Raw genomic sequence first — 72,089 nt, forward strand, 5'->3', positions numbered from 1 at the left:
TGGATATAACCTTTGTACCCATGAAATATACAAATCTAAAGTACACATTGTTGCATTTTGACAAATGTAGTTCACAGGGCCATCAAGTCATAGAATATTACTATCACCCCAGAAGAGGCCCTCAGTCTCTATCTATAACCACTTCCCCCTTTATTCTGATGTCTCTCTACCATAGATTAGTCGAAACCATACTGTTGAGAATTTTATCTTGTCTGTTGTAACTGAAAATGAACAAAATACAAACTTTTGCAGGGAAGATGTGTTTTCTCCCCCATCCCCCAGTGTCCTAGGTTTTTAAGGAGTGCTTCCCAGGTTTGGTTAGGGGGCTTCATATCTCTCTGTGGTCTGTGTAAGGTTTTGTTTGAGTAGAAGGATCTGTTGCTAAAGGAAGGGTGGGAGCCAATACTCCCGTCATTTCAGCTCTAAGTGTACGTATATTTGCAAACATTTTGGCCACAAGGTTCCATGGGCAGCTGTTACTTCGTGGTGCCCAGAATTAACCTGGTCATGAGAGTCATCTGCCTGATCTTTCCCTTGCGAAGAAATCTGAGGGCTTTGAAGGTTCTTTGGAAGTGTAGCCAGGAGGGATTCTGGTTAAATTATTTTATTCCCATCTCTAGCCAATAGAACTCCAAACTGAAAACTTCTCCCAAGTAACAATCAAAAAGGTGCTTTAGACTCTATCTTTCTTCAAAGTACCAAATTACTTTGTTATTCTGCTGTCGCTAGACTTGGCTTGTCCCCTGAAATTCAAGTGACATTGGGTTGAGGGCCACCCCAAGTGCAGGTGTACCCCGTGCAGGCTGACAACCTCTCTGGGCATCCCAGTGTGTGGTTCCCTTTCCTTGACTCCTCTGTCCTGAGCTAAACACTTGAGTGTCTGGTCACCTCCTCACTCCCCCGCACATGCATTCTTTTGGGTCCTTATCAACCCTGAAGTCATGTTTCAGCCTCTCTACTTAGATTTCTACTAACCCCTCCTCCACACACATGATATTTGGGTATATAGCAGATATTTCTAAAGTTTTAGGAATCTGGAGGAGGTTTACATCAAAGAAATGTAAAGATCTTAAAAACTTTTTTTCCAGAAATTTCTATTTCTAAAGAAATTTCTGCTTTTGTCTACTTGCCCATGTTGCTCAGCCACACGCTCTTGTTCTCGTCTCTTCATGATAGTCCTATTTGTTTTTCATGAGGACAATTTTATTTTCTCTTTTTCCTTGTCTTCTTCCAAGCTGCCCTCACCCAGCAGGCTTCTCAGGATTGCTCCTGGTTACTGCTAGAGGAGAGAGCGTAGTGCCAGCACTGAGATGTTATATGTACATAATCTTGGCTTTAGCTTTAGACAGGCAAGACATGTAACCTTTCCGACTGCGTATTCTCGTTTGTAAAATGGAAATGGAGATGATGCCAGACTTTCTGAGGATCAAATGTGTTGCTATACGTGGAAACATTTTGTAAACTAAAAAGTGGTTGTGCAAACAACCTAAATGCCCACCAAGAGATGAATGGGAAAAGAAAATGTGGCATAAACACACAGTGGAGTATTACTCAGCCATAAAAAAGAAAAGGGTTTTACTAATATCTTAAAATATACCTGGTAGATGACAGATGTTTGGTAGTTGGTTGTCAAATCTGAATTATTTTCCTTGTTTGCTAGATTGATTGAAAAATACTATTATAGGGCTATTGACTTACTAATCCACCTGTTGGATTTCCTGTTCAAGTTTAATTGATAGTCTCTCTGCAACTGAAGCAGATTAATTTAGGAAGGGGTAAGAAGTACCCTTGTTCTTAGGATTAAATCTAACAGCAATCTTAAATTAAGATTACATTTAATACCAAGTTAAATTTGTTAAGCAAACATTTGTGATGATGATAGTAGTAATTACCACTTTTTGAAGGTTCCTTAACCCAGTACTACGTAAATATTTTATACATATCACCTCATTTAATCCTCACCATAATTTTGCCAAGTAGGTGTAATTATGGTTATTTTCTAAATAAAGACATTGAAGTTCAAAGAGGTTAAAATTTTTGCCCAATGCTGTACAGTTGGCGGCAGAGCTGGACTTTGAACTAAGCCTTAGGTCCGAACCCCCATGCCAACCATTGAGGGTGACACCGACTAATCCATGGTCAAGTGTTTATGGCTCCTCTCCCTCTCAGGCTCTCTGTGCAGATACTACTGATTTGGGGGACCCTGCTCTGACTCATATTCTAACCTCCTTGCTGCCCTTGCCCTTCATACCTTGTAGGTGGCTGTTTCCCGAACCCATGCTTAACTATCAATCTGCTTATCCTATTGAACAGGGTAGACGATATTTCCTGAAAAGCAGGGTCCCGCCTGACCTGTGGTGCAGCACAGCGTGTGGGAGCCTTCTCTGTCTTATGCGAGGCTCACCTAGTGACTGGACATTGGCTCCCATCAGGCCCTTCTCTGAAGGTGGCGGCGGAGGAGACCTGGGTGGTGAGACAGGAAGGCCTCGCTGAGGTTAGTTGGCAGCAGACACCACTGGAAAACAAGGTTGCGGGAGGGCCTTGGTGGAGGGAAGGCAAGAGTGGACGTTGACGTTCCGTGGCGCTGAGGAAGGCAGTCCCCACCCTCCAGGGGCCGTCAGAAGAGCGGCAGCATTGGACGTGAGGGCTGGGTGTGCCTTACCTGTCCCTGGCTCTCCTGGCCCTGATTCAGAGAACAGGAGAACGAGAGTGATGAGCAGAAACCTTGTGAGTGCTCCAATGTGCTCACTGCTAGGGGCTGGACTGGGTCCCACAAAAAGTTGTATGTTGAAACCGTAAACCCCAGAACCTAGAATGTGATCTTATTTGGAGATAGGGGCTTCACAAGGCTAAAACTGAGGTTTTTAGGGTGGGCCCTAATTCAGCATGACAGGGATTCATATAAAAAGGGGAAATTTGGATACAGGCACTACAGGGAGAGCATCACATGGACATGAAGATGGCCAACCACAAGCCAAGGAGAGAACCATGGAACAGGTCTTTCCCTCGGTCCTCAGAAGGAGCACCCCTGCCAATGCCTTGATTGCAGACTTCCAGCTTCTAGAACCACAAGACAATAAATTCCCATTGTTAAGCCACCAGTCGCTAGTATTCAGAAAGGGAGGTCCTACAAATGGGTGTACTCACTGAGAGGTCAGCTTTTTGGGATTTGTGTATGAAGGAGATGTTCTTTTTTTTTTTTAATTATTAAAATTTTTTTTAAAGATTTTATTTATTTATTTGACAGAGAGAGAGATCACAAGTAGGCAGAGAGGCAGGCAGAGAGAGAGGGGGAAGCAGGCTCCCCGCCGAGCAGAGAGCCCGATGTGGGGCTCGATCCCAGAACCCCGAGATCATGACCTGAGCTGAAGGCAGAGGCTTAACCCACTGAGCCACCCAGGGGCCCCTTAATTATTAAAATTTAAAAAAAATTTTAAATTCAATTAATGAACATATAATATATTAGCTCTTTCAGGGGTACAGGTCTGTGATTCATCAGTGCTCATTACAACACACACCCTTCCCAATGTCCATCACCCAGTTATCCCACACCCCTTCCCCCCCCCCCCCCAGCAACCCTTAGCAACCCTTTGTTTCCTATGATTAAGAGTCTCTTACTGAAGGAGCAGTTCTGAATTAAACAGTGGGTACCACCCATTCTGGGCCACCCTCTGCTTTGTTCCTCTCTGTTCAGAGGCAGCTTCCTGCAGGAGCTTCGAAGGCTCATCTACACCTGCCTTCTGACCATGATGCTTAGCGTCTGTGGGAACTTGAGCAAAGTGCTTTTAACATCTCTGGTCTTCAAGCTCCGTACCTACAGAGTAGGGGTAATAATGGGGGTAATAATGCCTACCTCAGCGGGGCTATTGCAAGGACTGAGTGCTGGAAAATGAGAATGGCAAGTTTCTTGACACCCCTATACTCCTTTAATGGGAGTTACTCTGCTCGCACGCCCTGGACAGCTAAGGTATAGCACACGTGATGGGATCCCACCCCTGCACTGTGATCCCACTCACTGGGGCCAAAGTGATGTCTGATTCAAGGGCAGACCATCCATAGGTCTGCCATCTCCTGTGCCCCTCAGGCATCTCTTGTGGGAGTTTGGACCCGTTGGAATACTGGGATGAGTGGCTAGAGGTGTGTTTTTCAGCGAAAAGTCATGACGTAGAGTCACAGCCCAAGAAAGCATGTGAAGGCTGGGGTTTTGAGGAGAAAGCAATTCTGGGTGATCTGAGAGCCTGGGGTTGAAGAGAGCAAAGCTTCAGCCAAAGCAGAAGAGCTGGGAGAGAGAAGGAAATGAAGAGAGACAGAGAGAAGAGAGTGAGCACGGAAGAGACACTCCTGCTCCAGGTGCCGGCCCTGTCCAGCCCGGGTTCTGTGGCCCACGCATTGTGTCTGCTTCTCTCAGCCAGAAGATTCTAGCCAAAACAAAGGCGATTCTATGTCTTAAAGGACCGGCACTGATGTGGATCTTGTGGCAAGTGCTCAGGAATGTTCGTTAGATTCTGTTATCTCCTTCCAGGTTTTTCTTGGATTCCTCCCTGTCAGGATAGATCTGGGGTCCCAAGAAGTACAAGGGGAAATAAAGTAACTAAAAATAGATGAGTGGCTGTTGGAGGGCTGGGGATGAACTATAATCTCTCCCTCCCTCCCGCCCTCCCCTCCCTTTCTTTCTTTCTCCCTCCTTCCCACCTTCCCCTCCCCTTCTTTCCTTCTCCCTCCCGCCTGCTCTCCCTTCTCTCCATCCCCTTCTTCCCGCAAACCGAATGCTGACTATGGTGCCTAGCAAGGATGCTGGAGATGCAATGTTGGGTAAGACAGACAAGATCTATGATCCTTACATTCCAATGGGGAAGATGGATGGTAAACAAGTAAGCAAAGAAATACATATGAGGAAATAAAAGATGGTGAGGCAAGGGTGGATTGAAATGGGCTTGCCACCTCTCTCATGCTCTTCCCTGCCGTCCGTCACATGGGGCACCGCTCTTGGTTTAATGCTCTGTTGTCACCGTCTTGAAATTCTTAATAATGTTTTTAATAAGTGGCCTTGCATTTATTTATTTATTTATTTATTTATTTATTTATAGATTTCATTTATTTGATACACAGAGAGCACAAGCAGGTAGAGCTGCAGGCAGAGGGAGACACAGGCTCCCCACTGAGCGAAGAGCCCCATTCGGGGCTCGAGCCTGTGACCCTGGGGTCATGATCTGAGCCAAAGGCAGCTGCCCAACCAACTGAGTCACCAGACGCCCCTGCCGGCCTTGCATTTTCATTTTGTACCACCTGGTCCTGCCTGACAGGGTGGGGATAAGGGGGCAGAGCAGCCCGGCCCACGAATCATCCAGGACACAGAATCGTTTTCTAATGCAGCTGGTGGATAAACCAGGAGTTGGAGGAGGTGGTAGAATTCCCTTTTCTTTGAAGTGTCTTAAAAATGGCAGAAAGCCTCGCTCTTCCGCAAGATATAAACATGTGCTTCTGCCTAAGGGTGGGGACGTGGGTGTTATTCTTGAGGGACCCGCCTGCCTGTCTACAAATCCTTTGTGAGTACAGAGAATTTAAGGAGGGTCAGGGAATTCATGTGGCCTCAGACTTTGTCGTTCCTAGTCATCACAGAAAAGTTTTGTAAGAAACCATTTCCCCCCTTTTAAAGCATGCATTTGTATCACAAAAACTTGTCAATGAGAGAGTACAACAATCCCAAGGGTTGCGAGGGAGTGTCGCCACCCCAGGACACCTCGCCTGTCCATTCAGGACACGCTGGCCAGGCTACTGTAAACCGTTGTCCGGGAAAGGCCGAGTGCATTTCCGAAGTCAGGCCCATATCCCCTGCATGAAAAGGAATTCACAGTGTGGTGGATTCTGCGCTTCATGAAGTGTCTGGGTAAAAGAAAACCATCTGGTTTTCTAAAACTATTTGAGGTGGTTTTTTGTTTGCTATAATGAGGGAGATATAATATATTCCTTCCAGAAACAGAGTCCTAGTTGCCTCTGCAGTTGCATTTCAAGAGGACCAATTCCAGAAGTGATGCACGTGGGTTATATGACGCTCACTTTAACCCCGAGGCGAGCTGGATGGGTGTTTTGGTATATTGTCATTGTTACTATTTTAGAAGCTGTCCTCTCCATAAGGACAGGGGGACACAGAGGAGTGAAGAGGCTTTTGTAAGCATGTGCTTATACCAGGCCGAGGTGTTGGTGGCCAATGAAAGACGTGCTTACTGACTTTCTTACCTTCGGTGATATTTTCTTACACATTTCCATTGTTTTGTCGTGCATTATATGTTCAGACACTTCCTATTTTTCTGTTAGTTTTTTTTTTGGGTGTGCGTGTGCATGTTTTGGTGGGGGTGGGGTTGAGGTTTTTACTTCCCCTCATCTAGGTAGATTTGAAGTACACACCACAGAGGAAGAAACATTATTAGACAGAGCTTTAAGGGAAGTAACTACAGACAATTCTAGAAATCATGTTAGGGGAAAAAATGACGTCTTCAAGAAACCCCACCTCTTATCTGGGTGGGGAAACAATTAGAGAACAATACGAGACAGTATGTAATCAAGGGCTAAATTGTGTGGTAGAAATAATGAGCGCTATAGGGCGGCCGAGAAAGGGAGAGCAAAACCATGAACAATTCACCGCGTCTTGTGCCAGCAATCCCAATTCCAGGGAGAGACGTCGGCATTTTCTTTGAGAGCTGATTGTGAGGCTCAATCGCCCACTTTGCGAATCTATTATTAATGGGCAAGATCAGGTCTTTTGTATGTTCGATTGCATATTGGTTATGATGGCGCCTGGATAAATGGGATGTGGAAACCAGTAACTTAGAGCCGGTCCTCTGGTCCGGGTGAGCCAGCCGACAAGATGGTCTCTGCATGACAAGCACCCGCTTCAGTCTCCCTGACAACAATTTCTGCAGAGTTGAAAGCCATTAAGGGGTGGATCTCTACAGTGATAGCCTACATTTTCCAAGGGATAAATCTTTTCTGCTACAGAGGTTGGCGGCTGAATTTCGGTTCCTCTTGCCCACCGCCCCCCCGCCCTTCCCACTTTTCACAGAGCAGCTCAAAGGCTAGCGGCAGCTGATGGGGATGGTAAATATTTCTCGTCCAGGGTGAGACGGTGAGTGGAAGCCTCTCCCAATTTATAATGAGACATCACCTTCTCAGTGTGAAGGGTTAAAATCAGTTGGGCTGTGAATGTTTGCAGCTTTTAGCGGTTCTCTAGGAAGCACAATTCCTAGAGATTTTGAAAGATCCTGACACCCTCTAAGTTTTGACATGCTTACCTCCCGAAAGAGAATTTCTCCATCGGGTAAACATGGACCATTTTCTCTGACAGATGTAGGTGTGCAGAAAAAGCTTCGGCAGAGCTGAACCAGCCTGAGTGATCAGGTTGAATCTGTATTCAATTCAAGCTCCGACCAAAGAATGTTGATGAATTAAGACCCGGGTAGCCAGTCTGTCAGCAGAATTGTTCGGGGCCTGCCGAAGACACCGGTTTGGTTGAAGGTGTTTGTCAGCTGTGGTTTGTAGTGGACATGACCTCGAGAGACACTCCCTTTTATGTTTTTGTTTTTGTTTTGTTCTTTTCCCTACTAAGTGTTGGAACAGGAACAGGCACGTGGATGCCCAACAGGGCAAATTTTATTTATTTATTAAAAAGATTTTATTTATTTATTTGACACAGAGAGAGAGATCACAAGTAGGCAGAGAGGCAGGCAGAGACAGAGGGGGAAGCAGGCTCCCCGCCGAGCAGAGAGCCCGACTTGGGGCTCTATACCAGGACCCTGAGACCATGACCTGACCCGAAGGCAGTGGCTTCATCCACTGAGCCACATAGGCACCCCATGGGCAGATTTTAATAAAAAAAAAAAAAATTTACAGAAGCTCTTTTGTAAAGAATTATGTTCTACCTCAAGGGGTTAAAAAAAAAAGTGATCGAAGAAAAAATAATTTCATGTTTACCGTCCACAAATCCAGTTCTGCTTTTATAGCAGGGCCTGAATTTAATCACTGAGTGGAATTAGACAGGAGAAAGGGCATCTTGAAATCGGGCCCTCCCTGCCCCACCCCTTCCGGTAGCCGAAGGGAAGAACATCCACTGGCAACTAAAATCATAATGAGAGCTAATATTTCTTGGCACAATATGCAGATACTACAGTTTCTCATTTTTCTCCCAATGCGATGCCCCTCATTTTACAGATGCTGAAGCCAGACATAAAAGGTAGTAGCTTGCCCCAAGTTATAGTAGCTAGAGAGTAGCAGAGCTGGGCTCCATCCCAGGCAAATTAAAGCCAAACCCATTCCCTTGACCATCATGCTACTCTGCACAATGTTGTCTGGCGTGGCAGGTTTCGATACGCTATGGAAGAATGTCTTGTAATCCTGAACACAGCTGAGTAGATGGACGACCAGGCTAGAAATCCAAGGGCAATGGGGACCTGCTTTGGTGAGAGCGATGTTGAGGGAGCAAAAGTCCTTGAGATGGATGTGTTAGATGGTCTGCTTGCTTTGAGAGAGAAGGATGCATGGTCTGAGTTCTCCCATCCCTCAAGAATATGAGTAGCTTAGAGCTGGTTCAGGTGACAGTGCCTTGAAGTTTTGCCCTTATTATAAAGACAGAACTTGGGTTAAGGAACCTCTCTACTAGCAAGAAAAGATAAAGATGGAGATTTTCCCAAAGGAGTTGGTTACATATAGGTGGAGGCTGGATAATTACTTCTAATCACTTGTTCAGGGCCAGTGAAGTCACTTGTTTGATCCCGTTCATATAGTCAAAGAAGGTCAATCACAGTTCAGTCAGTCGGCCCACCACATGCTTGGACAATACCACCATTATGGTCAAAGTCTGATTTGACCAGCTATCACCTGACTTGCTAAATTTGCCTTGGTCCTTCCAACAGATGCCCATAATACCTCATCTTCCCTGTAAACATATGCAGCAACTTTCTGGCTTTTCATACTCACTAAGCAAAAACCATTAAGTATTGATTTTCCTTCAGTGAGTGTAGCATAGAATTTTCCCTTAAGGAGTCAAGTGAAAACGGTAGAAGGCTTATTCAATATATCATATTTCTGGAAAAGTTACTAGTGATTTTTATTAGATACACAGGTTGAATTCCTTTAAGCCCATTTTTATTCTTCGTACAGAATTGGATCTGTTTAGTGTTTACTTTCACAGCCTTTAAAGGATTTGCATGGCCTGGCAGAAGTGGATGTGAGACTCATTTCCGAAGAAATTTAATGCTAGTGAGGTCTAGCTGCACCCTAGAAAGATTTCTGGTCTAGGCAGTCTTGGAATAGCTGAAATGAAAAACTAGCTAAAAAGGAAGCCAAAGCTCCTTTACAAATGAAGTGGCCAATTAGTTGGGGTGAAAAGGAAAAGTCTTTCTAAGTGCTTATTTCACTAACTTATCATTTTCAAGTCATTATCAGGACAAGCAGAACTTACTCCAGTCTGATTTTGATGAATGGGAGTTGTCACTGCAATTACTTGGTTTTATGTGGCTTGTCCGGGATGCTTGAGGGCTCCTATCAGATCAGTTAGAACTAGCATCTGATGCAAAACGTCAAGACCAACTGTATAACCATCTCTTTATTTGGGGCCCCACTTGTTCTGAATGACAATGAGATGACTTTCCCAACTTGTTGGGACCATGCCGTCAATAAAAATGCCACTTAGCAGGAAAGAAGCGTCTCATCAAGATTCCAGTGTTGCCTCATTTGTAAAGGGAGTTGCTTGCTAAACATTTTAGAAAAGATACCTGTCAGGTACTGCTTTTCTTGACAGCTCTCCCCGGGGCATTTTCCGGCAACTGCCTTTTACCTCCTTCATCCAAGGCTTGCCAAGGAAGCTTGTAGTTAGGCAATAACTCTTTCTTGTCTGGCTTTGTCTTCTTGTCTCTATGACTGGAGGGAGGGATCAGCTTGAATCTCAGAGAAATTCCCAGTTAATTCCCCAAGGCATTCACCCAATTCAAACTATTGGTGAAGTGTAGGAAATGGTGGCAAATGGTTAACTCTCACCCGGTCATGTTTTGGAATAAACTCCACTCGTATTTGCCTCCGGTAGAACCCGATTCTGTGCCTCCAACGATGTGGATTCATTTTTTAATCCATTTCAGGGTCTAGAACTGAACCAAATCTGTGAACCATTCAATAAACATTTATTGGATACTAATCAAGGAAGGGTAAGGTACTGTGGAAGATTAAAGATGGCTGCAAGTACTTTCACACACCTTCACTGAGGAGCGGGATCTTGGCCCCTCCCCTGGAATCTGGGTGGGCTTTGGGACTGCTTTGACCAGTAGACTATGACAGAGTGTTGTTGGGCCAGTTTCAGGACCCAGGTCTCAAGAAAGTGGCAACTTTCTCTTCCCATCTCTTGGAGCACTCTCTGGGAGCCCTGAGTTGCCATCTAGTAAGTCCTGTGGCTCTCACACTGCTATTCTGGAGAGATCATAGGTAGGCACTCTGGTCCACGTTCCCAGGTTAGCCCAGGTTCCAGACATGGGAGTGAAGTTGTCCATAACTCTCCAGAAAATATCGACCTCAAGCGAGCCTGGCCCTGGCCCATTTCTTTCTTTTCTTTTCTTTTCTTTCTTTCTTTTTTTTAAGATTTTATTTATTTATTTGACAGAGATCATAAGTTGGCAGAGAGGCAGCCAGAGAGAGAGGGGGAGGCAGGCTCCCTGCAGAGCAGAGAGCCCAATGCAGGGCTCCATCCCAGGACCCCGAGATCATGACCTGAGCCGAAGACAGAGGTTTAACCCACTGAGCCACCCAGGTGCCCCCGGCCCATTTCTAATCCACAAAATCATGAGTTATCAGGATTGCTGTTTTAAGGCACCCAACAACCCCAAATTAGGATAAGTTCTGCTCCCAACTCTAATGCTCCTTCAAAAAATTGTGGTGGCAAATGAGTTAATGTGAATAAAGAACTTACCACAGTGGCTGACATGGAGTAAACACCCAGCAAGAGGTGGTTTTTGTGGGGCGCCTGGGTGGCTCAGTAGGTTAAGTGTCAGGCACTTGATTTTAGCTGAGGTCATGATCCCAGGGTTGTGGGATTGAGTCCCGTGTAGGGCTCCGTGCTTTGTGGGGAGTTTGTTTGGGATTCTCTCTCTCCCTTTCCCTCTGCCTCCCACCCCCTGCAACTGTCTCTCTAAAATAATAAATGAATGAATCTTTAAAAATAAATAAGGTAGCTTTTGTTAGTATTACTGTTACAATACCTTAATTCTCCTTCTTGTTACTGGCTTTTGCCCCTTGGTTTTCCATGTTCCATATCACTCCTGAAATCCCTTTCCAAAGCAGAGTTGCATATTAATATAGCAGATAATACTAGTAGTCCTGCCAGTAACAAATCCTAATTTCTTCCTCAGTAACAGAACTTTTTTTTTTTTTTTAAGATTTTATTTGTTTATTTGACAGACAGAGATCACAAGTAGGCAGAGAGGCAGGCAGAGAGAGAGAGAGAGAGGGAAGCAGGCTCCCTGCTGAGCAGAAAGCCCGATGTGGGACTCGATCCCAGGATCCTGGGATCATGACCTGAGCCAAAGGCAGAGGCTTAACCCACTGAGCCACCCAGGCGCCCCAGTAACAGAACTTTTGAATATTACTTGGATGTACAGAGGCACAGACTAAAGACTTCATTTCCCAGCCTCCCATGTGATGGGGTGGGGCCGCACAACTAAATTTTGACCAAAGATAAGTAAGCGGAATTGGCTGTGAGTCTTTCAGGAAGTGTCCATCAAGGAGAGCCATGTTCTCTCCTTCGCGTTACTTGGAGTATGTACGTATGTTGCCTAGAGCCCATCTGCCATCTTAGACAAGGCTAGCAAGGCTCACATCCTTAGGGCGGTAGGCAGTAAAGCTAGAAGGAGTGTGGGATCCTGACTCATCTGTGAAACTGCCTTAGCAGCTTCTCATCTCTGGATTTTTACAGGAGAGAAAAAAAAAAACAACTTAGGGAATTAAGCTCCTCTGTGTGTGTGTGTGTGTGTGTGTGTGTGTGTAATGTAGTTTCTACCTGATCTAACTAGAACACCTACGACATAATAGATGAAGACTACGATGATGAATAAAATTAGGCTCCTACTATGCTGGAGTTCGGTCTTCATGGAAAGAAGTGAATGAATGAGTCATAAAAGGCTATTGAGTAGATAGAGCAAATATTATTTCACATTTTCTGTGTACCAGGGGCACCGCTTCATTCATCATTTCACCTTGTCTTCACAATGGTCCCATAAAATAGAGGTTGTTAAATCCATTTTAGAGAAGAGGAAGAAGACTCAGAGAGTCTGGGCTGTTTGCTTAAGGTCATGTTAGTAAGAGGTGAACCCTTCTTCTGGCCCCAGTCCGTCACTATCTATACCACATCCCATGGCAAAGGGAGAGTGTTATTGAGGTTCAGTCGCTGAGGTGACGTTTACACTGGAGTTTGAAATATTAGTCAATATTTGAAAGATACAGATGGGGAAGGGAATTCTAGAAGGAAATGACAGGATAAGGAGAGTGGTACAGCACAGTCATGGCATGTTGGGAACACGGCAAATCCTAGAGTGGCAGCTGGAAAGCTGGGTGGGGTGTGATAATGGAGGGCTGTGAACTTGGACTTTCTCAGCTTTTTTAGCTTCTTGCATTCTTTTGTCTGCTTTTCCTTCTGTAAGCCTTATTTTTCTCCTTTATAAAATGAAGGTTGTAGGATCTCCTTGTATCATTTGGGATAGTTACTGCTAGATGCTATAAGAAATACTCCCCAAATTCTGATTGCTTAACACAATAGAGATTTATTTCCTGCTCTTGCAAAGCCTAAAGTCATTGTCAGGGGGAAGCATGTGTGTGTGTGAGCACGCACACGTGTATGTTTGGTGAGGAGAGGAAATCTAGTATAAGCAGTGACTCAGGTTTTCTTAAGTACATTTCATTTGTGATGTTGCAATATCCCAAGGCCTCCTTTGAGTTTTCTGGGGATTCTTTGCAATGCACTGGCTGATAAGTGAGGAGAACATGTGGAGGATTACATGGTATGTGATGCACAGGCCTATCTTCTGTCTACATGTCATTGACCAGACTGAGCAACATGGTTCTAACACAGCCGTGAGGAAAAAAAGGGATTAGGAGCCTCTAGGGAGTCTCAATCACACTATCTTCATGAAGGTGAGGTAAGAGTTTAATGAAATAACACATATGAAAGTACTCTGCAAGACTCCTTCTATTCAGGTTTCTTTCCTTCATGTTCACATGTCCAAATACTACCCATTTTTTAAAAAAATTTTTTCCCAAATCCTACCCATTTTTAAAGTGTCACCTTCTCCATGAAGTCATCTTGAATTCTGTCCTCTTTCACTCTTCTTGCATCTTACTAGTTGAAGGTTATATATAAATCTTCTAACATTTCACTACATTATCTAAACCTTTCTAATTTGCTTTATACATCTTTTTTCTCTAAAGAGTGGTACAGTGTCTTACATATATAGAGTGAAAGTTTTGATAAGTGATTGATATATTGGAATAAAAACAGCAATAAAGGGGCGCCTGGGTGGCTCAGTCACTAAGCGTCTGCCTTTGGCTCAGGCCATGATCCCAGGGTCCTGGGATCGAGTCCCGCATCGGGCTCCCTGCTCAGTGGGAAGCCTGCTTCTCCCTCTCCCATTCCCCCTGTTTGTGTTCCTTCTCTCACTGTGTCTCTCACAAATAAAATCTTTAAAAAAGAAAACAGCAATGAAAAGAGTCAATCTCTAGGGTGTACCTGGCATATTTCTCCCAAACATACTTGAGTCTGTCCTCAGTTTTTTCTCTCAACTTTCTTTGTGAGGATGACGTAATATTGAATCAAGCATGAAATGGAAGGCAGACCTTACAGACCGACCATAAACAATGTTTGGATTAATATGTCTTTAACCAAGAGAGTAAGTAGGGACTATAAGGCAAAGACACCCAATGTCACACTGGACAATCACCTCTTATTTGGTTTCATCTTCTTCAAAATATCAGTCTCCTGGTTGCCTGAGGGCTGGGGAGGAAGGTCTGGGTTGCTTATAATAAGGACATCTTAGGGAGCTTTGGAAATAGTGGCGGCTAGCGTTTCCTTGCCTACCTTGAGCCCCTGTGGTGGTGAGGAGATGATGCTGTCAGAGGTAAGTCTTTCCTTTTCTATCTACCATTCTATTGGTGTCTAATTCTAATGGTTTATGAATGTTTGTGGTGAAAAAACTCACCTCCCACTTATACAGAGACTTAATTGCATATTTTTCTGATCTTATGAAATCCAAAATAGGTTCTGGTTTACCCATATTACTCTATTTCCTTGTGAAAGAAACATTAAGTGTGTAATTTTTCCCTTTCCGAAAGAATTCCCTACTTTATCAAGTGATTTGCAACATATTCCCTTAAATAACAAGATTCTCTATTGTATTTAAAGTGAGGTTCTCTTTACAAAAATGTATTTAATGTATGGCATTTTGAGAACTCTCGTGTAATAGAAACTCTTACACTTACTTGATGGGGTACTGGTTGGGCTTTGGAAGGTAGAAAATCTAGCTTCTGGTCCACCTCCAATTTGGAATTGGGTTTAAATGAAATCATTAGCCTCACACTTATTTTTTTCAATTTATTTTCCCATTAGAAAAGAACATGGTCCAGGTGGATGTGCTGGAGGAAATGTACCAGGAAATCTTGAGCTGGGTGCCATTAGTCACTATTAATGCTGACAAGAATCAAAGCTACTTGAAGAAATACCGCTACTTACAGATGGGCGATAAAACTGATTTCGTGAAGCAGTTTCTTCTCCATGGGCAATTTCTGGCTGCTGGAGAACTAGAACTTCATGCAGACTAGGAGTATCAGAGCTCTACACTGTAGTTAACACACTTTAAAGAACAGGTATTGACTTTTAACTGAGTCTAGCATCATTCTTTTCAATTCCAAAGACAACTGTTAAACCATTAAACATTTTGAGATATGTTCAACATTTGAGACATTTGAGATACATCTCTCTTGCATCTGAGAAAACTTTAAAAATCAGAGGATTTAGGGGCCAACTTCCAGTGGATATTAAATCTTTAAGAAAAACCATGATGGATGTTATTTTAAAAATGGGGTTTGGTGTTTAAAAAGCGTTTCCTTTACCATGTAACCGGCAGGTAGAGTAATTTGAATCTGGTTGATTGTGAAAGGAAATTAAAATAACACAAATCATTTGATGAAACCATCCTCATAGAATTCTAATTTAACTCAAATAATAAGTATTTTAATGGTTCTCCTGTGTGCTTATTTTTAGTCGCGTATTTTGTAAGTTACAAGAGAGTTGCTTTCATGCATGTGAAATGCAATTCTCTTCTTATAAAAACTTGACACAATGCTTATCCATTTGATTTGATTGCAAATGCGTGTTCATTAATATAATTGAAACATGTAGCTTCCCCCAAGTTTTCACAGGCTCATCCCTAATTAACTGCTGGCATTTTCTCACATTACATGTTAGTATAACAGAGTTAGGCCAATTTATTCAGGAAGTAGGAAAAAGTTGTGCAGAGGACAGGAAAGGAAAGGAAGGTTCAGCCCATTTAGTGCTCACTGGGGGGCTATGCAGTCCTGGCAATTTCTACCATTTTAACTGCCAAATTAAAGCTTCCAGAAGAGATTAATATGGACTCAAGAAAGAGAGGTTACCTCCAGGAGATAATAAATATCGCTCTTCACCAACTGGGCTCCAAACTACAAATCAAAGAAGATGCTTGGTCTCCTAAGTATGTTCTGTGTATTTGCAGACTACTTTTAAAGCTTAGTAGTAGTGATTTAGTAGAAAGATCTATAAACTTGGAAGGAGAAAACAGAAGTTCTAATTCTTACTTGGCCACTTTTGAGCACTGTGATCTTACATAAATCTCAGTTAATCTGAGCGTATTTCCTCAAAGGACTTTTGCAGGGGTTTTAGTGTAATAATCATGCAATCAAACTGACTATGCTTGTTGAAATACATGGCTGGGGGAGGCACATCAAAGATAGGAAATAAAATGCATAAAGGAGGGGGTCAATAAAAAAGACAAAGGATATTTAAAATCAAAATAACTTTTTGTATCAAATAAAGAGCTTCAGATCTTATTTTTTGTTCTTTACATATTAATATACAAATATCTAACTGAAAAGATTTAAAGAGCCCCTGCTCATTTTTCTCTTGCATATTCTGTCCCTTTTCCCATATACTAGAACTGGATTGGTTATATTGACAAAAGCAATGAGATAAATTGGTAGCAATCAGGGACAGTTTCATTTTAAAAACCCCACTTTTAAATTTAATGACATTAAGTGAAAGGAATTTGGTTGACAAGTTCAGTAGGTACCCATTTCTGACAATAGCCATATTCCTTTTTATCTTGCATCTGTTCCAATACATGCCTGCATTCTTTTGGAAGCAGCCAAGTTAAACAAGTAATAACACCAAAGATCTCTCAGTTCTCATCTATAGAGAAAGAAAAATCGATCAGTGTTGCTGTGTAAACAGACACAGTGGAGCGAGAGGTTGTGGGCATTCTTGGGTCAAGGTGGAAACCGCACCACGTGTCAGGACTGGGCCCATTCAAGGAGACCCGTCAGTTTGGCAGACACAGTTGACTGTGAAAACTAGATTCTCTTGACCACGTCCTTCTGTATATCTCAAGTTGTTGAAAATCTATATTGGAATCCGTAGATGGCTTTGGAGTAACTGTGTTCCTTGAGGAGGGATTGCCACTACTTCCGAAGGCCTGGGCGATAAGTCAGGTGGTTTTACCCCTACCCTGGAGAGCTTCACAACACAGATGACTTTTCCACACAAGTAAGTTGTGGATAATAAAAGATGGGCTGAATTCAGCCAAGTAATCTGTTTTGAGTCTACACAATACTAAATCACCTGTTTGTTTCATACTTTACCTGTTTTGGTATCCTGCAGACATGGTATAAATTAGGTAATCTCTCTCTCTCTCTTTCTTTATATATATCTATATATACATATACACACACACACACACACACACACACACACATATATATACATGTATATCTATATATGAAGCAAAGGATTCTCTCCTTATGCTTAAGATAAATTATAATACATAATTTTAAAAATGTGTTTGGGATTTGCTTCTGAACGGTGGCATAGAACATTTGAAGAGGGTTTGAGACTGAGATGAAGGCTTGCTAAGAGTTGTAGGAAGGAACTGTGGTATTTATCCAAGTATCTTCTAAAAGAATTCTGATGTAAAAGATAAATAAAATAATTCTAAATGTAATTAAAATTAATTAATTAAATATAATTAGTAAATATTCATAATCAACAGTAAACATTCATTTCACATTGTTGGCCCTTCTACTACAACATTTTTCTCACTTCGTTTGTCTCAAATAATTATTCCATATATATTACATTGAATTAAATGTTTATCCTGAAGAAAAATATCCAGAGGAAGGTAAAGGTTAACAGTTGACAAAGAATGATGAGCCAAGTTGCCAGAATATCATAGATTATTCAGAAATTCGGACTCAGTTCTTCACTCTGAAAATTGTTTGGAGGAGCTGCATTTTTTTCCTTCTGCTTTTCATTTTATTTGCTAAATGTGTTTGCCTCAGATTCACAGAAGCAGAAGCCATAGAATTACAGAACCCTGGAGTTAGTAGTTCTCAACTGTTCACATGAGATGAGGAATATGAGTAGTTTGGGTCACGAAAAAAATGGAACTGTAATGAAGCCTTAGGGAGGGGATGAAAGGAGAAGATGAGAACCATGGGCCTTTGGGTATCAGGAATTTTAACAAAGCTGGTATGGAACCCTGAGGGAAGCATGGAAAAGAAAGGGATTAAAAAGTCTAGTATAAAAAATGAAAAGTAAGACTGCCCATTCAAGAAGAAGCTGTGTTGATTGTTTCAAGGAATTCCAACTTGGAAACTGGAATGGGAGAGGACATTGCTAGAACGACATGGAAGATAAATGGAGTGCAGTTATCTTCGGCTGCAGATGTCAATCTTCCTACAGAGTTCCCCTGCCTCCTGTGGGTGTGGGGGAGTAAGGGATGTGTGGGGCTCCCCTTGGTTCTAGGTGGGACTCTGTATTCAAATGGGAGCTGCAGCTGAGTCAGTTTGGAGGTAACTGGAACATCTATGCCTCAGCCTAATTGTATTAATCAGGATTCTTCAGAGGAACAGAACCAGCAGGATAAAAATACACACACACACACACACACACACACACACACACACACGCACGCACATATTGGCTCACATGATCATGGCGGTCAACAAGTTCCATGATCTGATGTCTGTAAGCTGGAGAACCAGGAAGGCTACCAGTGTGAGTACGGGAGTCTGAAGACCTGAGAACCAGGAGCTCCATGTCTGAAGGCAAACATGGATGCCTCAACTCAAGGCAGGTGAGAATACTCATTCTTCCTCTGCCCATTTGTTTGATTTGGGCCCTCAACTATTGAATGATGCCTGTCCACACTGGTGACGGTGAATTTTCTTTACTCAGTTCAAGTGAGTAATTCAAAGTATTCAAAAGACAATCTACTCTGGAAATATCCTTATAGACGCATCCAGGAAAAATGTTTCACCAGCTATCTGGACATCCCTCAGCCCAATCAAGTTGACACATAAAATTAACCATCATACCAGTGAAGACCTGGAAGTTGGGGGAAATAATGTAAAATTCTTTGAAAGCTAAGAGACCAGGTGGATGTAAGAAGAGGTAAGAAGTCTCCCTCAGGAGGAAGTGTTTTTGAGTCCTTTGGTCCTATGTTGGGAGGGCAAAGGACAGATCCGGAATGAGAAGAAATAATTCTTTCATAAAACCCTGACACCCTTGAATTCCAACCATTTGCTTTTAAAGCGTTAGACATCAAAAGCCCTGTTTTGAGAGCATAGATGTTGGAATTGGAAAGATCTGGTGTTAGGAAACTTGGTTAATTCTAACCTTCAGTAAGTTTCCATCTCTGTGTTGTGGTTCCCGCCTTGGAAAGTGGGAGCACTGATCGCATTGCAGGGTTATTGAGTGGCTTAAAAGAGAAAATGCATGCAAGCACATAGTTGGTGCTTAATTGTAGCTATTAGTGAAATAGTAACAGCTTCATTCTTGCTCTAGCATGATTCTGCTAACCACTTGTGAATGGGCTCATCAATTTGGGTATTGGTTTCCTCATCAGGAAAGAGGACCAGGTTGATCTACTCTAGACTTTTGAGTGGGGTGTCTCAAACTTGCAGGTGCAGAGAAATCAACTGGGGATCTTGTTTAAAGGCAGATCCTGATTCAGTAGATCTGCAGTGGGTAAGGTCAGAGAGTCTACATATCCAAAGAGCTACCAAGTGCTGCTGATATGCTGCTGGTCCTGGGCTTCATGGACCTTGCTTTTCCCAACCAGGGTCATCATTTGTGATCTTGAACCTGCTATGAGTCTGTAAAAAAAAACAAACTGAAGTTGGACCCCCAAGGCTCTGAGAAACTGAGATGTATTTTTCAGTGAATGGAGAGCAAGGCAGAGAGAAGGTGAGGGTGTCTAGGAGGTGGGGGATTAGGCCCAGGGAGACCAGAGTAAGTGACTGCTTCCTATCAGAAGGGAAGGTAGTAGGTATGGAGTTGGGGGTAGAACAGAACCAAAGAAGGTTATGCCAGGCAAATTGCCTCTAATTTCCTATTGTGTTTGGTCCTAATTGGAACTCAGCAGAACAATACGAGCCTCATATGCTTTAATACTTTTCAAGGGGAGCCACTATAACTCTTTACCATTCCTGAATTTAATCCACTACAGGTTCCTATACTTAATGAAATTATAACAATTCAACAAACGATGTAATTGCCCTAAATACTGCTTTTAATATAATTATGTGTAACTCACTGGAACGTGCTATTGCATTCTATAATATAATTATGACATATAGTGTTATCATAAAATTCCTTATCAAATGCACAGAAGTATTGCAGTCTACATGCTACTCGGATGTCGGCGTTATCATCTGACAATGTCTGGACTTTAAAAAATAATAACAAACATATTTTTCAGACAGCTAGGCATAATGAGTGATATCGAAGTGAGAGAGAGGAATCAAGATCTTGTTTCTAAAAGTGAGGCCTGTGGATCGTCGGCACCAGAATCCCCTGGGCAATAGTTAAAATGCAGATTTCCGGCCTCCTTATGGACCTTACATATCAGAGGTAATGGGTCAGGAAGTGTGGACTTTAAGTAGGGATCTCTGGGACATTCTTATATACACTAAAGTTTGAGACTTCCCGAACTGGATTTTCCCCCTCTCCAGACATTATCTGGAACCTAGGCCAGGACAAGTCTGGTGGAAAGAGGGAACCCCTGTGATTTCTGTGCCCAGTGGTCTACCAGATGCCTGCATTTGTACACCCCTTGGGGCTTCTCACTCAGGATGTTCCATACCTCATACCTGTCCCCACTGCATCCCTCCCTCACTCAGGTTATGGCAACTCATCCAGATGCCCAGGTGAGAGAACTGGAGGTCAATCTGATTCCTCATTCTAATCTTTCCATCAGTTACTGAATATGGTCAATTTCACCTCCAAAGTCATTCTCAGAAAATGTCTCGTCCCTACCTATTTCTCTCTTTTACTCTCTTAGATAATCTACTCCCTTAGATAATGACTCCCTTTAATCTAAGTCTACTCCCTTAGTTAATGACTTTCATCATCTAAACATTCTTTTGACAAATATGTATCACTAATCACCTACTGTGTTGGTAGAAGGTGATAAATTCTCAGGAGGAAAGAAGCAAGGGAGAGGAAGCAAGCTAGTCTCAGGGGATTGGGGTAGAGGAGTGACCTGGTTGCCAGGTTCTAAAAGGATCCCTCTGGTGGCTGTATTGAAGGGAGGCGGAAGAAGGGAGAATGGTTAGAATTGTATTTCGAGATGAAACTGGTTTCTAGCAGAGTGGTAACGGTGGAAATGGTGGGAAGTCACTGGGTGCCAGCTGTAACCTGAGACAGAACCAACAAGAGAGCAAGAGAGCACTTGCTGATGGGGAGGACGTGGGCTATGAGAGAGAGCGAGCAGTTGAGGAGTGACGAGAAGGGTCATCGCCACCCATTCACCATGGGGGGCAGGGTTTGGGTGGTGGTTTTGTGGTGGGAACGAGGGGCCAGGAGATGAGGAGCCTAGTGGGTCCTAGTTTTGGACCTAGTGGGTCAATTATCTCTCACTGGGCCCCCAGTGGCCTCTTACTTCATTCCAGTGCCTTTAGCCTCATCCTTCTTGGGCTTGCCAGAGTGTTCTATTTAAAAAAAAAAAAAAAAAGTTTCTACTCCCTTGCATAGAATCCTTCAGGGGCTCTCTGTTATGTACAGGTTAAAGTTTAATGCTATGGGATATACGGGCCTGTCTCTTCCCTACCTCTTGAATTCTTTAGTTCTACCACGCCCTATGTTACTGATGGTGCTAGTAATACCCAAGTATGGCAATATCACTCCTCTCTGCCTTCACATCTTCTGCTTAGAATGTTCTTCCCCTGTCTATTCCTTGAGAGCAAGCCTAGTGTCTTATTCCCTATTTTATACTCAGCAACTAGGACAGTGAACTCAACCAAAATTCTGACTAGAGCTTTCTGGGGGAAGATAATCATAATTACCTCCATTTTACAGATGAAGAAACAGGTTTAGAAAAGTGAAGTAACTTGAACTGAATCTAAATCGATTATCCCAAGGGCACAAAAGTTGAACACATATCTTTAATAGCCCAAAGTATTTTTGCTACACAATGCAAAACTACCTCCATTTTTGCCTAGAGTCAGATCTGCCAAGCTCCCCTTCTTCCAGGAGCCAAGCCAGCTACCATTTAACTGCCACATCTACACCTATAAATCTCTCCAACCGGAAGTCTTTCCCTGAGGAATTCTTCTTCGTTACTAGGCAAATTCTGGCATGGCCATTCACCGCTACCCTCCCAACCTCCAGCTAAATGATGAAGCAAAGAAGTCCACAAAACAATAACATGCACATACACACACACAGGTCATGTGAGTGTATGCACACAACTTTCTTTCCTATACAAAAACCCTGGACTTAGTCATTTTTTTCAAAGTCATCTGGGAAACCACCCTTTTCTACAATTAAAAAAATGCAGTGAGAAAACATTATAGAAAATTTGGAAAATAAGAGAAAAGTATCACCTACTCTATGAACATAAAAACAGTTTTGCATATTTCTTTCCATCTTTGCTCAAATTATATTTATTTTTATGAGGTTAGATTATATTGTGTGAAAATCAAACTTTAAAAAAATTTAACGTGGTGGTGGGAACATTTTCTGTGTCTAGGTGGCCTTTGTATTTATCCTTTTATCCCTTATCCCTCTAAATCCCTGCATTATATCCCAACACAGGGATGTGTGAAAATTTAGCCATTGCATTAGATTGTTGAGAATTCTTCACTATTAGCATCAGTATTAGGTATACTTTCTGATGTCTGTTGTTTTTTATTATTTCTCCTTTTGGACGATTTCCTTAGGACAAGCTCCCAGAACTAAGATGGACACTTCGTAATGATTACGTGGCTATAGAGGACAGGCTGGACCCCCATGGGACCACTTCATATCTAGAGAACTGCTTCCCGGGGGGCCTTGCAAGAGAACAAGAGAAATCCTGAGGCTTTCCAACAATGACTTCTAGTCTCGGGAAGCTACATTGGTGGAGGAACTTCTCTCCCACAATTGATGTTTCTTCTCTCCCTAAACCAGAAGGCTCCTGGAGACTTCCAGGAGTTTATCTTGGTCATTGGCCAATGACCAGGTACCACCGGTGAATGGCTGGCTCCACTAAAAATTGGTGGGTAATAAATTCTTGCTCCAGAATGGCAGCAACACTGAAATTTGTGACTTTTCTCTCTCTTCTTCTAGCAGATAGCACAATTAGAAAAAGCAGTAGGCAGACGTACAATCACAACAGCTAATGTGAATCGAGTGCCTGTTCTATGATCTCATCTTCATGGAAACCCTGTGATTACCATGAGTCCCATTTTATGGATGAGGAACTTGAGTCCTGGAGATGTGAAATGTCTTACCCAGGGGCACTCACAGCTAGGAAGCAGCAGAGCCAGGAATCTAGGACTCTAGCCGAGACAAAGATCAAAGAAGGGAAAATCACTGTACCGTAGTATTAATAGGGCTATTGACATTACTTTATCTGGAACATTAAGATTTTTACCAAACAATTCCTAAATAACATTTAATTAGAGGCTAGTTATAAAATGTGGTTTCCCCAAGTAATACCCAAGGTAGGGGTTTCCCTTCCATCACCAAGTCTGAGACAGAGTCGAATCTAGAATATTCGCGGGCAGGAATCTGTTGTTTTTCTCCGGGTTAGCTTCTGAGAGATTTGCAGACCTCTAAGAGAGGACAGCCAGAGACCTTTCAAAATATGGTTGCTTCCTTGTCAATTCCATCCTTCACGTAGCTCAGTTCTTCCTGGGACAAGTCGGGTTTACCACGGAAATGTCTTCTTCTAAAATGCCATTTCAAGACAGATACTTTTGTTCCCTTATTTAAGAAAGCATTGTCAACAAACTGCTTGTATTTATTCTACTTGTCCAAATAAAAGCCAAATAAGGCTCCTAAATTGATTTCCTGGCAATTTGTCTTTCTGAAGCAGAGAGTAAAAGCTTATGGATACAGTCTTCTTGGTTAAAAACAGAGGACCATGAGAAAATTTTGGGGGAGGGGGAGATGATGGACATATTTGTTATCTCGACTGTGGTGATGGTGTCATAGGTATATATGGAAATTAAAATCTATTAAGTTGTACCTTTCAAAGGGGTGTACTATATAGTACGTCAATTATACCTCACTAGAGCTGTAGAACCAAGAAACAGAAAATTGAATCGAGCTACATGACTATCAGATTTGTTAAATAGCTTGACTATTTCTCCCCCTGAATTATGTAAGTCTCATCCGAAAGGGGCCCAAAGGTAGATCTGTCCGAAAACCATAACTTGCCTTAAATGAACCTTGTGATTATCCAGGGGTGAATATGCTAGAACTTGAGAAGCATACAAGGGTTTGTTAAAACCGAGAAAACATAAAGGTAGCTGGAGAGACTTGTGCTTCTAGATTTGAGGCCTGATTTCAAGCAAACTCTGTGTGTCTGGCTGCTGTTGCTCACACCTGACCTTGCATCCGCTGTGTAAAGTCAGAAGCAAGGGCAGGTGCTTTAAAATCAGTCACAGACTCGCTGAGTTAAGGAAAAGAGACGGATATCAGAAGGTGGTCTCTTTTATGCCCCTGTCTTTGGGAAGATACTTATCTCGTGGGGCTTAACATTATGTTTTTATTTCCATTCGCAAACCTAAATATTATACTTAGCTCTTCTATACTGGTGAAATGTATCAGTACAAAAAAGATCCTTGGTGAATCTGCCTTCTTCTGTGGAAAGCAGGATCTGTGAGAGGACAGTGTTCTGTGACCCACAGACATCCCTGTTTCTGAGTGGCTACATTCAAGGCAAGAATGCTTTATTTCCAGGGATTAGAAGTGCCAACAAAAATGTAAGTCATAAACTTTTTTTTAGTCATAAACTTTCTAATACATGTACTAGGCTATTATTAATTCTTTATCTTGATAGAACTATCTTCTATTCCTTTGGTCCTTTGGGAGATCTATCTGAATTTGGAGAAAGGTTTTATGTTTTTATTTTTTATTTGTATTTATTTATTTTTATTTAAATTCAATTTAATCCACATATACTCTATTATTAGCTTCAGAGGTAATTTAGTGATTCGTCAGTTGCATATAACCCCCAGTGCAGGAGAAAGGTTTCAAAGGGGCGTATTTCTTGCGTGTCTTTTGTAGGTGATCTCCTGATTTTCATAAGACCCCATGGGAATAATCAGAACCCAATCTAGATGTCTGTTGCTTAAGCATTTTGAGAAACTGAAATGGCCTATCCTTTTTATACCCAGATTATTACAACACGAGGTCCCGTTGGCCGAAGGAAGGGACCTCAATTATCTCCTCAGGTATTACCATGAAATAAGCCCAGGAATCTGGGCTCCTGATAACCAGGTCCCAGTGTCCCTGAGAACAAGTCCCTCTAGTGTTTCTTTTCTTTTCTTTTTTTTTTTGTGCTTTTTTTTTTTAAGGTTTTATTTATTTATTTGACAGACAGAGATCACAAGTAGGCAGAGAGAGGGGGAAGCAGGCTCCCCGCTTGAGCAGAGAGCCCAATGCGTGAGGCTCGATCCCAGGACCCTGGGATCATGACCTGAGCCGAAGGCAGAGGGTTAATCCACTGAGCCACCCAGGCGCCCCCCTCTAGTGTTTCTTTCTACTCAGCCTTCTAATCTGGATGCCACCCTCTGCCCACACTCCTGATGGCTCTCTCTCTGCCCACACTCCTGATCCAGCCACTTTCATGGGCGCGCCTGCCTTTCTCCAGCTTACCTCCAGCCCGTGCCTACTCCAGCCTTGGGGCAGGCCCGCTGCCCTCCTTACTTCTCTGAGTAACTCTGGCCAGGCTTGTGTAGACAACACAGAGTGGTTTACAACTGCTGTCAGAAGGGGTCCCTCAAAGCCCACAGGCCAAAATCTTCCTTTTTAATTCCCACAGGCTTCCCAGTGGTGAGGGCAGCGCAAGCCTCAGCACTGGGCATTCTAGGCCTTGAGAGCTAGAGTCCAGTCGACTCCGGGGTTCACAGAGAGCCTGTCCCGCCCTCCTCCGGTCCTCACCCACTCATTCCCAGCTCCTGGGTGACTGACAGTGGGGGATCCATTTCCTTCACAGGGAGTCTCCCAAGGCCCAGATGCGACTGCAGGGTACATTTCCCCGAGGCTCACCTGCTGGGCTGTGGGGAACGCCACAGGGGGCACACCTTCCATCCAGTCCAGGAGGGGCTGGGACCAAGGCCATCACCCAGGGTCCTCTTTGTGTCCCCAGAAAAGGGGTTCTGACCTGCAAATCCCTGAGAGTTCAACTTCCGGTCTCGACTCCTCAGGAGAAAATGCTTGGACACAAAGCCACAAATGTCTACCAGGCTCCCAGGTGGTCTCCATCTGCATCTGAGGGGATGAGCCTCCTGAGACTCCACAGAGGATAGTGTTGCTGAGAAGCCCAATTGACATGTAGAAGAAGGACATTCAGACTCTCAGCCTGAAACTTGGGTGCCGGGGTCACTTCTCCAGCTCAGGGTCTTCCAGAGAACAACGGGGATGCTCTCACATGGTATTTGCATGACTAAAGAAACTCATTAAAATGGTCTCAACCCACTAAGTAGAGGGCCTTCCTTAACAACAAATTCCATTTTCTTCTCTCGAATGCAAACACTACTAGCTACCCACAAAATAGCAAGTCACTACTTTAAAAGAAATGAAGGCACCCAGCCGCACTCAGATTATAGCCACCAGGTGAGTGACTGATTCATTCTCACATTATCAGGGTGGCTCTGCCTCCATTAAAACCTTGGAAGGTGTGTCCTAGTCAGAAGTGACTGCTCGCTGTCCTCAGCCTGAGTCTCTGTCACCTACCCTCTGGTAGAGTGGCTTCAGAATTTGAAATGATTTTTTTCTGTTCGATATGTTTAAGAAGAGGACATATGAGACACAAAAGACAATATAAAAATGTTAAGAAAAATCCATCCTTATGGAAATAAAGTGTATTTTCGTCAACAGGAGTTGGTTCGGAAAGCAGGTGAGCTAGCCAGCAATTTCAAATTGTTCCATTTGCCTGGGAGTGCAGTTCTGAAGGGCAGGGGAAATATTAAGTGAAGAGTGCTCAGGTCAATGCAATCAGCAGAGCTAAGAAAACGTGATGGGATGGCTTGTGAGGTGGAAACTTTTGCTTGCATGGATGCGTGATTGCATGCAACAAATTTGTTCTTCTACAGAGCTAAGGACCAAATTTGGCAAGAGCATTATTATTAATATTATTTTCTATGCTGAAGAATAGACTCACAGAGACATCAAAGGGATATGTTGTCAGGGAGAACAAAGGATATTTTGGTTCCTCCAGGAGAAGAAATCTGTGTCATCAGCATTCCGGAGAAAGGAAATGGTTGGAATCAGTGGCGTGGTAAAGAGAAGTCACTGGAATAGACAAGTGAGAGATCCTTGAAGAATAAGAATTTGCCATGGATGCTTGTCTCCCAGCATTTACCACCGTTGGGCAGACTTCTACCAGGGCTGTATACAGGATAGGCTAAAAAAATTTTTTTTTCAGACAAGAATTTCATCAAGAATCTTATGGATTTACCAGGGCGGGAAGAAGGTGCCTACTTTTCAAACTCACAGCATCATACAAAGTGCCTCTCCCCGGTTCCACTGGTCTGGCAAACTCTCAGAAAAGAAGGAGCTGTGGTAGAAATTTTATATCTGAGCTTGTTTTTGCATTTGAAAGATACGTTTGTAAAATCATTTGTGTTAGATAAATGTTTGTTTACTGTAAAATGCGTGCGTTTTATTTTTCGTTCATTATCACTGTTATGTTTTTATTATTCAAAGTGCATTTGAGGAACACAACCCCAGTTTTTCACATTGTGTGTGCAGGACACACGGTTTTAGGTTCTAGAGTTTGCACCCTATGAAGCTTCCTAACAGATGTGACCTCATTTTAAACCTCATGGCAGTCCTGGAGGGAGGCATTTTCCCCATGTGAGGAGGAGGAAACTGGGTCCAGTAATTGGACTATGGTCAGTCACTGAGCATTAGTATTTAAATGCAGACCTGTCTGACTCCCAAAACTGTGTCCTTTCTTAATCTAGAAGGCTGCCTTCTAGGGATTATGTAGCTAGAAGTTACTTTCTGACTCTCCTGATCTCTCTCTCACATACACACACACACACACACACACACACACGTACGTGCTTGCACACACACATGCGCTGGCACGCAAGTACACATACCTACTTCCTGTACATAGACAGTCTTAACCCGAATGTCTTCAAGACTCTCCCTCCATGGTCCCATTTAAATTACTTGGAAATCACAGAGCACTTCAGGTTTTTTCAATTAAAAAATGCTTCCAGCGAGTGAGGTAACACGGAAGACAAAAGAACGTGCTTTAGGGAAAGAGCTGAGGGAAACATTAAAGTACAGATAGGAGGTGGCAAAATCAAAGCCAGATAGTCCTAAATTAATCATTTAATTCTACCATGGCTTATCAAATACCTACTGTGTCTCAGATCTGATGCGTGTCTCAACGCAGATTTCCAAAAGCCCCTACCTCCTCCTTAAAACTTGGCAGAACGAAAATAAATAAGATGGAGGAGAGAGAAAGAGAGAATGGGAATATTTCTAGTTGCTTATAAAAATTATTGCTTTCCTGCAGTGGAAACTTCTGAATTAAGCTGTAAGTTCAAGATTTGGCTTAACCAAAAGGGTTCTGAGATTTTTATTTTTCCAAAATAATTCAATATCCTCTCCTCCCCCTTCCTCTATCCTTACTTTTGTCTTTAGAAAACTTGAGATTTGATGCCTTATGAGACTATTTATGTCTTCCATTGGACATGAGTAAAGACATATTTAACGAGAAGTAACCTAGACAGGCTTGTGCTCTGTTACTCACTTTGTAATGGAATTATTCTGGTCCACGTTCGATTTGTGTTGCAAAGTCTGATTTTGTTTGTTAAAACAAACAAACCCCCTCAAATACTGCACCCTATTTATTTAACTTTCAGTCATTAAATTTGGTAAATTTGCTTTGCATAATGAGTTTAGCTCCATTACTAATGGGAGAGGTGGAAGGGTTCTGGCAAAGCCGAGATGTGTGTCCGTGCATGCGTGTGCGTGCGTGCATGCGCAAGTGAGTGGGTGTGTACGTGAATGTACCAGTGACCTGCGGATGTTTAATTAAAGATGGAGGCGGGGCTTGGCAGGCAGCCCTATTGGTAAACAGTGCCAGTTTGCAGCCTGCTCAGGAATTACCTGGGAAGTGGAAAGACCTGAAAAGGTTGTGCGGGGTGCAGCCCCTTGGCTGTCCAATGAAGTGTCTGTTATCAGAAGGAAATGTGTACTTTTTGAGGTGAGATCAGTTCTGTGCTCTGAACCGAATGATTTTTCGTTTTTTGTTCTGATAACAAGCTGGTGGTAAGCTTCACTGAACTGAGAAATTGTAAACTCTTAGAAAAGGCTGTCTAAAGATAACAATTCAATGTTTCTCGGTAATGTATTCTGGATGAATCTGATAATTTAAAGCCCACTTCACCAAAGTGGGAGTGGTGCTTGCGTCCTCTTTATCTTCAATTATGTCTAATCTGTTTCTAATTCAAACACTGTGCTGCTGTTGTCAGATCAAATATAGATTTTAAATGTTTTATGCTTCTCCGGTGGGAAGGTTTAAAATGTATGCAGGCTGTCTGTCAGGACTGTGCCAGCTGAATCTAATAAAGTTTTAGATAAATTTAAAGGAAATAAAAGAGTACTTAAAAATGAAATGATTCATGGTTCATGAGATGGAACATGTTTAATGAATGGCAGTTGGGAAGAAGTTATGGTAAGAGTCTCCATGGATCACCTCCTTCACCTCTACGGAGCTCTCCTTGAATAAATACATTGTGTCTTTCAGCTTAGGAGGCTGGAGTTCAGAAACCAATTTAAAAATCAAGTCATCTTTGGGTCTGAGGCAAACGGGGCCTCATAAGCATAAGGGCACGGGGGCTATAGTCCGTGGTTTTTCATTCCACGTGATGACACTCCATCACCGCAAGCAGATTGGAAAACATAGTTGCAGTTTTTGATCACCGAGTAGGATGCGGTTGTTACTGTTATTAGAATTCTTTCCCAGGTGGTTTATGGAGATGTGCTCCAGGGATCTGAGTGAAACGGAATATCAAAGCGGAGCCCTGTTCCATTGTGATATTGACCATCGTTAGACCTGGGACCCCAGGGGCTGGTGATGGGGTTATAGCTGGAGTTTCCCTGCGGAAACTTCGGAGATCTCGTCTTGAATTTATTAATCTAGGGAAAGCAGGGAAGAAACGTTTTATTAGAGCTCAAACCATGTTTCTTGCAAAACTGCTGTTTCATAGTCAACGAAGATTTATTTAACTGGGGCTGAAAAGTGAAGGTCCTGGAGCAATTTGTCACCACAGAGGTGTCCCTTGGGCGTGCCTCTAATCCCTTTTGGACTGACAACGGGTGTGTCTTTGCGGCGTGGGATGTCTCCTGGTTCAGTTTTGACAGCGTTGTTCCAGAGTATCCTTTAAATGTTCATTACAGTTTGTGCAAAGGAAATTTGTTTCAAAGGAAAGGGCTTTGAAGTTTTAATGCTGGAATCCTTCTAGGTCCCATCTGCCCTCTCCCTCAAGTCTGTTTTGAAAGCAACCATATTTTTGTCTAGAATGGTGAGCCTCCGCTGATTCCCAGGAAGGAAAAAAAAATCAATTTACTGATCTCTTAACTCACTTTGGCTTCACCAACTTACAAAACCGACATTAAAAAATCTAAGAAAAAGGCCTTTCCTTCACCGATGACCCCCACTGCATCTTTCTTTTCTTTGAAGTCTCAAGGTCACATTTCTATAAACAAGCAATATTTTTTTTTCTCACTCCAACTCTGCAGGGGTGCAAGAAAAACCTCTCCGTTTATTTGTAGTGGCATTCCCTTTTGGTTTCCTTCTGACTGGTTTGCGTTTTCTGTGCATCTCAAGATGCGTAAGACCGTGCTGTGAGGAAACAAGTCCATGTTCTGAAAGGATCTGTTGGATTTTCCCAGTGGGGATCGGTTATGCTTTTGTAACTGAACTTAGCACTGACATTCCAAATAGAAAGAAAAAGAGAGGACCAGGCCTGCCCGAGGGCATAGCACCCACATGCACATGTAGGGGGCTCCCCCCAGGGCTTCGGAATACCTGGGCCGGGTATTAGAAGGAGAGATGCCGTCTGCGGTCCCAGATGGGAGCTCAGGCGTACACTTTCTCTGTAACTCACCTCTGAACTCTTTGCTCAGTGTTGACTCAGTGCTGTTTCTGTCTATGCAATGAACCAGAAAGTGACTTAGGCTTATTTCCCCATGGGTCCACCTAACTGGCCCATCTAACTGACTCCAGGTGGTCTGCCTAGTCTCAATTTCCATTCTTGGTGAGTACTCTGTGCATTTCCATAGCAAATGGAAGTCCCTCTCCATATAGTCTTGATTTAAAAAAAAGAGCACAGATGAAAATATTCTGAAAATATTCTGAAGTTACAATTTTTAGAAGCTTTCTTTTAAAACCGAACCACTGTATAACTGTAAGAATGTAAGAGAAAGGGGTAACACAGTGTTGTTTTATTGTCTTTCAATTTTCTGTAAGTTTCTTATGGGACAAGGAGAAAGAGAGAGAAAGAAAAAGAGAAGGATATGCCCCGGGGTTTAGAGTCCATTGAGAACCCACTCCTGTTACACTCTTTGTCCCCAGAAGGAGAAGGGAGTGAGGAAACAAGTATAAGAATGTCATGGAAATCAAGGGCAAGAGGAGTGAGCTATGTGTAGAAAACATTGCCCAGATGTCAGGAAATGTCACACGAGCATCTGTAGTCAAAGGGATGTGTTCAAAGGATTGTCAGCCTTCTGACATTAATTGATGCCCCCAAGCACAACAATGAGGAAATATACATTACAGTGAGGGTGTTTTTTTGACGAAGTACATTATGCACTGATAAGCCATTTACACTTTCCCCCAGACAAGAGTTAATTTGAGGATGTAGCAGGGCTGCTTTAAAATGTAATGAAATGACACTCAACAGCGGAAACACAGCGGTTTCACTGAGAAAAGGCAAGATGGGAGCAAAAGGCTAAATTGGCCAGAAGACTGAGAGTAGGAGAGAGAAAGAGAATTAGCAGCCTGGGTAGAGGAATTAATTGTTCCAGTTTTTCCTCCACGAAGCTTAGTGGAAGAAATGCTTGCGTGCGTGCGCGCGCACACCCATGTGCACACACACACACACACACATAAATATGCAGACACATACATAGACACACACAAACACACATGCGTTGCAAAAGGATTATGAGATATATTATTTGCACAAAGATGCAGAAAATAATTTTTCAGAATATTGAGAAGATCCCAGACTACAAGATGACACCCCTGTTCTTTGGTGTTGCTAAAAAGATACTTCAGAATGTCAGTGTAGAAGCAGCAGAGGGAAGAGCGTGAGTCTTGGTTGTTACACCAGAGGCTGTTTGAGCACCTCATGACGCACTAGAGGGTTCACTCGAAGAAGACATTTTAATGATTCCACTTCAGTTTCTTGTGTGGTGGTCCCTCAAGTGTCGTCTCCAGGGCGGCCTTTCTCGGACTCTGCTTCCAAGGAAAGAATTTGGCCAGTCCGTGGGTAAGACAAGCATGGTAGGAAGCTAGCATGAAGTCGGAGGCTGCGATTGACACGAAGGTTGTGATGTCATTCTTCTCTTTAATGAATTCCTAACCAAGGATGAATTACAAACGGATGCACAGGGAACAGTACAGATCTGTGAGACAAGTGACTGTTCTACTCTGAGACGGGAATGAGTGCCTTCCTTGAAAATGTCAAGGTCCCATTTGAGATCAGTGGGCCAGCAGTGCTGCCTGACAGGGTGTCTGTGAGCCAGGACCACGACTTGTGTGGGGCCCTGTTTCTCTCTGACCCTCTACCCATTCTGGGGGGCTGCCCTGAGGAACCCCAGACCTTGTGCCTGTGGGTCCTGCGGCACCGTCCTGGTTCCGGAAGGGTGCTCTGGCAAGCAGGTTGCTCCCCCCTGGTTAAGTCAGTATTTCTTTCACTGGATCATGTGACAAGGGGCTGCCAGATAGCGCTGAGAGCTGATGGGGGTGACTCTCACTCATACTAAGCAAGGATGAATTTTGGGCTGTGGATTGCTGGTCATCCACTGCTGACCATCTGGTCTTGAGTGGTGTGTGTTGGCTTCAACCATGGTGCTCCCTCTGGCTTTGGTGCTTGAAGGGAGCAGTGGAGGTGGTAGGCATCCTTTACCCCACGGGACCCCCACTGCTGGCTCTCTGTGGCCACCCCATGCTCTCCACAGGCTCTGTGCCACCTATCAGGCAGTCCTCACGGTGACTGGGTTTATTTCCAAGGGTTTTTGAGACTATTGCTCCCTAATACCAGTGGGACCCTCCGATGGATGTTGTCTCTTGCCTTGGATGGATACGGCAATGCCATGTTCTCCCTGGTCTAGCTTGAGCCACGCTGGCTGGGGGACAGACATGGCTGAACAAATGGTCAGCTCTTCATACCCCATGCACACACCCCTTACTCACTCTTCTTGCTGTTAGCCCTGTGTTGAAAGTAGAAATTCTGTCAACATTGAAAGAGATTACCTTTTAGGAATGCAGTCATTTGGCCTAAAGAGTTCAAGATGAACGATGTCATGTTCTACCTCTATGCTATAAAATTCCAGGTAGTAAATAGAATACAACCAGAAAATGAATGATCATTCTCATTTCCTGAATAATCTGTATGAGACTTGTATTTATGGTCAGCATCAATGAAGCACAGTAAGCAACCTTGGAGGCAGTCATTGGAAATCTGTGTTCATGGGCTCTGTGGTTGGTGATGCAATGTCCTAAGTGATGCGGGAACTACAGTTAAATAAATGGTATTCGGACACTCCGAACCATAGCCAGTTCCGAGGAGCCATGAACTGTGAATAATGACACTATTGCTACCTTTCTTAATGCATGGGATATACAAAATTATCTAGGAATGGCGCAGTTGACAAGAAAAAGCATGAAAAGATAGTCCTTGGATCTGAACAGGAAGAGATGGTAACTGCACACCATGGTGAACCTTCCCATGCCCTGATTAGATAGTAACAAATATATAAACAACTCTTCTCTATCATTCTAAATCTTCATTGATAACTCACTTTGCTTCCTATGCGCCCATGAATTTTATAATACATCTTAAAAAGATTATTTATTTATTTATTTGAGAGAGTGAGACAGAGAAGGAGCAGGGGGAGTGGCAGGCTCCCCCCCTGAGCAAAGAGTCTATTGGGTCGGGGGCTCCGGGAATGCAGGAGGAACAATAGAAATGACGGCTGGGCCGCCATCTTCAAGCCCACCCCACCCCACCCCGCTTCCTTAACCCTTGACTCTCCCGCCAAAAGGATGTATGCCCAGGTCACATCTCCACAGGTAACCCGATACCTATGCAGGAAACAGGAGCATCAGTGCCCCCCCCCCCCCGCCCCATACCCTCCGATCACCAAATACTTTACCATGTATGGATGTGAGCCCATGCTCTGCCTTGGTCCCATAAAGACCCCGCTGACTCCCTCCCAGTGTGACTTCCTCGACTCCCCTCTCCGGAGTTGTGGAACCTCGCCGAGAGTGCCGACCTCCTCCTGGCGCGACTTTCCTCCCTTCTCCTGAGCCCCGAAACTTCGCCGGAGATGCCTTTAATAAATCTTGCCTTGTGCCTACCTCGCCTGGTGTTGAGTTTACCTCGCCTGTAAAACTTTACAGAGTCCAGTGTGGGGCTTGATCCCAGGACCCGAGCCAAAGGCAGATGCTTAACTGACTGAGCCACCCAGTGCCCCTATGATACATTTTAAAATCAAAATGCAAAAAATAGTTGCTTGGATCCTCAAATATCCCAGAGGTGGCCCTGGGGGTGGGGGTCTAATTAAATGCAGAACTAGTGTTCTGTTTATTGTGGATTTATCAAGCATTTACTTTATGACACATTTTTTTATTCTTAATTATGAAATGTTGAAAGCCCAGAAAATATACAAAATAAAATAACAGCCATAAATCCACCACCCTAACATTTTGCTAATATTTGCTTCACATTTCTTTTTTGATAAGTAAAACTTGATGGATACAGTGAAAACGTGCACCCACTCCATTTTCCCCTTTCCCTTTCACAGGAGCTCCTGTTCTGATACTGGGGGGTAGTTTGAGAATTGATCCCAGGATCAACAGCAGCTGTAGGAAGTAAGGAAAGTGATACCAGGAAGGAAAGGAAGTCAGTGGAGGGTGTGACCATGAGTGGGTTATTCCTGTGGGCAGCTGGGGCAGTCCCAAAAGGGACTTTAGGGGATGGTGTAGACAAGGCTCAGAGCTGCTCCACTGAGAGCTGAGGAGATTAGAATATTTACCTGCCAGCCTTCTTGTGTTTTATTGTAAAGTTCCTGGCACTCAAGCCTGCCCTGAGGCCTGACCTCAGGGTGGATGGGGCTGACCATTCGTCCATCCTTTAGGCGGGTTTTGACTACAAGAAGGTGCTGGAAATTTCAGAAAAGGGAGCGCAGAGGGAGTAGGAGCGAGAACCCAACAGCACCCACTATAGCCAGCATTATTACCCTACGTGGTGTACTTTCCACATTTGTATGTATCAAAAAATACTATATCGTCCTGTGGGGTTTTAAATTTTAATGAATGGCATCATATTGAACACATTCTTAGGCAAATTGCTTTGTTTTTAAACTCAAAATTATATACTTGAGATTTATCCATGTTGAAATATGTAGATGGAAATAATTTATTTTAGCAGCTCTATTGTGTTCAAGTATTTGCATAAACCAGTTTATTTATCCATTTCCCCATCAATTGTTTCCATTTTTTTTTTTTTTTCTGTTCCTATGACAATGCAATGTCCGAGGCATCTTCCTCTCAGTGTGAGCCCATATTTCTCTGAGATTCCTGAGAAGAACTGCTGGTCATAGGGTAATTCTATCTTCAGTTTTACTGAATGTTCCAAATTGTTCCTAAAATATTAGTGCCAATTTATGCTTTCAAAAGCAACATAGAAAAAATTTCTTTGTCTTCTCACATCAGTGCTGAGATTTATTAATTTTTGTTAGTATTATGGACTAAGTGGAATTTTTTTATTATTGTGTTTAAATTTGCACATTCCTTATTTTAGGTGACATTGAGCATATTTTCTTGTTTATTGGGCATTTGGATATTCTCTTTCGTGGATTTCTTATTCATCTCCTGTGACTTTATTTTTTATTGTGTTGTTTTAATTTTTCTTAGCAATTTGTAGAAGTTCTAAACATCTCCTGGGCATTAATACTTTGTCAGTTACAGATGGGAAACAAACATCTTTTTCTATCTATCCTGTGGCTTATCTTTTCACATTGTTTATGGTTTTTTCTTATCATAAAAATTTTAATTAATGTAGTTAGATCTGACAGTACCTTCCTTTATGGGTTGTACTTTGGCTTTATATTTACGAAATCTTTCCATATTGTGTAGTCATAAATGTAACCTATGTTCGTATCTAAAGGCATTAGTTTCGTTTTCCTATGGTTCTTCAGTAATTCATCCCTTTCTCTTTGACTTGTATAGCCTCTTTGGACCTATACCAAGTTCTATTTTTGTATTTGGGTCTGTTTTTAGACTTCTTTTCTGTTCATTTGTCTTGTACTGACTTAAATATTACAGTTTCATCATAATCTTTCCTAAAGGATGAATCCACCTTTAGATTTAAGTTTTTCTTGGCTGTTCTTTGGTCTTTACATTCTCCTTGAGTTTCAAGATCACATCAAGTATTTCACATCACTTATGTGAAATACTCCTTTAGAATTTTGAATAGAAGAATAGTACATTGAATTTATGAAATAATTTGGGGAGAATCATCATCATTATGTGTTGTCTTCTGTTTTGTGAACTGGATATGTGTCCTACAGTTTTTCTTTATGTCCTTTATTGAAGTTTTATAATTATTCTTTGTATATTCTTCATTAGATTTATTCCTAGATATCATGACTGCTTTGTTGCTATTGTGATATCTCTTCTAAAAATTACTTTGATTGTTGGTGATGTAGAGGAATGGTATTTGTACAGGTGGCTGTGTGTGTGTTAAATTAATAATTCAAATTACGTAGTTGTTCTAGGTCTATTCATGTTTTTCTTTCTTTTTGGTCCATTTCATATGTTATATTCTTTTCTGAGAAATTATTTAGTTTTCTAATTTTTCAGTGTTATTGGTTTAAATTTCTCATTTTCAAACCACTGTATACAGATGTACTTTTTGAACATTCCTAATATCTGCCTATTCTTACTATTTTTATTTGTGTCAGGACTCTTTCTTTGTGCATCTAACAAGAAATTTTAGGGTACCTGGCTGGCTCAGTGGGTAGAGCATGAATCTTGATCTAGGGGTCATGAATTCAAGCCCCATATTGGATGTAGAGCTTATTTAAAAAAAAAAAAAAAGGCTAGGCAACCATGTAAAATAAAGCTGGATATCTTTATATTAAAAATCAGAAATTTGTATATTATTGGTCTTTTGAATGATCCAGCTTTTGATTTCTTTGCTACTTGTTTTATATTTCATTTTTACTTTCATGTTTATTATTTTCTTCTAGTTTCTCTGAGTTGAGGCTTTTGTTTTGTTTTATTTCATTTTTTTCCCTTAACTCATTGATTTGGATTCTAAGCTTACTTGAATCTTTCTTCTTTTCTGATGTATTCTTTTAATACTATATATTTTTCTCCAAATGTTGTTTTAACATTATACCATAAATTTTGGTATGTGGTACTTTTATTATCTTAGTTTTCGTTTCCATTATGATATCATCTTTGACCCATGAATTATTTAAAAGAAATTTGTAAGTCTAGATATTTATTTTTAACTTACAGCACTATAGTCAGAATATACTGTCAGTAAAATAGAGGTTCTTAGATGATAGAATACATATTCTTAGATTTGTGGCTTAGTATATGGGAAAACTTAGAAAAATGATCTATGTTTGCTTGAAAAGAGTAAGCAGCATTCACACCTTCCCTGTCTTTACTATTTTTAAATCGATTTGGTTTATCAATTACCGAGGAAAATATACCAACAGCTCCTACTGTGATTGTGGATTTGTTAATCTCTTCTCGTAATTTGGTCACATCTTGTTTTATATATAAGAGAAGTTGTATTATTATATATGTAATATATATTATTACGTAAGGGAGGTTATATTATTATAAAGTTGCTATCTATTTTTATTTTTATATTTACTGCTACTTATGGCAACTGACATTTAAAAATTTATAGTAATGACATAAAGTTTCCTTACAGAATAAATTTGATTTAGCCAAATAGGAGACGATTCAAAGACCTGTCTTGAGTATATAATGGTGCAGGTAGTAAATCGCTATGGAAGACAGTCATGCCGGGGGTAGAACGATGGCTCAGGAGTATACCAACCAGTGTCCCCTTCCACCCCACCCAGTGACCCAACAACAATTCTAGAATCACAGTTTCCAGCCCACACCCCTCTCAGGCTTCAGTTCCACATATCCAGTTCTCTCTTGTCACTTCCTCCTGGATGTCCCGCAAGCCCCTCACACTCAGAAACACAGAAACTGAAACACGGAACTGAATCTCTTCCATCCTTGTCTCCCTCCCGCCCCTGAAACACTCACTGTTTCCTCTGGATTCTTCATCTCAGGGCAAGATACCTCTGTCTTCCCAGTCAGTGAAGCTGGAAATTTCAGACCCCTCCAGCTGCATACCAAAACTGAGAACCGGTTGCATGTATGCTGCCTCCTTGATATTTCTTCTAGCTATCCCCTCTGCAGCCTCCTTGCTGCTGTCATGACTGGGGCCGTGCCATCCCTTTCCTGCACCCTCATGCCCTCCCTTGCTCTCCCAGTCTCTAGACCGGTGCCCTCAAATCTGTTCTCCGCCCTACTACGACGTTAATTGTTCTACATGGAACTTACATTTTTGTCTCCCCCTCGCATTACACTCTAGAGTGGCTCCCTATCATTTGTGGGATAAAGTTGAATCTTTGCATGATACACTACATGGCGCCCACCTGCATTTCTCCCCAGCTCTGCCCTGCTCTGTGTCGTAGCCACAGGAATAACTAGCTGTTCCCAAATGACAGCAAGCTGCTCTATGTTTCTGTGAGATTTCTCAAGCTGTGCCCTCTCTCATGAATCCATTTGCTTTCCTTTGTCTACCAAGCAGACACTGAAAGATTCAGCCCAATTAACACCTCCTCCAGGATGCCCTCTCGGTGACTCCCATCCATTCAATGGACCATTCTTCTCTTAGGTACCTCCCATCCCCACCTGGACTCCTCAGCTAGACTGTAAGCTCTTTGAGAGCGGGGACAGTTTCCAAATCATCTCTACCTTGTTTGTTGAATGAAGGAAACAATGAGGACTTACTGTGAGGAAACATCTAGCTTCAGCACCAGTGGTTATTGGGAGTCTCAAGAACGGTCCTTGACCTCTTTGCAAAGTAAGTGAAGCGTCCCCAGAATTTCAGAAGCAGCACAGCAGGAGAGGAGCCGAGTGTCGGCTCTTCTCTGGTGATAGGACCTGTGGGCCTGCAAGGCATACATGCTGAAGAAAAAAAAACATCAAAGGAAAGCTTAGTTAAATCATCCCCTGTAGAAACGTGTAGGACTTCCAGGTTGTTTCGAAAGATGGTTCACCTTGTTCAAAATCAACTTAGTAGCCCTTAAAATAGTTTTATCATCATTTTGACTAACAAGCTAAGTCCTGAGAAAGGAAAAAGACTCATAAATGCTTCCTGAAATAAAAAGTATTTGCTTATGATACTAGCCTAGTTCTCAGCAATGCTTTTAACATCAAAGGAACGTTGTCGAAGCATTTTCTCATATTTACTTCCTCCTCCTTTTCTTCCTAATGTCCCTACCTCTCTCTCCGTAGATTTAGTTCCAACTGATTTAATAAAAGAGCAGCACTTGGAAGAAGCATTCAGAGGTATGGTCAGAGTGAGAATGTAATCACTTCAGATGGGGCCAAGAAAGGCAAACAGAAAAATCTTGAAAGCTATTATTTTTTTTTCTCCTTTATTAGTTTTAATCCGGTTCTAGATTGGAATATAAAGTATGCCTCAAGTAATTAGAGGGCAGCCTTTCCCAAGTTATACCTCATTGAGCAGCACTTCATGAGTTGTTAAATAGCCGGTGAAGAAAGTTTGGAAAGGGGCTCCTTTCAAAGTACATAAAGGCTCTGAGAAGTCCTGCAGTAAAAACTGGTTTAACTGTGTTTAACCCAGCCTTTCCCAACATTTACTTGATTATAAAATCCTTTTGTATGGAGCACCTATTAACATGCAGCAGAGACACATCATTTGGATTAAAATAGGATAAAAATAGTCTGATTCGAGGGCAGATGTTTCACTTAGTAAAGATTATTCTGAAGTAGTAGAGAGTTAATGAACATCTTAAGCAACCTGAAAAGCAGTGTCAGAAGATTTTTAAAATGCTGTCAAGAACTCATAAAATATACATTATATTGTGTAACAATATTGTAAAATGCTGTATGATACATTAAAATCATCAGATTATACCCTATTACCCTACAATCTTCTAATCACATATTTATACACTTTACATTATATCTGCAAAATGACTCCTGTTATAAATATTATGTGTGAATTATAGAAGTATGCTATAACCCTAACTCTAAAGGATTCCATGAAATAAGGAAGTAACAGCTTCCGATAATGAGAGTAGCAGGGCAAAAGAATGGTTAAAAATTATAGCATCGGAGAATTCTGGAACTGAAAGGAACCTCAGGATCACTTTAGTCCAATCCCCTCATTTCAGATAAAAGGAAACTGACAATCATTTATGAGGTCCCCAAGTAAAAGAACAGGTGGCAAGAGTGTTGAAATGTTGGGGAACATCTGGGATAGCATTTTCCTTTATGTAAGAGGTAGTCAGAAAGGGTCAAGTGCCCTAGGAAGATGAGGTCAGAATTTTGTGAGAAAGAAGTCTGAATACGAGATGATTGACATCCTTACCTATGTCAGTGAGAAGTGTGAGCAATTGTACAAGCAAGGGAAATGATAAGCATGAGACAGTCACCTAATGAGACCAAGGGATTGGGAAGGGGAGGGTACTGTAGCCAAGAAGCTTCAAGACAGTGACGTAGACTTAACTGATGGCTCACGATAACTACTTACCTAAAGTAAGTAGTCCCCTATCTCCTCTGAAAACAGCCCTGCTCATCTAGAACCCTGCTTGGATCCAATTCAGCCACAGTAATGCTCTGCAGAGTATATGAGTCTCCGCGCTGAAGATGATTGAATCAGAAGCGGACAATGGCCCAACTTCAACCTCCTCTCCTCTTTGGGAAATTCCTAAGCTGCGGTTGTGTCTAGAACCGCAATCCCTTGCCAGCTGTCTTCTTCCTCTTCCGCTCAAGAGGAAGCTGCATTTTTCCAGGTTAAGTGGAGGATATGTTCTCAAGGGAAATGCTTTGCTGTCAGCCCACAGGGTCAGGCTTCTGACAGATTATGTGGCCGATTTGTCACTCACTGCCAAGATCTTAAAAGTCTCTATCGCAGGGTATGCTTTGCACATCTGTTGTATTATAAGCACAGTGTTAGCTCTCTCTGAAGCTGTCAAGATAGGAGGATGTTGCTATGTTCTCTGAAACAGCCCCTCTGGGTGATTTTTAAATGGCAGAGTGTTGGGATTCTGAAATGAGGTGAGATCCCAGAAGAACTAACAAAAAGAATGAATGAATAAGTCTGTCCTCCAACATTAGCTGAGTGCTCAGTGTGCCCAGCATTCTAGCAATCATAGTTCATGTCTATTATATCATAAATATTATGTACAAGTCCCTTTAAAATTGTTTTAACATCTTAAACTAGTAATGGAAAGTAAATTGGTAAAAATGGTGGTATGTTTCTGATGAGACTTCTAGGCATGTTTGTAAAATGAGTTCATGTGCCTGAAGGAATAAATATTTGAAGTATAAACAATAAAGCCTTGATACATTTCTTTACTGATACTTACAACTCGGGGCGGGGGATCACACAGGGTTAAGGTCAAAGGAAGTGTGGAGGACCATGAGATGTACCCAGGGATCCTCTTTCAATGACTGTTACCCGCCCTGCTGGGAGTGCTGTTGGCAGATAACCTTCCCTATCAGCCCCCTGGGGTTGCCTCGCTGAAGGCACGCCCCTTCCCAGGGCAGCCCGTGTCCGGTGGCTAGTTGAGACAGGAGTATAAGGGTTATCTTGCACCAGCAGCAGGAGAACTCTCAACTCTCAGGGTCTGGAGGGCAGGGAGAGCTGAGGACCACGCCCAAGATGTAAGCATCAGAGAAACTGAGCTCTGAAGATGAACTTTCCTGACCAAGGCAGGACTGGTGTATTAAGGTCAGGGCCCTGGTTGGGAAAGAATGAAACCCTATCTAGCAGGATGAGGACATCTAGGTTGATGGCCTCCAAGAGCTCAAGGTTTGTGGATGCGATTATTGCAGTTGGAGTCAAGTGGGTGAGCCAAGGGATCCTGACGTGCAGAGAAGGACGGGACGGCTCGTAGAATGTGATGGATGTGTTCGGCACACAGGTGGTCCACTGGGGTGGCTCTTGGTAGCATTTTCCAGTTTTGATGGTGAAGGGGCAAGTGTGACAACTCAGCCTGTTGGGGTGAGGGTCCTGGTCACATTACCAAGAGAGCCTCTGAGATCTGGGTGAAGTTGAGTGGACTCCAAAAAAGATGGGAAAAGAGAGCGAAGATGAGTATCAGTGGTGGCCCTGAGACTAGCTACGGCCATGTGGGCTATGGTTTCCTGCAGGAAGCCCACCGGAACCACAGGGGAGTTTCTTGAAGAACACATATGAAGCTGCGAATCCTGGCAGTAGAAGGGTTGGCTGAGATAGACCACGAGATGTTCTGTGCAGCTCTCTTGGCAGGGAGAGACCTGCAGGGTGGGCAGACAGCCTCCAGATGTCAGACTCGCAAGGGCTGCCTGGGCTAGGGAGAGCTACCTCATGCAAAGTTAAGTCTTTCTTGGCGTTGCCTATACCCAGTGACCAATTAGTGAAGGAATAGAGATTGCCTGATTGCCTGGCCATATCAGGACAACATGTAGGAGCCCTGCTAGTCCCCGCTGAGGTTCTCTTTGGGCCTGCATGGCAGCTCATCTTCCCCCTCTGCCCATTCCTGCTTCCTTACCCTCCATATTACAGATGGGCCAAGGCCACTCTTAGTACCTACCATACACACTGCATTCAGTCTTAGAACCTGCTTCCCAGAGACCCCGCATGCAACAGAGAGGTTTTATTTGATTGCTTATTTTGGTTATTACAGCTCAGATTTATTTTAATAAAGAAGAGACACCTTGTCCTACCGCCTGCCCCCCAACATTTTCCATGCCTTTGACATGTCCTGTAGAAACCATGTGGATTTGGCTATTTGTTTCACCATGGTGCCATTTAAATTCTTCCCATTATCCCACGTATTTCCTGAAAACACAGGAAATTAGGACAAATTGGAAATTATACCTAAAGGCTTACATGGATTGAATTCAACATTTTTTGGCATGAACGCACTATCAGAGCTGTGTCTGTCCCACTGCATCACATCAGGAACACATAATGATTTGGTGTTCCACTTAGTGACCCACTATTGCAGCACTGAGCTTCTCTGCTCATGATCACCAGGTAATCTATGGAGTAATGCTGTGGTCAAATTGTTCATGGGCCTTTCTTCCAATGGTTACATCCATTGATGATCTCTGCTTGAATTTCCTCAGGGGCTGCAAAATGATCTAATTCTATTTTTCTTTCTACCTGCTTGGCTAGAATTCTTCTTAAAAGATTTCTTTTGTTAATTATGCCTCTTTGAAGAGTTCATAGAGAAAAGGACCCTCTGATGGTGACAAAAAAGATTTTTTTTAATGTGTGTAAATTTGGGGGTTACTTTTAATTTTGCTTTGGTTTTGGCTTTCTTTTTGGATGAGTTTATTATTATGAACTGAGCATTTTTTTACATGTTTAATTGTTTTGATCAACTGCAATTTTTAAAAATATTTTATTTATTTGGGAGAGAGAGAGAGAGAGAAAGCAAGCATGAGCCCATGTTGCGAGTGGAGAGAGGATCAGAGTGGGGAGGGAGAAGGACAAGTAGATTCTATGCTGAGCCGTGGAGCCCGATGTGGGGCTCAATCCCAGGATCCTGAGATCATGACCTGAGCTGAAACCAAGAGCTGGACGCTTAACCAACTGAGCCACCCTGGTGTCCCTCAACTGTAATTATTTAAAATTTTTAAATTTAATTTAAATGAGAATTTAGAAACATGTAAAAGTAGAGAGAATAGTTCAACTAACTATAAGCACTTGGCTTTAGCAATTATCAAAATATGATCAATTGTATTTACCTTCTCTCCACTTCCCCATATTATACTAAGATTATACTAAGGCAAATCTTAGACTTAGTTTCATTTCATCTGTGAGTAGTTTGGTATATATCTCTATGACATAAGAAATTATAAGTAAAAACAAAAATAAACCATAACTCATTATCACATCTAAAAATGAATAATTTCTTAGTATTATCAAATATCTTGTCTTTTAAAAATTTTTAGTAGTATTTTTTGGCTCTGCATCAAGGGCATGTGTTGCAAATGGTTTATAATTTCTCAATTTTTTTTGATACATAGGTCTTCATCCGTTTCCTTTTTTCTCCAACTTCTGTTATTATTGAAGAAGTAATATTACTACTGTTGAAGAAATTTCTTTGTCTTATAGTTTCTGAAAGTTTGGATTTTACTGATTGCATCTTCAAGGTGTCATTTAACATATTCCTCAAACCTATGTATTTCCTACAGATTGGTAACTGGAGCAGACCTGATCGATTGATCTTTCTTTCTATCTCCCTCTCTCCCTTTCTTTCTTTCTTGGAAAACTACTTCACAGCTAGAGGTGGGTTCCTCCATCAGTTAGCACATGGTGTCTGTCTGTCTTTCTGTGATGTGAGCATCTACTCAAGATTTGCCTCTATTCATTTATCTATTAAAAGTTGCAAAGTGAAACTTTTCTTATTCAACCAATTATTTTTTATTTTTTAGCTGGAACACTTCTGTAAAGAGAAAATGTCCCTCCTTTACTGTGTATCATTTATATGCAGAAAGTAGAATAAATGCTTCTTTCCCTTTATCAGTTTTCAAAACAATGAGTAGGTTCCCTAGCATCCTTCAAATGTGACTGATGTTACAGTGATTTTTTTTTTTTTTTTTGCTATCAGTACAACTTATGGATTGAAAGAATTTCAATCTCTTGCTGTTATTATTCCCCTTTATACTTAAATTGCATCAACTTGGATCGGAGGGAGCCCATTCAAGGGAGCTCCTGAGTTCTTTTGACTGGACGCTGGTGGTCTTTGATAGCTTCCTGGTTTTCAGGTATGAGCAGATATTTTGTTTACTATTAGCTCAGGCTGGGTCCATTTGTACGGTATTTTATATTATCAGGCACCTGGCTTATCTGCGGAAAGCATTCTTTGAAAAAGGAAATGGCTATAACTTCCCCCTCAGCCTCCGAGAGGAACTGTGGATTCAGCAGGATTTCCAATTGCTCTCGTCATTGGCAAAGGGAAAACAAGTGCCCTCAATTAAGGGAAGTGCGATTACCCCATCACAGCCTTGAGCAGCACTGAGGCAATATACCGCATGGCAAATTACACATGTCGGGCAGCGGGTCAAGTGCAGTTATGAATGCAGAGACAGAGCCATTGATCATTGATATGAATAAAGAAAGTATTCAGAAGCAGTCAGTCCGGGTTTGCTTCCCTGTCCCAGATCTGCAGGGTTAATTCTGAACTAGTCCAAGACGCAATCATGGATTCTTCCGTCTGGGAACTGCAGAGTATTACAAATGAAGAGACCAGACTTGACTTAACTCTTGACCACCTTGCGAAATGAGCACAGGCTCATGACCGTAACCGTGTTCAGGATGTGTGGGAGTGTGGTATGTGCTGGAATGACAGCAGGATGACGGAAGAGAATACCAATGTGTGCAACTGAGAGCCATGGTGCTCTCTGGCCATGGCGGGCTGTGGCAGAGAGCTCCTTCCCAGATGGCGAAAGGCAGATTCCAATGGGTCAAGTGTCTTGGGCAGTTTTCCGGGCTCAGCAAAGACCTCTGACTCCATATTTATTTTGGAAAGAGGACGAGAAGGGCAGATTGTCAACATGGTCTCCTTGCTGTCTTCATTCATCACTTTCTTTTCATTGAGGCCGTTCTGTTAAAAATAAGTGTAATAAGCACTGAACGTCAACATTGGAAGTCTGTAGGGGAGGCCGAGGCAGGCCTACCTGTAGCCAGGCAGCCCCTCTGAGTCTCTGAAGCCCAGCTGTTCATCAGTGTCTCATCCCCTCCCCCGAACTGGCCCTAACAATGAGGGCTCGCTCCCACTCCATAGCTGTTCTTTGGTAGAGCCCCGAGGGTAACTCCTTTGGCATCAGTCTGGGGGTCAAATCTTCTGCATCTGAAGGGCACATGTGTTCATCTTTTCAGGACTGGAGGGGAACATATGATTCTTCACCGCGATGACCCCCGCTCTCCCAAGGAAGCCAGTGGAGAGGGAAAAACCCTGATGCCCCTTCCCCATTCCTCCCTGGAGGCAGGGTGTGGGGAGATCCTGGGCCCAGCAGATCAGACACACATGTTGGTGTGAATGCTGTCTTAAACAAAGAGCATATCAATAAGGGAAGTACTGGTGATGGCCATTTCTCACCGTGAAGGCTGGAAAACAAGAATGGGGTAGATGCTGAGGTATGGAAAGCTGGCTTTTGGGGTTCCCAGCAATGTTCAATTTCTTGCTTCTTGCTCTTTCTGAAGAAATGTGTTTAACAAATCTTGAATTCCCTAAGTTACCCCAGAATTCTTATCATACACATTTTCTTTGCTTAATTAAGCTAGCTCAAATGGATTTGTATTTCTTGCAACCAAAAAATATCCTAGTAAAATGTGATTCTTCCCAGAGAGGAACAGATATGCTCTATCATTCATGATTTGCTGTGATAGGTCAGGGATAGAGTGCTGACATTCATTTTGAGAACAAGGTAGCTTATCTTTAAGAACATTTAGAAATTTAGGGTGAGTCTGGGTAAATGATGACACAGGGGAGAGTGACTTGGAGAATTTCCCAGTTAGATCCATCTCTAGCCAGGAGGTCTCCAGCTTCCAGCAAAGAAGAGAAATCTCAGGAAAATCACAAAAGTACCACACAGGCTCTTTCTCTGGGTAAATGGGCAAGTTCACTCTGCATGCCAGATTGAGGTACTGTACTTTAAAATCCTGAAGTTCCCAAGACTGGAATCCTGAGTGGAAAATTGGACCCCCCAAGGTCCATGGCTGTTGGCCTTGAGTTAAGTGTCACCCTTTGTTCTTACCATGGGAAGTTCAATTTAGAGCAATTTGGAATGATTCCCTCCAGTCTCAGGGCATCATTAGGTATTTCAAGGCTGGTGGTTAGCTTGGTAAAAACCACTTCCCCATATTAGAAGATCACAGGGACTATTGAAAAGACATCACAGAGTGTATGATTTTAAGCAAGTCATAGTTTTCAGATTACCAGTATTTTCAGACAGTTTAAAAAGTGCTTGTATTTTATATATAAACACAATCCACACAGCAAAGCTCACATTGACCTTGGAAAAAACCTCTTTAATTTAGCATAGAAGTATTGTGTCTCCTTGGGTATTATGAGGCATTCGGGAACATCTTATTTTATTTTACTTTATTTTATGTTATGTCGGTTTATGTTCCATAAAGCCAGGATGGAAACAAACAACCGTGAACCTTGATGAACAAATATGGACCTCAGACTAGGGGATAGTAGCTGCTTAATTGATCATCTCTTAAACCTTGGGCATGATTTCTATGCCATGAGATATTTTTTAATGCGATTTTATTGTTGGTTGGCTCTGGAGTGTCATTCTCATTTCATCCTGCAAGATCAGTGTTCTTTAGCCAGACGACCTTGGCATGTCTGGAGTGTTCAGCTGCTAAACTCTGACTGTGATGAGTGGGGACAACACCAGAACCAGAAGACACCCCTGGATTCATACACATACTAGAGAGTCTTCAGTCCAAAGAGGCCACATCAACCCGCATCGAAACTACAAGTTAAAATATACATTTATTTTTTACAGGTGATTCTTTTCTGAAATGCTGGATCCAGATGAGTTTCTCTCCATTTCTCAAAGTGTAGCTAAGACTTTGGAGAGGCCCGCTTCTGAGACACCGGGCATTGGAACATCGGTTTGGGTGATGAAGGAGGGACTGTATGGGAGAACTGTGGTCTCAACTTCTAGCATGTTCTCCTGAAGCTGATTTGTAAGTTCACGTTCTCTCAGTAGAGGGCAATTTCTAGGAAAGAAGCAGTCTGATAATGACCTGGCTTTAGATGAGGAGAAAAAGTCTGCTAGCTGAAGAGATCACACACATGCGTATAACTTGACATCTCAAAACAGAGCTGTTTAAACATTCTCGGCAAATATTCTTGGCTTTGTATTTTGTTTCTTCAAGGCTCTGCTCTGTGGCTGAAATTACATTCTTTGATAAAGAAATACAAACATGAGAACCTTCTATTAGGTTGGCAGTCCAGGAGTCGAGAGTACCCTTGAGACATGTGTGTTGAACTCCAGCACTCAGCGGGGAGAAGCTGATACTGTTTCTTCTGCACCCTTTGTCGTGCTTGCTTTGGATTTGGCCTGAGCTTTGGAGGAGTTCAGCTGGGTCCTGTGCTTTTCCTTTTTTTCTTTTATGCCATTATTGTCATGGCATAAGAAGACACAGCTTTATGGAACTTAACAGTATCTTACTAACTGTGTCATCTTGGTCCACTGACTTAATCTCCCTGAGTTTCAGTTTCTTCATTAGCAAGAGGTAGTTAATAATGCTTATTTCGTAGGGTTGTTGTGAATATTACATAAGAAGATAGGTACAGAAATACTTTGAATGGTGTGCTGAACAAATGTTATTTTCTTTTCTTCAATTGAACCAACCGGAAGAGGAACTAAAAAGTATTGTGCCTAAGAAGGCAAAAGAAACAGAAAAGCACAGCAAAGGAAACCGTTTGTAATTTGGCTGGCTGGTTTAATGGCTATCGTCTTAGGGAGAAGATGGTTATGTGGACTCTTTTTTATTTCGTGGATTCTGAGAAGGACACAGGCCAGGAGAATCCTTGAACATTCTCATGCAAAACAACACCAGGTATTTCTGGAACTTCCTCAAAGTCTGAGGGTTGTGAAAGTGATTGTAGTTACAGAGCCTGTTTATTTAGGAATTCATCTTTCTTCAGTGAGTTTTTTAAAAAAATTGGAATGACAGTCAGTTTTTATTGTTTCAGCAGAGAATATTCTCCCTTGTTGGGCTGGAGTCCATTTTTCACCTGGGATGTCAGGTTTCCAAGAGCTGGCATCTCCTGGCTGTGTGTATCTGCCCTGTGACAGAAACCGAGTGCCTGGTTGTGTGGGACTCCTCTCTCTCTCATACTGTATCTCTCACCTGCACCTGTAATACTGAGTTTATTTGCTTTTTCAGAACCTACCATACTCTGTCACCTCTGTGCTTGTTCACATGCTGTTCCCTTCACTTTGGAGCACACAGGAGCCCTGTTGAAAGCAACCTTTAAGGGAGTTGGGTAGGTGGGTAGGGGCAGTGAAGGTTTCTTGGAGGAGTGAGGCCGGAGTTGGAATCTTGAGAGGTGAGCAGGAATTAGCCAGGTGAAGAAATGAGGAGAAGGCATGGGCAAAGGTCCAGAAGCATGAAGTGGCTTGGGCATATGGAAACATGTTATTAACTCAAGAGTTCCCAGCGCCTAGGGATGGGGAGATCAGGAGGTAAAGGTGGAGGGGTGTTGGCATGGGATGAATCATGGCAGGCCCTGGTTGCCAGGTTGAGGCACTTGATACTGATTAGGTAAGTAATGGTGAGCCTTTGATGGATTTTAAGTGGGGGGAGGGGCATGGTCTATTTTTTTTTTTTTTCCTAGCAAATCACTGGGTTTCGGGAGCAGTGTGGATAGAGGAGACGATGGACAATGTAGAGTATGAGTGGCCAAGTCCAGAAGCAGGAAACCAGTGAGCTGGCTGCTGTCATGGTCTAGACAGCAGGTGCCAAGAGTGTGAGTGAGGACAGCAGTGGATGGGGGATAAATATACCACGTCAGTCATCTACCCCGAACTTCCACCAAATCCTGTTGGGGACGTAAATTAGGAATATTTGCTACTTCTTTTGGTGGACCCACCCTGTAATTGACAAACAGTTCCTTCAGTTTGACTTGCATAGGTCTTTGGTTGCCAAACTTGACTGCACATTGCCATCCCCTGGGGACTTTTAGAAACTCCTTATGCCTGAGCCCCAAATCCAGAGATGCTGATTTCAGTGGTGTGGGGTACAGCCTTGATTTCGAAACAGAGGTCTAGTCTCACGTATTCATCGGTATTTCAATATATGTTTAAATGTAAGACTTCTCTTCTACTGCCCTGGCCTGTTCTCAGGGAGGTTGGAAGGAAGAAGGTACAGGAAAGTTTTCCCTTGGACGGCGATAGGTTGGCACCATCTGGGTCTAGTGGATGCTTGAGATGAGTCTTTTTCTCCTAAGAGTGTTCCTGGGCCCTACAAAGCCTCCTGTGCAGGATCCTTCCAACAGCGGTCCTGGAGCAGGGCTCTGCGCCCTATCCCTCTAGATGACTCTCTCCTCGTCCAGTGTTTCCTGGAGTTTCTGCTCCACAGACTTGAGCTCGCTGCTCCCAGGAGGTCCTCTGAGGGCAGAATTCGAAACAGCTCCATCCAGCTCTTTCCCGGTAGGGTGGGATTGGAGTCGCATGGGGCAGCAGCTGTCTGCCAAAGAATTACTTTCATAAATCCTCCCCAATATCCACACCTGTGACCCTTTTGTAGCTTCCTTGCAGGTTTTAGAATCGCTCACCCAGTTTCTATTAATGCTCTTAGAAATTTCTACCTGGTGATGTGGCAGGTCACTTTGGAATTTCATGTTTATAGAATCTTTGGTGCTTCAGTAGTAAGTTCCAATTGCATATCCTGTTATCCTGTAATTTAAACTTCTATTTCTCTTCCAAAATAGGGTAATTCACAGACCACCGACCTATGTCAAAAAAACCTTCCCATATATCAGGGTTTTTCGATCTCTGCACTATTAACATTTTGGACCAGATAATTCATTGTTGTGGAGGATGATCCTGGGCATTGTAAAATGTTTAGCTGCGTCCTTGGCTTTTTACCCACTAGATGCCAGTTATCATTCCTTCCCCTTCAGTCACGACAATAAGGCTGTTTTTAGACATTGCCAAATGTGCCCGGGGCTGTGGGCAGTGGGGGGAGGCCCAAATCTTCCCCCGGCTAAGAAACACTGCCATAACTTTATGAGTACAGGTCTAAGGGCAAACATGTTTAAAAACAAGCTAAGCATTGTTAACTATGACCTAGACTAGAATGATAGCAATGGAAGCAACCTCAGATACCCTCCTCGTCCAACCCGCTTTATTGGTTAGCTGGGGTCGCAAAGTCCCCATCATAGGTAGTATGGAGGAGAAGTTAGGTCTCCTGGCCCTGGTACAGTGCTCATTGTGAGGTTGGGGATAAATAATTATTAAATTTCAAAAGTACTGCTAATTTCAAAGTACCTATGCTTAGAATTTTCTGTGCCAAAAATAGAACATAGAAAAACCTTATCTAATTAGTTAGTGAATAGCGCTGAATTAAAATTGGACACTATAATTAATCAATGCTAAATTGTAGTCAAATCCATTACCCTTGAGTAGATTATCTGTGTGACCCACAGTCTCCTTCTGGCACCACACGTTGGGGGGCTGCGGGAACTGATCACAGGGCTTTGAGAAGGCGAGAGGTTGGGGGCTGAGGGAGAGCAGTGAGTGGCAGTAAATCATTTTTGTGTTATCTGTAGTTTGTTTTTATCTATGTCACTGCTCCTCTCCAAGAACAAAGCTAATTGAGAATTGACTATTGCAAACTTTTATTATAGAAGGCCAGGAAAGCCAAAACCCAGCAGAAAAAATAGAAATTATTCAATTGTCTGTTCTAATTATGGTGAGTTTTAGGACCGAATGATCACATTTCAGAAACTTTTCTTTTTCCTTTGTATTTTTTAACCAGAGGGGCTTCAAGTATTTTTTTTCTTTTTTTAAATCCTAGAACAAAACATATGCTTTCCATAGAACTGTCGGTTTTCTTTTCAGCACTGTCTTGCAAGAGATAGGCTTTGGAAGTGAAATGTAGCACTTTCTCTAATATTTTATTTGCTGAAGAGTACATTTCCTTTCTGAATTCTACTTGGGTTCTTAGATCCAAGCAGTGCTGTTTTAATTGTCCTGGGGACCTCTACCTGAATGCTTGCTGTCTGGGCCGACTGGCTTAACTCTTAGTTTACTGGGACACGTAGCCCACCTCCTTAAGGGGATGGTCTGTCCCAGTGTCTGTCCCAGCACCCCCATCTAAATGTAAATAATCAAAAATATTATGAGTCCATTTATCAGATTCTTACTATGCACCAGACACTGTGCTAACACATTTCTGTGCTTTTAATCCTCACACCACTCCCTCGAAGTGAGTGTCATCATCCCATTTCTCAGGCGAAAGAACTAATCTGTGTGCAAGGCCATTCATCTGTAAGTGGTGGGGTAGGCCTTCTTCCAGCTCCTGAAAGTCATGACCCCCAGGCTGAACCACTATGGTACTGCTTCCTCATTTAGAATACTGGGCTATTCTCTTTTTAAAATGTCTCCAGGGCTGTCCTTTTTCCCAGTGACCTGCTGCCTTAAGCCTGGATTCTTCTAAGAACTTCCAATGCAAATGGCACATAGCTCCCACCAATCTGCTCCCAGACACAGCTTTTAATGGTTACTTCTGCCATCTAGATCCCTCTAGAGCTCCCTAGTACTTACCATGTCAAGCCCTTTGACTCACTGTGTTCCAGACTCTGCTTCCTCACCAGCTGGGGCAGTACATACCTATCCCTCTCCCTTCAGTCATCCTTTTTCACACTTGGAAAAATGGCGGCCTTGTCCTCCATTTCCCTCAGTCCTATTCAGTCATGGCGCCTCAACCTGAAGCTCACCCCTCTGAGGAACTTTGGCCTGGTCTTGTTGCCTACCTGATGTTTAGTGTAGTTGGTTCAACCCAGTTGAATTCTTAATTGTTCTTTCATCATTTCATACATGTCACCCAATCCAGTCTTATGCTCTTATGGCTCTGCTGTGTCTCCTGGAGACTTAGGCAACAAAGGAAGAATAATCTGGAGGGCACTCACAGCACAACCCTATAAATGCCCGTTGGTTTATTTGGTATCACTGTTCAGAAATAAGAAGTTACAATGAGATAGAAATAAGACTCAGTGAAAGTCTCTGAACATTTTTGATACGGCCAAAGACAGAGATACTCAAATATTGATGAGATTGAACTTTCTTAACAATATTTTAATATCATCAAGGTGTGTGCGTGGGGGGTTCACATTCATTTTGACATCAAATCATGTTATGTCAACTTTCCTTTTTCTATTTCACTATCCATATTGATGGGATATGCATGAATTAGAGCAAGGTCTGATTGTCTATTATAATTTTGGGTTCTTCATTTTTATTAATTTGAGAAAAGGATTTGCTCTGATTCTAAAATAGATGTCTCTAATGTTATTGGTAAAATAAAAATCTACCAGTTTCTAAGGAGAGTCTTTTCCTGGAATTTTTACATTTCCTTCCTGTCTAAAGTATAGTTTCTGAATCTCATGACTTACAATAGTACATCTCTTTTTGTTAAAGGAATTTTAGAAATACGAATGATAAAAGATTTTGATTTGTTAATGATGCCACATAGTTTTTGAAGATTATTTTTGGTGCTGACAGAAATCAATAGACCACACAAAGCATATTTAAAAAGACCCCTCTGAGAGACAGATAGGTCTAGAATCTGTTAGCCATTCTCTCTTTAGCCGGCAGTATCTAGCTTAGGTTAAGTAAAGGGAAGGCCTACTAATGTGGGTGATGATGTTCTCACTGTGTTTTCTTAGATTCTGTATTTGTCTACCTAGCATCTGTTAATTATGGGGTCAAATTAATGGTCAAAGTTTTCTCCCTCTCCTGCTCTCCAGAGCCCGTGCTCTGAACCACCTCCTTATCTAGCTCACACACCAGACCAACATTGCCCCAGCCCTAAATCACCCAGGACCAGGTACCACACAGCTAGAGAGCACCCCATAGCCCAGAGCCCATCGACATTACTCAAACCAGTCCATCCTCCCAAGCTGCTTCCCCGGCCCTGCCTTGCCTTTTCTGCAACCAACACAGCCAAGGGTCCGGCCGGGCTCTTCCCCGTGGTCCTGCTTCTGCCTCTTGACCAAATCAGGCAGCCCTGCGTGGTCTGCTTGCTTCCTCCTCTCAGGAGACGTAAGTAATACAGACCTTTCAGTGGCCCTGCCTGCTCCTGTGGCCACTCAGTTCCCTCCCTCAATGAAAATCCCAGGAGGACAAATGAGGCAGATGACAATTCCTTTTCCTGGAGCTTTCTGTCAAGTGCACCTGCAGTCTTTATTTTGCCAGTCCAGAAGCTCTGCTCGTTCTGTGCTCGTGCGGGTCTGATGTCCAGAGCTTCAAGAAGCTGTTTGAGCAGGCGAATCATGCACTGAAACCCATCAGTTGAAGCTCCGAGTAGGCTTCTCCCTGAGAGCTGTGGTCCTGCAGACAGAAATGGGCTGACGTGGGAGGAGGAGGGAGGGGCATGGCAGGCTCTGATAGGTAAAGCAAGCAAGAGGACACAGGAAACAATCTCTGGAAATCATCTGGGGCCACCTGGAAATGATCTTAACCCAAGACCTATACAAGCTGAAGACTGGGACCCAATTCATAGCGGGAGAGTATTCGTTCACTCATTTAATGGACGTGAGGGTGACCTGGCTGTGACACCTGTCACCCTATTGATCGCCAGAGTGGAAATAGCTGTGGGCTAGGCATGTGTCCGTCCTCCCTCACTGCTCCAACTGTGTCCTTCCCAAAGCTAAGCCTGCAAAGACCTTCCCTGATAGAGGAGGACATTTCCGCAGTCGGGTACAGGAGTAGCGGCGCTCCCCTGTTAGAAACCTCAAATAAGCCTTAGTTCATTTGTGCATCCACCCGGCCTCCTGTTCAGCCGTCCATCCACTTAACTACTACTTGCAAGGCATAGCTCTGGTGCTGGGGATACGTCGGTGAAGACAGCCCTTGCCCTTTTGGAGTTTATGTTCAATGGAGAGAGGGAATGTGCAAGGAAGTAGTTACTCCAGGTAGTGGCAAGTGCTGTGAATGAAATAAAGTAGGGCAAGCGGGGCGATAAAGGGGATGGAAAGTTCTCTGTTAGCCGCATGGCCAGGGAGGGCTCTGTGGGCGGTTACCTTGGGAGGCACCGGGTGGAGAACCGGCGAGCACTCTGGGAGCTAAGCTTCCCGGGCTGAGGGAGCAGCAAGCCCCCCAGCCCCAAGCAGGTGGCAGCAAGAAGACTGCATGTCAGGGCCGCGCCGGTGGAGTGCGCGGCAAGCCTGAGACAGCCCCACAAGGCTCACTGTCATCCTCCATAATGGGCACCCAGGTTCTGCAGGGGGAGCGGGAGAGAGCCCCTCGCTGGCCGGCAGCCCGTGGGCACGCGGCGAGAGAGCTGCGGGGTCACTGGGATCCCACGGCACCGGCCCGGGTGCGCGCGCAGGTTCGAGACCCACTGTCGTAGGGCTCTAAGCCAGCTCGTGCTTCCAGGGACGCAATAGATTCCCGGAGCTAACCGAGGAGAAAAGGCTTACAACGGGGCAGCTGAGGGGCTCATTCAGTCAAGCTAAGCGCCTGCCTTCGCCTCAGGTCATGACCCCAGGGTCCTGAGTCGGAGCTCCAAGCCCGCTCCCCGACTCAGAGCAGAGTCCACTTCTCCCTCTCCTTCTGCCCCTCCCCCTGCTCATGTTCTTTCTCTCTCAAATAAATAAAATCTTTAAGAAAAAAAAAAAAAAGGCTTATAACAAATGACAACAGTCCTCCACCTTCTTCCTCCCCCCTCCATTCTTTTTCTCCAGAGACAACCACTTCTAACTCTTAGCTATTTCTTCTGGTGGCCTCCCCCTCACCCCGCCCCGTATTTCCAAATCCTGTGCTCACACTGATACTTCAGGTTTCAGTCCTTTTCTCTTGACTTTCTTTTGTGGCAGATAAAGATTAACGATTTAGCTCTTGTACTTACCCGCCTCCTTCATCAAACAACACCCCCCCCCCAAAAAAAAAGCTTTTTTGGGGAAGGAGAGTATAATGCTGTTAGAAATGGTGACAAGTAAAGAATCCGACGCTTTTGAGAGCAATTAAAATAGGCAGCACTTTATTTGCTTCTTTTAAAACACTAGTTCTCAACTGGGAGTGATCTGGCGATGTCTGGAGGTACTTTGGGTTGTCCTGTGTTGGGGGTGGGAGGGGTGGGTAGGCTGCTGCCTGCCACTATTGGGTAGAGCCCTGAAACACTCCTGAATGCCCTACCATGCGCAGGAGACCCCTGTGACAAAGAATTACAGCTCCAAAATATCAATAGTGTTGTGCCTGAGAAATTCTGCTTTAAAGATTTCAAGTTTCTTTGTTAGGTAGAAATGTCAAAAATGATGAGCAGGTTGGTTTCATTATCCATTCATTCATTCATTCATTCCTCAGGTACTTTTCTTTCTTTCTTTCTTTTTTTTTTTTTAGATTTTATTTTTTGAGAGAGAGACAGAGAGAGTGAAAGAGGAAGAGAACACAAGCGGGGTGAAGGGCAGAGGGGGAAGCAGACTCCTCACTCAGCAGGGACCCCGATGTGGGGCTTGATCCCAGGACCCCGGGATCATGAATTGAGCCCAAGGCAGTTGCTTAACCAACTGAGCCATCCAGGCGCCTTTCCACTGGTATTTAATTGCATGTCTTGTAAGTGCCCAGTTCCCTCATAAAACTTACAGTCTTTTGAAGTAAATTGGCTTGCTTTTTATTTTTTGTATGTTTAGAGATTCTATGAAATAGACTAATTTGTTACGGGTGTGAAAACAAATTCCTTAAGGAAGAAACAATCTCTCCAAATTTTGTTATATTTTGGTTGTATACTTTCACATCCCTATTCCTAGTGACAGTGTGCTGGAAATGGTGAGGCAGGTCTATTCAAGTTTAGTAAGGATAGAAGCATCTAGGTTATCTTGACACGGAGTCTGAGCCATAAATAAGACCAGTGTCTTTGAGCCCCTCCATCAGAATCAGCTGGAATTCTAGTTGGAAATGCAGATTCCTAAGACCTAACTCAGACAAGAGGAGTCAAAATCACTAGGACATAGCCAAGAATCAGTATTTTAATAAGCACCCCCAGTGATGTTTTGGTCAGTGGCATCTGAGAACTTTGGCCCAGACCCTGTGCTGTTGTGAAAGTAGGTGTGAGTATTTGGATCAAGGGCTGAAAATGGTAGTGATTAGTGCGTAACAGTGTTTTTAATTTTAGGAGTAAGATGAACTATTAGCATTAAGTTTAGAGCACCAACTCTTCACATCGCCCAACTTGACTCCCAGTCCACCATGTTTTAGCTGTGTGACATTGAGGAAATGACCTAACCTTCCTGAATCCCAGTTTCCTCATCCGGAAAATGGAGATAGTGTATATCACATAGGGTGTATGTTGGGATTCATGCGAAGTGCTTAGCACAGAGTCTGGTATGTAATCAGTGTTCAGTGCTATAGCTGAAAGAATCCCAGCTCTTGTGATGCTGAGAAGAAAATTCTTGATCTAAACTTTAGGGATCTCTCCAGCAACAGATGATGTCTTCCTTTTAAACAGCTTATTTCCCCCTCATTCTTCCTTAGAACGCTGAGACTAGATTACTGGTTTCATTTCCTGGATCCCTTTGTCCTTGGCCTTCATGCACGTGAATCTCATACACCGTACATGCATGGGGCGCCTGGGTAGCTCAGTGGGTTAAAGCCTCTGCCTTCGGCTCATGTCATGATCCCAGGGTCCTGGGATTTGCCCCGAGTTGGGCTCTCTGCTCAGCAGGGAGCCTGCTTCCCTTCCTTCTCTGCCTGCCTCTCTTCCTACTTGTGATCTCTCTCTGTCAAATAAATAAATAAAATCTTAAAAAAATTTTTTTCATATACTGTACACACAGGTGTGCTTACACACACACACACACACACACACATGCTCTCACAGACCTATACCTTTCTGCAATTCCCAAGATGGCTTTCTCTTCCAGGGCCTACCATCTGTTTGGCTTTCTTTGTTCTGGAAAAGCTTGTCAGCACTCTTCCTAAGATCTGCACCAATCTGCATGTCGGCTTGTAGACCATCCAGGTTCAGTGGTAACAAGTGGGTAGAGCTGGGGGGTGGGGCACAGGAACAAGATGGGGAGAGTGGAGAGCCAGCAGCAGGGTCAGCGGCATGACGTGGGGTGGCCAGAGGCAGGAGCGCGCCCACTCTCCTCCCAGTGGCCCGTGGTGCTGGGTTTCAGGGAGAAGCGCAGTCAGGCACCTGCCTGGTGGTGGCCTTGCACGAGGGGGCACTGAAGGAGCACTGAGTAATCAGAGCCAGCCCTGAGAGTCCTCTCTGGGCCCTTCCAATCACAATGTTGTGATTAGTCACACTTCCTGCTTGGAAAACAGGCAGATATTAGAAAGGGAATTCCTACTGTGAGGTTTGGGTAGGATTTCCAACGATCCTTTCTGCAAATAAAATTGCAGGCAGGAGGAGGAGGAGGAAGGAAAGTGATCCAGAACTTCCCCTTGGGCTAGGATTGTTGCGCCTCAGAGGAAGGGGTGACCGGAGACCCTGGGACCTCTGCTTCCTATGTCTTCGTGAAGTGGCGGACTTTCTGTCCCAGTGACTTTGACCAGCACTCCGGTTTGGTGGGCTGTGGAGAAGTGGAAGAGGACCTGGAATGGTTTCATGTGGATGAAGGCTTTCTTGAGCAGGTTTGGTGCTAGGGGTCAACATCTGTTAAGCAGCGACAGGGACATCTAGGCGAACTAGCTAGACCACTGGGCAAGTTACTTAATCTTTCTAGCCTCAGTTTCCTTATCTGTAAATTGGGCAAATTATAGGCTTTAGTAGATAAGAGTACTGTATTTGGGGAAAAGATGCTTATAGACCACTTCAAGTAGGACCTGGCATATAGCAAGCCTTTAGGAAATGTAAGCTACTATTCTCATGAGAAATTCATCAATATTGTAGGTCAGAGTGTTTGGGGTCAGGCTTGCCAAGGTATGGTGAAAGTTTGCAGCTTTATATTACATTTCGAGATTTGAAAGAGTGATCTCTTTACATAATCAAAATTTTCTGGAAATCCAAATGAATGTTTTGAAATTTAGTCCTGAGAAGTAAGTTTATAAGCTCCGGCTGTTGTGGTGCTAATGACTGGCATGTTGAAATAAAGCAGGTTTGCGTTCAATGTGAAGCCTCTAAAAAATGTCCTCTGCTTTGAACTTCAACCTTTACAAAGGAACAAATAAAGTTTTGTGTTGGAGCAATAGTCCCTCAACTCCTCTGTCACGAGCGGCAAGGGTTAAGCGGCCCGTGGTCTCTCTTTGGACTCAAGGAAAATGTGGACTTCAGAACAGCCTTTGTAGGGAAACTAGGTTCTGTATATTGTTTGCTATAGGACTTTGGGAAAAGTAGATTCCATCCTTATGGAGATGGTGAACCAAGAATATTTTTTAAAAAATGTAAAATTTTGTTCATTCAGAAGTAAAGTGACGACTGCTGGTTGAAAAGTATATTTTTTTGTTTTTAAAGAAGCAAAATTAAAATTGCAAGAAAACAACGGAATGATCAGCTTGTAAAAGTTATTTGCTTTGATTAAAAGCACCAATAAATGTGTCTTGGTTCTATAACTGCTTCATTTAGCACTTGACATATAATAGATTTTTTTTTCACAGCATAATATCTCCATTGAAATATAATTATTTTGCAGATTGCTCAACTGAATACTCTTACAAACATGCTGTTGGGGGACTCACCCTGGGTGATCATCAGGAGATCATGACAATGTGCACAATTGATGGACATGTGAGGGACGTGGCAGCCGAGCTTGGAGCAGAGAAGGTGATTTGTTGCAGAGCAATTACCCTAATGCATTTTTAAAAGCATAAAATAAAGAATCATTTCATTTGCTGGAAAGATATTTTAGGTGCTTTGGTAAAGCAGTGACAGAATATTTTGATTGTCAGGGTTTTTTTTTTTCTTTAAAGTTAGATAATTACACTTACCAGTTAAAGAATTGCCATTTAAAAATAATATTTTGTCTAAATGTTTAAAGATGTCTATTAAAAATGTATACTGAACATGACAGCGGCCTTTTCAGGCTGTAATTCTAGTCAGTGGTCTGAAAACAATTAGGATGAAAAAATGTACATTTATTCAGTGCTAGCTGGAAAGTCAAGATCTGTAGAGTACGGTGAGGGTTGCTTTACGATTTTAAGATAGTTCTAGTTTTTGTTCAGATAACACTTCTAAGACCAATTCTGCAACTATATGTGTATTTAATTTCTTTAGGCGTCTCTCCAGGGGGCTGTGGTCTGGGGCACCCCCTGTCTCATGCAGAAGAATGGAGAGAAAATGGGAAAAAGATTTAATAAAACAGCCAAATGTTACCCATTTAGACCCTTCATTCAACTGGTATACTTTGGAATGGCTGTACTGGTTGTGACAATATGGAAATATTCGCTCACCTACTGGTAGAAAGTCCTCCCCGGAGCCCTCTGTGCAGCCCCCTCCGGTCCCTCCCTATGACTCTCCAGATGGCCCCACTGTCCAGTAGCCAAAGGACCAATGACTGTCTTACCAGGGGTTGCTAGGTTGTGCCCCAGCCAGGATAGCATCTGTTCTTCTTCTTCTTCTTCTTCTTCTTCTTTTTTAAAAACATTTTTAAATTTCAATTCAATTGATTAACATATAACGTATGGTTTCAGGGGGCCTGTGATTTGTCAGTCTCCTATAACACCCAGTGCTCATTACATCACGTGCCCTCCTTAATGCCCATCACCCAGTCACCCCATCCCTCCACCCCCCTCCCTGCCAGCAACCCTCAGTTTGTTTCCTGAGAGTAAGAGTCTCTTATAGTTTGTCTCCCTCTCTGGTTTTGTCTTTTTTATTTTTTTCCTCTCTTCCCCTATGATCCTCTGTTTTTTTCCTTAAATTCCACATATCAGTGAGTTCATATGATAGTTGTCTTTCTCTGATTGAGTTATTACGCTCAGCATAATACCCTCTAGTTCCATCCACATTGTTGCAAATGGCAAGATTTCATTTTTTTGGTGACTGAGTAGTATCCCATTGTATATATATTCCACATCTTCTTTATCCATTCATCAGTTAATGGACACGTGGGCTCTTTCCATAGTTTAGCTATTATGGACATTGCTGCTATGAACATCGGGGTGCACGTGCCCCTTTGGATCACTACATTTGTATCTTTGAGGTTAATACCCAGTAGTGCAATAAGCCGGCATCCGTTCTGATTGGTGAGTCTCTGGGCTGTATTGTAGCACCCCAGCTTAGAATAATCTTTGACTTTTAGCCTAGGAACATTTAGAATATTGAAAAGCAATGTGGAAGCTGGTGTGTGAAATAGGGCAGGAAACTGGTAAGAAACCTGGTCCCCTTAATCTAAGTGATGAGAGTACGTTCATTCTTGAACACGTCTGAGCTTCTATCAAGAGGGAAGCATCAGGGGCAGAGATTGGTGCTGTAGGATTGCTTCATGGGGTGGTTCTGGCTGCCGCTGGCCATTCTCAAACTAGGGCACAGAAGCATCCAAGAGCTCTCTCAGGTCAGGGTTGATCTCCCAGAGAAGGGAGAAGGTGAGGTGATGGCACCAAACCACAGAGCGATGATGGCGTGGAACGATCAGGTCAGCACTCTCTACTTGACTCTTCAGTAGGCAAATTGAAGTTCAGAGCAGATTTCCAAGGAAAACCCAGGATCCTGGGATCCAGCATGAATGAAAGGAGTCTTCCTCTTCCCATGGGAGGCTGCAGGTGATTAAAGAGCATTGGGGTCTTCTGAGGGACTCCTTTCTCTAAACGTACATTGAGAGTCCCAAACCTCCTTTCCCTTGATGGGTCATATTTTCGGGTCTACTCATCGTATGTAAAAAGAGGTCTCAGTAAACTAGGAATAAAAGGGGAACTTCCTCAACCAGATAAAGACTGTCTATAACTAACCTCATATTTAATGGTGAGAAACTTGAAATTTTCACACTAGGACCAAATACAAAGCAAGAACATTCCCTCCTACCACAACTTTTCAATATTGTATCGGAAGTCCCTGCTAATGCAATAAGGTGAAAAAAGGAAATAAAAGGTATACATATTGAGAAGAAAGCAATGAAATCGTCTTTGCTTGCAGAGGCATGGTCATCTCTGTAGTTCATTATGTCTAAAGAGTCGACAAAAAGTCTCCTGGAACTAATATGTGATTATATCAAGATTGTAATATACAAGGTTAATACACGAACGTCAGTCACTTCCTATTTACCAGCAATGAACAATGGAATTTGAAATGAAAAGCACAACTTACATTAGCACTCCCCAAAATGTAATACTTAGATATAAATCTAGTAAAACATATAGCTCTATGTGAGGAAAACGACACAATTCTGATGAACAAAATCGAAGAATAACCGAATATATGAAGAGATATTCCATGTTGATCGATAGGAAGACTCAATTTTGTTAAGATGATAGTTCCTAGCTTAATTAACTCAAACAGTCAGAATCCAAGCAAGTTATTCAATGGATACCAGCACACTGATTTTAAGTATATATGGGGAAGCAAATGACCCAGAGTAGCCAACACAATATTGAAGGAGAAGACCAAAGATGGAAGAATGACACTACCTGACTTCAAGAATTACTCTAAAGTTACAATAATCAAGAAATTTGGTACTGTAAAGAATAGATAAATAGATCAATGGAAGAGAACTGAAAGCCCAGAAATAGACCTGCATAACAGAATAATAATCTTTGGTTTAAGAAGCAAAGGCAATGTAATGGAATAAAGGTATTCTCTTCCACAAATGGTGCCGGAACACCTGGACATCCACATGCAGAAACTGAATCTGGACACAGATCTGACACCTTTCACAAAATGTAACACAGAATAGAACAGATATAAATGTAAAATGCAAAACTATAAAACTCTTAAAAAATAACATAGGAGAAAACTTAAGTGGCCTTGGGTATGGCAATGCCTTTTTAGGTATGACACCAAAGGCATGACTGTGAAAGAAATGATTGATAAGCTGACTTCATTAAATTAAAAACTTCTGCTCTGTGAAAGACATTAAGAGAATGAGAAGATAAGCTGCAGACTGGGAAAAAATATTTGCAAAAGTCACATCTGATAAAGGACTATTATTCAAAATATACAAAGAACTCTTAAAGTTGACAACAGGAGAACACATAACCAGATTAAAAAATGGGTAGACCCCTCATCAAAGAAGATAGGCAGATGGCAAATAGGCATGTGAAGAGATCCTCCACATCTTATGTCATCAGGGAAATGCAAATTAAAACAACAGTGAGGGGCACCTGGATGGCTCAGTCCATTAAGTGTCTGCCTTCAGCTTAGGTCATGATCCCAGGGTCCTGGGATTGAGCCCCACATCCGGTTCCCTGCTCAGTGGGGAGCCTGCCTCTCCCTCTCTTCCCTACTTGTGCTCTCTCTTGCTATCTCTGTCTCTCTCTCTCAAATTTAGAAAAAAATCATAAAAAAACCCCCAACAGTGAGAGACCACTATACATCTATCAGAATGGCCAAAATAATACCAAATGTTGGTGAAGATGTGAAGCAACATGAACTCACTTACTGCTGGTGGAAATGCAAAATACCACATGGGAAGAAGGTTTGGTGGTTTGTAACAAAACTAAACATACTCTTTCCATACAATCCAGCAGTCATACTGGTATTTAGCCAATGGAATTGAAAACTTACGTCCGTACATAAACATGCACACAGATGTTTATGCAGCAGCTTTATTCATAATTACCCAAACTTGGAAGCAACCACAATGTCCTTGGTGAATAGATCAATAAACCATGGTACATTCAGACAATGGAATATTATTCAGTGCTAAAAAGAAATGAGCTAGCAAGCATGAGAAGACACGGAAGAAACTTAAATGCATATTACCAATCTGAAAAGACCACACATTGTGTTGTTCCAACTATATGAAATTCTGGAAAAGGCAAAATTATGAAGATAGTGAAAGGATCAGTGGTTGTCAGGGGGTGAGAGTTGGGATGAGGGATGAATAGGCTGGACACAGGATTTTTAGGGCAGTGAAAATAATCTGTAGGATATTATCATGATGGATATATGTCACTGTACATTTGTCCAAACTCATAGAATGTACAACACCAAGAGTGAAACATAATGTGAACTACAGACTCTGGGTGATAATGATGTGTCCATAGAGGTTCATCAGTTGTAACAAATGAACCTTTCTGATGAGTGACCTTGATAATGTGAGAGGTTACAGGTTTGGGGCAAGGGGTATAGGAAAACTTCTACACCTTCTTCTCAGTTTTGCTGTGTACCTAAAACCTGCTCTAAAAAAGTAGTCTTAAAAAAAAAAACAAAACACCTTTCTTGGCCAAATGGAATGAGTTAATTAAACAAACAAAAAAAACAAACAAACCTAACAGATCTCTCCATCTGCTGCCCTGTCCTCCCCCAGTCAATTTGCCATACTGCTGTCAGGATCATGTGCTGAACTGAAGACCTGATCCAGGAACTCCCAGCCTGAAAGCTTTCTGTGCCTTCCTGTCGCTCAGACGGTAGGTCTCTAGACATTTCTGAGCATGCACCCCTGTTGTATATATTTGTTTATAAATTATACACAGGTAGCATGGCACTGATACATTAAATAGGATATAAATATGCAAACATATACTTAAAAAGGATTAAATAAGACTAATAATAATAGATATTTTACTGCGTTCTTCCCACACCCCTAGGGGACTGTTTTGTGCACAACACTTGGGTGCCAGCGGCCTAGAACCAACCCTCCTATTCAAACTATGTTACTTGTCTACACATCACCTGCGGAGCCTGTTGAAATGCAAATTCGGATTCAGTAGGTCTGGGGTGGGGCTTGAGTTACTGCGGTTTTGACAAGCTGTCGGGCAACACAGTTGTTCTGGGTCCAGAAAACAAGTGTGTAGCGAGAACCTAGAGCTAACGGTCCAGACTCATTAGACTGTCATTGGAGACACCATCTACTTCTTGAGCTGTCTGTGATCCAGACATTGCAGAAATTTGCAGGCTCTCCAAACATGCCATGCAGTTTTGCAGGTCGTTGCTCATGCGCCTTCCTTTGCCCGGAATGCTCTTCTCTTTCTCCTCCCATCCTGGGAAACACCAAGAATGGTAAGAACTGGTCTGAGGTGGGGCACCTGGGTGGCTCAGTGGGTTAAAGCCTCTGCCTTCAGCTCAGGTCATGGTCCCAGGGTCCTGGGATTGAGCCCCACATCAGGATCTCTGCTCTGCGGGGAGCCTTCTTCCTCCTCTCTCTCTGCCTGCCTCTCTGCCTACTTGTGATCTTTCTGTCAAATAAATAAATAAAATCTTAAAAAAAAAAAAAAAGAACTGGTCTGAGCTCAAACCTCCCCTACAAAGAATGACCTTCCCTCCACCAAACCATTCTCCCTGTTCCCCCCATCCCCACACACATCGACTGAGGTGCCGCAGGCCAACGTGGGTACCCCATTACCTGTGCCCTCCCTGAATTCTAGCAGGGGACCCCTAGATCGTATTGCTGCTAACATGTCTGTTACAAGTCAATTCCTCTTGGGATCAATACCTGTGGAAGGAAGGGGAAAGGAAGCGATGGGCAGAGAATGAGGTGGAGGCATGAGGCAGGCCAGTGTCAGCCTGGTTGACCCCACAGGGAGCTCTGGAGCCAAAATGGCCCTTTATGCAGAGTTCTCCCCAGTTGGGGGCAAGATGGCATGTAAATCGCCACGTGATCTCTCCTTGGACAGAGGCGTGACCTTGGGTGGGTCTCTCTCTCCAGCTAAGCAGGCCCTAGGGAGGTGACTGCTATCTGCCCACAGCACTCCTAACATTTGGGGCAACAGTCCTTCCTGGAAGGAGAATCAGGACGGTGCGTCACAGTGCCCACCGAAATCTCTCTCCTCTTTTTCTAGGCTTCCATGCTCACTGCGTCCTGAGGGCCAGGCTGAATGTTGGCACAGGGCGGCGCTCAATAAACAGCATCCACAAAAGTTGACCAGTGACCATGGTGGCTATCCCAATTGGGCTGTACAAGGTGACTGTCATTTGGAGCACGGGAAGAAAATCTGAGGGCATTCGACCTTTGTGTCTTAAACCTCTCCTTTTAAATTTTGTTTTCTGTGTGTTATAGAACATCCGTCATATGATAGTACAGGATTACATCAGTTTTATAAAGAAACATGAAACATGGGGAGTATGCTGAAACATTTTTTGGTAGTGGTACGTGATAGTAACTATAAGGACACCAGCGGTGTGGCGCAGCTATTGGCATTTTGGGGTCAAGTTTAACTAGAACACAGCAGCTCCCATTTGTTTATGCACCATTGATGGCTCCCTTTGTGCTACGAAGCAGAGATTGTATGGCCCCCAGAGCCTAAGTGACTTACCATCCAGTCTTCCACCAGCAGCTTGCCACTCCCTGGTAGCCTGCTGTCTGCAGGTGGCCCTTTTCCTTCAGGTCCTGCACCATCCTGCATCCAGCGGTAGTAATGAAACTGAGAGTTACTTCAGGGCTGCCCCTCCTGGTTAGCAGCAATTTGCTTCTCAGATGCTGTGAGAGGGTCAGCTGTTCCCAGTCTCTGCGGACGGTATGCAGACTGTATCTCTCAATCCCTCTTGCAGTTACCTGGGCTCTAAGTCTGGCCAGTGCAGTGATATATGCAGCTTCCAGGAAGTGTCCTTAAAGGAAGTGGTTATGTTCATTTTCCATTCCCCCTTTGGCTGGCTGGAATGTGGTTACGATGGCTGGAGTTTGAGCAGCCGTCTTGCACTAAAGTGAAACGTGTTGAGGATTTTATAGCAGCGTAATAGGAAAAGACAGATCCCAGCCTGTGCCATGAAGCCAACAAACCAGTTCTGGATTCCCACTTTCATATTCCTTCAAATCCAGGAGAAATAAGCTTCTATCTTATTTAAGCCATTGTTAGATGAGAATCTGAAAAAGCTTCTTCTGACTCACCATTGGACATAATTCTAACTGACACTGATAGATTTATAATAGAGCAATCCTGAAAAATTTCTCATTTTGGATTATCTTTCAGGAAGATCTTTCAGGAAGCACTTTGCCCAAAAAACTGAGTTATTTTACCTAGAGAACTAAAGTTCACAACTGTGTCAACATCATTGAACCATTGACGAAAGCACAGGGATGATCAGGAAGGGTGCACCTGAGCCCAGATGGGTAATAACTCTGCAGGCATCCAAAGAAGTCACATTTGCAAATTTGGATGCTTTTTTCCTTAAAAGAGAAATTTCTTTTATAGTTACATTTGTGTGGTTTTTTTTCTTATCTTAGAAACTTGACTTGTATAGATAAACCTGGAGTCTTTGTTTTTGTTTTTGTTTTTTTAACTTTTGAAACTTTGTCCAAGTAAATACTCTAGTTACTTAGCTAAGTGATAAATGTTTTCCTGGCACTGCCTAACTTTATAATGTAGCACCGCAGAATAATCACTTAGATTTTACAACATCCCTAATAAAGAATTAATTGAGTACATCTTTCCAACTGGAGTAATTTATTTAGAGTTAGAATTTTTGAAGAAAGTGATTTTTATTTGTGCTCACAACAAGGTAATTAGTGACAGTCATTTTCCTTGAAAGAGTGTTTTGGAAGAGCCTTTTTTTTTTTTAAAGGTATCATTTATTATGGTAGAGCATATGAGAGGAACTCTTTGTCCAGGACAATAGTCTTTTAGCCTTGTTAGTGTCTTATTCTGGATAAATGTGTCTAATTGTTACAGTCGCTAAACAGAACCCATCCTACTGAGTGTGATCATTTAGCTGTAAGGAGGCATAATAGCAGTTGCATCCAAAATTTGCAGCAATTTCACATATTCTTTCTGCAGGAAATTTTTTTCTTGTTGGCAAAGGCGCTGAGGAAGTGCTGCTGTTCTCCCCATTGTCAGGGGCAGCTGTCTGTCTGTGCTGAGGCGCGCACCCACCAACCAGGCAGATGGCGAATGGGAGCTGAGGCACGTCTTCTGTGCACGGGACCCACTTTGCTGACTGCGGGGAGCGCAGCTGCCACGCTCTCAGGATGGGCACAGCGAGGCAGCGGCTGCGGTTGGGGAGCCCTTGTATAGGGCCATGTGCTCTGAAAGGGTGCTCTCGGGGTCTTTGGAGCATTGAACAGGCACTTGCATATTCAAACTGCCAGAGCCGTGTGAAAATATGGATTCCTATTAATTAGGGTTTTGGATAGGAATCAGGCAGGAGGTGGAGTTGCCAGGAGGAGAGAAAACTGGTTTGCCAGATCTGCCTGCTAATGTGCTCCTGCTGGAGAGGCCAGCCCAGAGTCTGCAGCCTGCTGAGTGCCACCAGGTTTCTAAGAAGGGATTCTCTCCTCTCCCTCCACCTGGATGAACCCTTCTGCTGATCACATCCGTCCCGAGTGGGGCTTTGACAACGCAACCTGTTATCGGGGGCAGGCTGTGGCTGTGGGTGTGGGAAAGGGATCCCCTTTTATTCTGCTTACGATGGAGGAAACTTGCCCTGGTCCCGACCCTGTGATGTGACCCTCCGCAGAGGGGGGTTCAACAGGGGAAGCCAGACTGGGGACCCTGGCCCTGATTCTGTTTCCTGAGTGGCAAGTACAGGCCCCAGGGCAGGACTGGGGCTGTTACCCATTCGGAGCTTTGCTTTTGTCCACTGTCCTCAAACGTGGGTGCTCGGCTGTAACCCAGCTATGTATTTCAGAAACAGCTTAATTGAGTTTGACTCAATTGCAACGTAATCGGATAGCATATAGTTCACCCCTTCAAAGTTTACAATTCGGTGGTTTTCCATCTCGTCACGGATATGGGCGACCGTCAGCAGAGTCCATTTGGGAACAACTGGTCACCTCGAAAGGAAAGGTCTCCTCAGTTCCGCTCTTCTCCTCGTTGCTCCTCCCAGCTCTAAGCGACCACCGCACCGATGTCCTTTCTGTGTCTATAAACCAGACACGTTTCTGTGTGAGTCGTTCAGCGTATGGTGGGGGCTGTTTGGGGGTGAGTCTATTACGTAGGGTGAGGCCAAGGAGAAAGGCTAGGGAAAACTTCCAGAACAGACAAGAAACTAGCTCTAGCCTGGGAAAGCATCAAGTTCCACTGCCATCCCTTGACATCGGGAGGTTGGAAGTCTGAAGCTGAAGTGCCAGTGTGGTCAAATGATGGTGAGAGCTTTCTGCCTGGCTTTCAGACTCACCTTCTTGCTGTATCCTCACTTGGGGTGAGGCAGGGGGTGGGGAGGAGAGAGAGAGAGGGAGAGAGAGATCTGGTGTCTTTTTTCTCTAAAGGCACTCATCCCATCATGAGGGCCCCATCCTGATGACCAAATCGAAACCTCATTATGCCCCGAAGTCTCCCTCTCCACATGCCACCATGTTAGGGGTTCACGCTCACACACATGGATTCGCGGAGACACAATTCAGTCCATAGCACCAGTCATCTGATTTTTCTTCTCTGTTTTAGGGAATTCCACTACATTTCTGGAGCTGGAAAAATATGTTTGCAGCTCTCTGCTTTGGAACATTATTGTCAGTTCTAGAGGATTCCTGTTTGCTTAGAACGGATGGATCTGGAGGAAGGTCCTTGGAAATTAGGCCAGACAGAACTGAAGAGATGAAGACCCAAGGAAACTCTCTGAGGTGGGGGGAGGGGGGGTGGCATGGGGGGGTGATTTTAAAGCTACGGCCCAGAGAAAATGGAGAAGAAGGGCACTCAGAAGGGATCCTCATTTTCCTGAGGAGCCGGGTGGAGGGATGGGGTAAGATGGTTGGTGGGAATAAACAGGCTGGCTGATGGGGAGGAACCTTTAAGTGGAACGATCCAAGGATGCGGTGGTTCTCACAGGCTCTTCTTGCCGTGCCGGTGTGAACACCTGTGTGCGAGCCTCCTTGGTCCCTCAGGCTGGTCCCTCATCCACCATGGGTGAAAGGTGGTGACACGCAGAGTGGGTGTTCTCTGACAACTAGCCCAGCAAATCAGTCCTGACTCTGTTTCGGGAATTGTTTCTAACCAAGGGTGGCACCTCGGTGGCTTTTGTCTCGAGCTGGAAGTCTCCTATTGAAGTCCGGCCAGGACAGCGAGAGAGGTAAGACAGAAGCCGGATCTCTGCAGGTCAGCAAACTGGGCTGTCTGGGCCACAGTTTACCCTTCCATCTGCAATGAAACAGAGCCGGGATTTGCACGGAGGACTCAGATGATCTGCTTCAGGATTCAAATTCTTCTGCTGCTGCTGCTTCTTTTTTTTTCTTTGCTTTTGGATAATTTGACACCTTAATTCTATATTTACATAGCAAGATATATTAAACAAGCAATGGTTATTCCGTAGAGGATATGTTTAAATATAGTATCGAGTTCTCTTGGCGCATTTAAATATGATTTACTCAACAAAGTTTAGCGTGCAGCCTGTTAGGTCACATCTCTGAACAGCAAGGTACACGTTCTGAGTGTGGACGTGAGACAAGGGCCATCTATCGATTTGCTGGCATTGGGGGGGAGGGGCTGGTAGGTATTTTTTCGGCTGAACTGTGAAAACACTGACCTGCAGACACCCCCAAGGAGGGCAGTGGACTCTTCAGATGATACATTTCAGTTGTTTCTTGAGATTTTTGATTTGTTCCCAGCATGTGTAATATATTTTTAAGAAACAGATCATAAACATTGGGTTTTGAAAGAGCCTATTAAACAATGCGGGGGAACCGTCAAGAGTTCATGTACTTCAGGGAGACCATGTAATACTGACTAATGAAGTTTTATCATCATTGACACTTAAACACATAAAAGATACAACACATCGGCTAGACAGTCCTAACAGATATTCGCATAGATGGCATGGATGGCAAGTATGTGCACACAGCATTCTTTGAGTGTTGCTTTTTATATTGAGTATGAAAATTACTCACTTGTTAAGTTTATGACTGAACTATTTAGTTAACTGAACCGGTAATTCAATTTCTGTTTGGTTCGGGAAATGTCTCCTGCCTTTCACATTATCACAAGCCTGTTTGGGAAGTGGCTGGCTATTTTCACTGGGTTCGCATTGACTTAAACCATATCCTGCCTTCTTGTTTCCTGTCACATGCGAGAGGTGGGTGTGGGTGGGTGTTCGCGTTGTGTGTGTATGTGCGTATGGATGTGTGTACGTGTGTGTTCATGTTGTGAGTGTGTTTGTGTGTTTGCGTTGTATGTATGTGTGTGTGTTCTTTTTGTGTCTATGTTTTTATGTATGTGTATGTTTGTGTTGTGTGTGTATGTTAGTTCATGTTGTGTGTATATGTGTGTGTGTTCGTGTTGAGTGTGTTACGTGCATTTGTGTTCCGTGTGTGTGTGTTCATGTGATGAGTGTGTGCAAGAGACAGAGACATAGAAGAGAAACACCAAGATGGAAAAAATCTTTTCTTGAGTGAGAGTTTTTGAATCATTTTCAGGAGAATTGTATGTCATTTTTCCATTGTTTTGTTCTTTTTTTTAAATCCTTTTTTAGTGTTGTGGATAGCTGTGTCATTTTTTTTGTTGTTGTGGAGCTACAAAGAAAACATTGGCAGTTCTGACCAGATTATGAAGCCAGAAGAATTTCTTGAGGAAACGATTCTCATATGTTATATAAGAGCTTCCTCGTTTTGTTTTCTTTGTAAAAGTTCTCAACAAAGCTCCTGCAAACATTTGTTCTTTGAGGAAAAATACATAATAAAGACTTTCTACTTGAAAATGATGCTCAGCAAATATTTGCTGAGGGTCCACTACAGGCGATGTATTGAGTTAGGAGTTCTAAGGTGCATGCGTGAGTAACACCAAGAAGACAGAATCATGTGCATGGTGTTTCTTTGCATTTTTCCCAAAAGGATTTACAGGGAGAATTTCATGAAACAATTGACTGTCTTTTTTTTTTTTTTTTAAGATTTTATTCATTCATTTGTCAGAGAGAGAGAGAGCACAGGCAGACAGAATGGCAGACAGAGGCAGAGGGAGAAGCAGGCTCCCCACTGAGCAAGGAGCCCGATGTGGGACTCAATCCCAGAACACTGGGATCATGACCCGAGCAGAAGGCAACCGCTCAACCAACTGAGCCACCTACCCAACTGAGGTGTCCCACAATTGACTGTCTTTACAAGTGAGTTCTATAGTGTATACATTGAGCAGTACAGA

Source organism: Martes martes (genome assembly GCF_963455335.1).
Source record: "Martes martes genome assembly, chromosome: 3".
NCBI lineage: Eukaryota > Metazoa > Chordata > Mammalia > Carnivora > Mustelidae > Martes > Martes martes.